The sequence below is a fragment of the Oxyura jamaicensis genome, chromosome 2 (genome assembly GCF_011077185.1).
Source record: "Oxyura jamaicensis isolate SHBP4307 breed ruddy duck chromosome 2, BPBGC_Ojam_1.0, whole genome shotgun sequence".
NCBI classification, from domain to species: Eukaryota; Metazoa; Chordata; class Aves; order Anseriformes; family Anatidae; genus Oxyura; species Oxyura jamaicensis.
The window spans coordinates 78,739,587-78,811,675 of record NC_048894.1 but is presented as its reverse complement, the minus strand read 5'-3'; the positions used below and the strand labels follow the sequence as shown (position 1 = coordinate 78,811,675).

At 40.0% G+C, this 72,089-nt stretch overlaps 1 long non-coding RNA gene across 1 annotated transcript; it reads right to left on the bottom strand.

The window, feature by feature from the left end:
* Nucleotides 1-35,901: 35,901 nt before the first annotated feature.
* LOC118161091 lies at nt 35,902-37,934 on the bottom strand. The gene is made up of 2 exons (XR_004747846.1): nt 37,800-37,934; nt 35,902-37,163 (listed from the first exon to the last, which is right to left on the bottom strand). It is a non-coding gene; the product is annotated as an uncharacterized LOC118161091 (long non-coding RNA).
* Between the last annotated feature and the right edge of the window lie 34,155 nt (nt 37,935-72,089).

Sequence of the window (72,089 nt, the reverse complement as noted above, 5' to 3'; positions counted from 1 at the left end):
CACTTTGTTCAAGGAAAGGGTAATTAACGTTTAAGCCTGACCCTTTTACTTCAGTGTCCTTTTTATTCTAGCTGCAGGTTGGCTCTTGAGCAAAGGCAGCCAAGCAAAACCAGTTCTGTCACACAACATGGCCGCTGTGAATGCTCGTTGGACACGCAGCACTCGAGACCAAACAGCCCAGAAGGGGACAGATTTGCAGCACCAGTGTTAAACTGGCAAGCACATTTGCTATTCTGCCTGAAGGCACGAGTTCGATTATAGATGTCCGAAGATAACATCAATGATGCAGATGCTTGCTGTAGTCACTTTGGCAGGCTTGCCACAGCCTGACCAAGGGGAGAAAGTTTTTCTACAGCTGAAGCTGAAGAAACACACCTTCCTTGTAGATACTGCAAAGAACTTAGCTGTCCTGGAGCTCCCGCACTGACAGATCTGATGTACTCACAAATGCATTGCACAGTCAAGAAATCACCTAGCTTTCCCCAACCTTATTACTTTGTATTAAATCAGTTGTTTACAGTTATCATAAATAAGGGAACCTGTTAGTGCAGCATGTGCAATGCTGCCTGTAAGTGCAACCCTGTTATTTGTAACATTTGTATTTCTGGTACTTATTAATAAAACGCAGGTGAAACTGTTATCTCAACCAGGGTATGTGCATTGGACGCACAGGTTGTTTTCTTAAATCATTAACTTTGACTAATATAAAGGAGATTCCCCAGGGTTTAAAGAAGGGGACCGAGAACATGGACTCCCAATTTACATCTAATGATGATTAACATATCTGGATTGATTGCAGCTCTATTGATTTCTGCTAGTGGACTTTCTAAACCACAGAATGTAATCCTCCTGCTTGTCAGGACTCATGCTGGCTGTGTCCCGAGCAGCAGTTAGACAAAATTGGGTGCATCTGTTCTTTATTAAAAGAAACAATCTGCTTACGAAAACATTTGTGTATCTATGAAAAATAAGCTTTGGTTTCCAGTTGCGAAAACAGGGCAATGCTTTACAGAAAAGCTTTCCTGGAAAAATAAAAGTGGTATGTACTGTAAATTAAAAAAAAATAGTGGTAGAAGCACATTTCACTTTTCTGCAAGTGATGCATGTGTATGCATTTCCCATCAAGGGCTTTCAGTCATAAAGCTAAAAATACAGGCAGAGAGAGACAGGAGAGAACAGATGAGATTAAAAACTAAACCAAAACACACTATAAGATGTGATTAGAAGAACAAAGCAGGGTTGACAAGGTTTATTAACTATCAGCCTTCCTGCAACAATGCTTCAGCCCCAAAGGCTTTTGGCAGAATTTCTTATAAAAAGGTGGGGGAAGGGGTCTAATTTTTAGAAATTGCCAACATGCTCAACTTCAACGGGAGCTGCAGGTGCTTGGAAAATGAACTCCATGGTCTAGTAGATTCCAGTTGCCTCTGTTCCTGTCTGCAGGTCATGCTGTAAAGATACAGCATTCATGCATAGAAGTATAACACCGAGAGGAATTGACAGGGGAGCACAAAAGCTGTTGGGTCCAAACAGGTTTCTGTAAGGCTCTAGATTATCAACTATTCACAGTGAAAAGTGAAAGGAAAGAGGAAATCTTATCTCCAGGATTTGGCACCAGTCAATAGAAAATCTTAAATTGGAATACAAAGCCCCAACAGTGAATAAATTGTTAGAAGCCTTATTATGTGTATCCATTCTGGGTGGGCTTTTCACACAGATCCAAAGCAACCCATTTCTTCCAGTATGTTCTTCTATAATGCACTGTATTGGACCTAAACCCTGCAAGAAAACAAGGGGGATCTCAAATCCATTTGCTTCAAAATCTGTGGGAGGATTTACTGAATCAGTTTTTCCACCATCGTGTTTGCACAGTGGCCAAACATTGACCCTATCCATTTGGGACTGGCACTTGGTATAAAAAACATAGACCACAGCAGAAAGAAATTAAAAACCGTCTATCCCAGAATAAAATACAACAGAGCCTAAGAAATGCAAAAAGGCCTGATGTTACTTTTGGTTTTGGGAGAGGAGTGTTTAGCCCTTACCCCTCCTGGCTGTGTGTGTTTTGGGTGGAGCAGAACCAGCTAGTAAAAAAAAAAAAAAAAAAAGTAAAAAAAAAAAAAGCATTATTTTTCAATTTCTGAAAAATGTTATTGATTTTTTAAATGTTGAGAGGGGTGACTTTTCAGATCCAATGTAGAACTTCTTGCCAATGAAGGATGCAATCTTCTTGTTTCTTCAAAAAACAGTAACTCTGTGGCTAATAAATACACACAGGAGCTAGAACAAATCATTGCTTTCTGGTTCAGGCCGGAGGTTTGATCTGAAGTCACTGAGCTCCAAGATGAATGCCCAAGTCATTCGGTTATGATGCTCTAGCCCTCTGTTCCAGGTGAGTGCATCTCAACTTATCATGTTTGAGCGACGCCATTTTCTACCACACAGAAGCTTAACATCCTGGCTTTCCCCACCACATGTGCACAGCATAAGCAGGGGGCTGAGAAGCCAGTTTTTGCTTCACTGAGCTTCGCAGTAATACAAAACGAAGGAGCCTTGACAGTGACAAGCAAGAACTCTTCACTGCTCAGCAGTCAATAGCTTGATTGCTCTCAGCATCAATGAGTGATGGATCACCTAAGAAAGAGTACCTTTTTCTTCTCCCACCTGAGAAATAATAATAGTAGAACTTCTTTTCCTGGTATTGAGAGTATTAGTATAAGTGCAGTCAAGTTGGGAGGGTGCTTAGGAAGGTGGATAACCACACGTGATTAAAATGATTTTCCAAGCAGCACTATTACCAAGATGCAGCTATTAAGCATTGTGCTGGCCAAGACCTAGCCAAAAATCCATGGCTGCAGCTGCATTATGCATAAACAATAACTTGCTGATCAATTAGCAGAGAATAAAGCAAGAGAATCATTGCTGTAATCAAGCTCCAAGGTCACAGAACATGAAACCTAATCTTTAAATTATCCTTTTTTTGAAGACCATATTCTACCAAAGCTTCTAAATGATAGAAAGACACCTTGTGGGCATTCATCAAGGAGTGTAAAGCAAACCAGTGGCTGGTTTAACAGTGCCACCTTTATGCCTGATTTACCCTGGCACAAAGATAATCGGGGCTCTGAAAGAGGAGATTGTCACATTATCATAGTTATCAAAAAGAAAATGGGAAAGCAGTTGGGAATTTTCCAATGAGACAAGCTTGCGTCAGAAGTTGTCAATTCTTTGATACAGAAATATCTCTCAGAAATATCATTTAATGAGCTGCCAATGAGCCACAAAAAGGATTTCTGTCACAAATCTGTCTGACTTTTTGCCAGCTCATCTAAATAGTTGCTGGGAGGCCTGGGTTTCCTGGGCATACAAATGCAGGAAGGCCCCTCTGTGGAGCATCACAAATGTATGGCCGTTGGGCTTTCTGCACAGAGCTTGAAAGTCCTGAGAAGACCACCTCTAGGTCTTCTTGAAGCTCAGATCCTCTGTTGAAGGTTTGTTGCTGCACATTTTTTTTCTGTAAATGAGGGGAAACTGGAACCCTGGAGTACCTTGTTACCATGGCAAAAGAAAAGATCCAGACTGTCAAATTTGGACATTTGCTGAAGTCAGAGTACTTGCCCCTCTCCCCAACAACAATTAAAAACAACAACAAAAAAAATGTGCTTCTTGCTCTGTAAAGAAAACCATTTGTCCCCTCTTTGTTCACTTATGAGAACTCCTGGCTGCAATTGTTGCTGGATGAACCAGGCAGTGCTGCAGCACAGGAGTTAATTTCATCATTTGTAGCTGTAGTCCATCATGCAGGGATTTAAATATGTGTTGTTCAATAGCTATGATGTGCTATTTAATTTCTGAAGTAGGTGCATATCAGTGTTAGGTAAATTGATCCTTTTATCACCTAATTTGCAGTACCTCAGTGAGATATTTTGAGACTTAATTGATAAATGCTTGAAAATACACTCACATCCTTTGGTAAGAATAGAGTGGGTGATATATGATCAGGATGAGTATTTACTGGGGATCAGAGTGAGAGCTGGGGTTTTGTTGATGTTCAGCTGTAATTCACATGTGACCTCTGCAAGGTCTCTGCCTAGACAGAGCCCAGGCCACAGTCTGTCATGGAGGTTGTACTGTCAGTAAGAGGCAGAATAACTGAGCTGCAGCTACACAGCACTGACACGAGAAAGTGCAGTGATTGAGAACCGTTCCCCCAGAGCAGCATATTTAAAGCTTTTAAACAGCATGGGGGCCAAGAATAATGCTCCCCCCAAAGAGTTTAAGTCCTGCGACAACGTTTCCCAAAGTGCAAGCACTTTTGTACAGAAGCATGACTGAGAAGGCTGACATTCACAACCTGTCAAGAACAGCAGCACCAGATCTGCGTGAGTCACTGAACGATCAGAGAGGATTTGCCCAGCCCCTGTGTCAAGAGCAGCAGAGGACTCCAACAGAATTAGAGGGGAGAAATGATCATGGCTTTCCAGCATGGAGGAAACAGCTGGCAGAGCAGTTTTGGGGCTGGGAAAGGGTTCCAAAGCCCTCTTTGAAATGGACTGAAACTGGCATTCCCATAGAGGTGTGACTGAAGCTGAAGTACAATTTTCCAGGATCTTGGACAGCAACAGCAAATTAGACTTTAGTCTACATTTTAACGGCTTTTTAGAGGGTGGGGGGGGTGGGGGGTTGACGTTCCTCAAACCTGGAGTGACAGTGCTGTGTAAGAAGAGGTGGCGAATCACTCTTAACATGCAAGAGCATTACGCTAAAATGTTGTGAAGTGGAAAAGTGAAACACTGAAAACAGTTTTAGTATGCCAGAAATAAGACCACCAGCTGCTGGCCCGGGGGGGATCTTCTTTGTCTGATTTGGATGAGCAGGGTTCTGCAGGAAAAACAGCATGTGATCCTGCGATGAAAGATCATCTCAAAGTCCCCCCACACAGCTGAGCTGAAATAAGGGTGTGCGTACAAACTTTTACTTTGTTGTGGAACTTCCTGACTTGTATGTATGACCCAGCAACCTCAGTTTGGATGGTGGATGCTGGCTTTTTAACACACCAGCTTTCTTCGTGTGTACTTCATTATATGAAGATGAAAAGAGAGTAACACAAAAAGGTTCTGATACCTGAAAACCTGTCTAAGCATACTGGTTAGAATAATAAAAAGGTCTCTTTTCTTTCCACAGCCTTAGTTACGAAAGCCCCAGGATATAGACTAGAAAAAAAAAGTAGCACAGATATTAATACTCTGATATTCATAAGACAGCATAAGTTGCTGATACCTACAATACCACACAGATTCATAAGACTGCTCCTTGTCTTCACTGTAAATAACTACCAAGGACTGTATCAGATGCTCTGCTAATGTGCAGCATTGTTCTTTGTCCCAAAACCAAGCAAAAAGTCTTCCTCTGTTCACCAGGCCGTATTTTCCTCTCATCACATCACCTTTACACAGATGCAGGACTTTGCACCTTGTAGACCAAGCAACTTACTACTGTGGTTCAGGACTTTGAGAAAAGTTCAGGCTGGCCTTGGCAAAGACAAAGGTATTCCCTTACGTTTCTTCTTCACTAACATAAGGAACTCTGGGGGGGGGGGGGTAAAAATTTTATTTCTCCAGGACAAAAGGGATAATTTTCATGAAAAATCGTGTTCGTTTATATATACAGAGAGAGTAAAATACTAACGGAGACCTACCAGTTGTGATTTGAGCCCGTGCCACTTGGCTGACAGCAGCATGCAGTCACAGTGGGATACTGCTGAGCAGTCTCTTGATAATACAGATGGAGAAGTTTATTTTGTAGTTCAAGCCTGAGAGAGCAGCACCTTGCATTTCCTCCAGTCTGGAGATGATTAACTTCATCTGTGAGACAGTATTGTGTGCCAGGGAAAAGTCTGGCAAGTCCAGTTACCTGACAGGACAGCAGCTGGCTGCAGCTGGAGAAGGCCTTCCCCAGTGGCACCCTTCCCTAGAGATCTCCCTGCTGCTGTGTGGCCTCATACAGATGGGCCAGCCTTTTACAGTGTGCACCCCAGGGTGCCCAGCCAGAAGCAGGCTCTAATGCTGCACTGCAGGACTTGAGGTACCAACCCAACTAGAGAAGTGGGCACAAAATGTGTGAGTTTCAGGCAACTCTGTGACATTTACATGTTTTTGGTCAGAATGGTAGGATAAACTCTAATTTCAAGTAACATATATTATTAAAAAAAAAAAAAGTGTTTAGAAACAGTAATTTAAAAGTTAAGGAACCTATTAATACAGGGGGGAATATGTGTCCTTTTCCGAACTATTTTGGTGAAGGTTCCTAATTCTGTACATGCACATGCTATGTCTCCTATAGAAGAGGTAAGAGTGAAAACAACACATGAATGCCTCCTGCACATGCCTCTGTACCCACCATCTGCAACTTAGCTGGGGAGGGAAAGCAAAAGAAAGAGGGAGAGAACATCATGGTTTATAACACTTGCAAACTTCCAGGTCTGGGCTGTAGAGCATGCAGTAAACAAAGCCTGAGTCATATCTGATTATATATTTGGTTTCTGTCCAGAGCATCTAAAAGCTCAGGACAGAAAAGGGCATGTAGCAGTTGCCTCACTCAGTAAGTCCCATCTGTCATTTGCACTGGCTGAGGTAACAGGATGAGGGAAGAGTCCACTGTTGCCCATTGGGTGAAGAACAACTTCTCTCCCTTGACATGTTTCATCATGGCAGATGCTCCTACAGTGTTTTAATAGCAGCTGCTCATGCCCAGTTACATCACATTTCTATTATGCTATCAGAGAGCAGAAAGGGCAGGTGAGCTTGATGAGAGCTTGCACAAGCTTGTTCCAAAGTGGCATCAGAATCTGCAGGGAAATATCTGCAGAGAAATATGAACTTGGTGGCAAAGAAGGAGGCCACAGGAAACTACAGATGTAATGAGCCCTCTGAAGGGTCAGTGTGGAGGAGGGCAGGAGGAAGGATGACAACCAAGAATAGCCACCAGCAAGGAAAGCACCTGAGGAGTGGGTGATGGCTGTGAAAAAATTCTGCCCAAGTAAATGGAGGGAAGGCAATCTTGAGGGGATGTTACTGCCCACTGGGAGCAATACTGAGGGAGCAGAGAAGGAAAGAGGACACAATGGACTCCAACAACAGAAATTAACTCAAAAGGTTCCTTCAAGGGGAGGTTCCTTTATGGAGGGCAAATTAACAAAAAACATGAGGTCTCGAGAGAGAAGATAAGGTAGAGATGAGAATGATTCATCCCTCATCAAGGGATGGGCTTAATGGGGTGAAGATGTGAAGATGAAAGCTTATTCCACATATTCCTTGTGATGGATGTCACAGCTGAAGGGAGTAATGACCATTTCTTTGCGAAGGAGCCAGGGATGCCTACCTGTGCTTTTCCCTTGCTAGCCTGAGGCATTATTTTGAACTAGTGGGTAGGCTCTTCTCTGCTGTTTTGCTCCTAAAAGAAATGGCATTGAACACTTTCTTTATTATTATTATTATTATTATTATTTTATTTTATTTTATTTTATTTTATTTTATTTTTATTTCAGTGGTGGTTTCACAGGCAACTCTCTTGTGAGGTTTTATAAAACCAGATTTTTTCCTCATGTGGTAAAACTTTTTTTACAGATTTCACTTCATTAATTCAGGGGCTGCTTGCAGAAGAACATCTCCATGGCCTTGAACATCACTACCCTCTGCTGCATGCAGAAAGGTGGTTGCACATCCCTTAGGTGCTGTAAAGAAAGGTCTACCTTGCAACTCTAACAGAAAACAGAAGTAGGGTGGGAAGCCTTTATGGAGTCCAAATTGCACTGGATATAGCCTTCTTCATGCTCTTGTGCAAAAGATTGATCTTTACAGGAGAATAATTGCAAAGAGGAAATGCTGATATTTCAAAAATGTCTTCCATCCTACGTCATAATTAAATGCTTAAACATCATAATTCTTTGTAGGTCATAATTTTCAAATATTTTCAGCTGATGAATCATTTGTGTTTTTGCAGTGAAATGTCAGTGTGTGACTTGCTTTCATATACTTGTCTTGCTTGCTTTTTCCTCAACCCTTAGATAAAAATCACATATATTAAACTGTATTACCCTGCAGTGGTTTGCTATGTCATAAGAGTCATATTCATCATATTCAAGTTCCACATCCCCTGAATAAGCAGTATTTTCCATGATATACTCCATGTAGCTGTATTCTATTGGATCTCATAATGCAAAATAATTTCTGAGACAGTCAAATGCAGAGTGGCATACAGCCATCGTGCTAAACTCTTTTGTCCTTCAAAACAGGATAGCCTAAGTTAGTAGGCACTAATTGCCTACTAGGGATGGTCCCTGGTCCATGCAACTGTTCAGAAAAAGTGCTAATCGGATCAGGACAAACTTGTGTCAAGAAATATTTTTACAATTTTATGATACAGACAACAGCATTTTTCAGTCTGAGAATATTCCCAGGCACTGCTAATTTATTAGCATAGGACCATATACAGCCCCAAATTACAATTCCTTTAAGACAGGATTCCACACTATGCTGTTTAAAGCTGAAGAGATATATTGTTTATGTTTTCCCTGAGAAACAATTGAAAAATGTTGAAGTAATGCATATTTTCTCACAGAGAACATTGATTCTGCAGATGTTGCACTTTTGGTTTTAAAATCATGAATGAGCAACTCCTACTTAGCATGAGACCCAAATTTTAATTGAACAATGAATTCTTTAGGCCCTTTTCTTTGTCAGCTTTACTACATTTTTTTTTCTAGACTTTTTTTTTTTTTTTAATGTTTCAGAAATACTCATTGTCAACACTTCTGTGAGCACACAGTAGTATTTTGTAAGTGGGAAAATGAAGTTCAAAAAGATCAAAGAAAGAAGCATGCCAGTGTTGTGCAGGCTAACTCCTATTTAGATAGATAGCAGCTATAAATGATTATCTCTTCTACTGATAAGATTTCAGGACCAAAATTTAAAACAACAAAAAAATGAGAAACATATCAACTGAGACAAATAACTCTGGTGACTTGCCAAATGACATGCTGGGACTCCAGGCAGAAGTACAACTGCATTCAAATCTCTAGGTGCCCTTCAGCTTCCTTAATCACAAGACAATCTCCTTCCTTTACTCCCTAATTTCATACAGCTCATACATCTGATTTTCCACAACAAACCTTCAAGGACTCTAAGAGAAAAGAGACAATTCCACTGTGCAGCTCCAGCTGACTTCCAGGACATGCTGCAGCCTATACACAAGTGAAGCAGTAGTGCTGTTGAAACTCTATTTGGTGATAAATCTGTGAAAGAATATCACTACATATAACAGTTAATTTGCAAGGCTAATTAAAGTCGAGAGGATTGTAATTTTTGGTACCTCCTCAATCCTCAGTGCATGATTTTGCAGTAATAACATTTATTTAACATAACTTTATGTCTGGAAAATGTTTTGTATTGGGGTGTGTCTATGTAAGAACATTTGGCATAGCAGTTCTGATTACTTCTTTAAAAAGAAAAGTGAGTACTTGTGAATAAACTTCAGGGTCAAGGGTTTTAAACAGAGTAAAGTATATAAAATATAAATACAGAAGACTAAAGTAAGGTAAGGGAAACCAAGTTAGCAAGATGAGACATTGTCTGAAAGCAAAGAGCAGCAGACGTAGCTAATAATTCAAAGGTTACTCAAGCAGGGATAAACGACCCTAGTTTAGCAGATAGTGTGTGAGTATAAGTGCATACTACTTGAGGGAAAGTGGCAGAGAAGAAATGTTTCATAGGAATGTTTTGTGTTCACCTTGAAAGAAACCAGCTCCATTTGGTGTTCTGCTTCCTGGAAGACATCCACTGTGGTGAAAGCTCTGCCACTACAGAAGTCTCTTCTTACCTGCTTCATGTTTCCCAGGGGAGAGCAGAGAGAGACTAGGGAAAGGAGAGATCTCTGTGACCATCAGGGCACTCTCATGGGTTTTCTTGACTGCTGGTAGCGGGTGCGGAGCAAGTGGAGAACAGAGTCAAGAGGCAGAGCACTGGGATGGTGTGACCACCATGGCCAGGGACTACCAACTTCACATGGGCAAGAGTAACTACTGAGGGCTAATTTTTGTTCAGCAGACCCCCGTCTTTGCTGAGTCTGGCACATTGCAGATTAAGAGACTGGGTTACTGTTCATACGAATTTGGCTTCCACTGGCATAAATATCAACTATAAAATTCATGAAGTTGTTCTACTAAAACTCCTTCCCCATTAAATATAGCATGACAAGCTTTTTTGAACATATTTGGTGACTAACATATGCAGCTTAAATACTGTTCAACTCTCTTTGGCCTCCTGTACTTGCAGTAGTGCAGTTCATTAAAATGTAGTTTATTTGTCATAGTAGAGGACAGAATGAAGAGGCAGGACTGATTAATTGTTATAGGGACCTTTTTAAACTTCCAATACTTCAGCCAAGTCTTCCACCCCCTTTTCCTTCTCTGACTAAATGATCTGAGGCTATTTCTCACCATGTGCAAATCCCACCATCTCTCTGGAGACAACTCATGGAAAGCACAACAACCTCACTTTTGTGCTAATCCAACCCTTTTCCCAGAAGGGCTGAACATCTTTTTGGCAGATCAGCACTAGTTATTGTGCAATTTTGCATTATGTTGTCCTGTCCCTCTCCTTTGCCTTTTGGCAGGTTGTCAGATATCATTAAGATGATCTTAGTGATATAGCATTGTACATTTAGTTTTGCTTTTTCTTTCCTAAAGAATAAAGACACAGGAGGATATAAGTTGCGGATGGAAAGGGCTGAAGAGCATTAGCCTTCTCCATTCAGTGAAATGATATTTCATGTGTGTACCTGTGATGTACAAACATGCATCTAAATATGTGCCAACACTAAGGTGTAAGGAGCTGGGGAATCCTTAAGGTGCCTTCTGATCCTCCAGAATTTTCAGCTGTTTGGGCCAGAAAAGACCCAAGAAATATGTTAGGAAGCTAGCGAGTTCACATTTCCAAGCAAGTTGATCCATTTTCTGTGGGACTCCTTTTACAGCAAGGCAACATTTCTTCTGTAGGGCCTACCTTCTTCAGAAACAGAAACTGATGTAACATCCCGTAGTGTTAAGCATGTAGTCTGAGAGGTCAGTCAAGATGTCTAGGAAAGCTTCAAGCAAGAGCTATAACTAGTGTAATTAATTGCAAATGTATTTCCAATTTACTGAAATCATGTTGCTTTAATTTAAATAATTTTCTTTAGCATGTGATTGGGAATTTTACAATTTAACTTCATTTTTTGGGGGAAATAGAGAAGCTCAAAAATATTCAGATGAAATGAAAGATTTCATTCTGGTACAATAAATTCCTTCACTCCTTTATATTATACCATTAAAACCACACTTGTTTCTAGTGGAACTGAAGGAGATCTTGCAAAAAAACAAAAAAAAAACAACAAAAAAACAAAAACAAAAACAAAAAACTTTTTAAATATGAAACTATTTATTTAGAAAATGTCAGAACAAAGCATTCTTTCATTTTCTGTCATCCTTTAAGTATTCTTCACCCCACTGAACAGTTAAAAAAATAGACTCAGGTTCATGAAAGGTTTTAGCATCATAAAATCTGCATTGTTGTGCCCTCAAAGTCTTTAATATGAGCATATTTGCAAAAGCCTTCCTCTTACTAGATAGGACTGCATTCCAAGACTCACACCCATTTCCTCTGCAGAGGGGCTCAGATTGTGCAAACTTTTTTTTTTTTTTTTTTTTTTTTTTTCCGCTATTCATTTAGATACATATTTACAAGCTTCTTGCTTGTTCCTGAATTTCACCATCCACATTACACTACAAAACCTTTATAATAGACTCAGTTCAAGGAGCTATACTCATCACCTCACATACAGCACAACATCATTGGTTCTTCATCTGCCTTCACGTTTATTGGCAAATGAAGTGACCTTTGCAATTAAATCATGACATTACAAAATACTGTTGTCAGAGGGGATCTCTGCCCCACCACTGTGCTCCCATGAAGGTCACAGGCTCTGTTGTGTGGGCAGCTTCAAACATGACCTGAATACAGTCAAAGGACATTCCTTTCTACTGTGTAAAAAGCCTCGATCATATTCCCAAACCATGCTATAACCTTGAATAAAGAGGCTTTAGCATGGTCGAAGACAGAATTTAGGTCTCTTCTATGCTGCAGAAATGGAGTCATGCTTTAATTGTATTGCAGGGATAAAGATATTGTAATTGGGTCCCCTGGAATATATTTTTCTTTAGATATAGCTAAACAGAAGGCCTTAAATCTCTCAAGGACATAAGATGTCATTCTATCTTTTTTCAGTACTCGTATGAGACTAAAGGATTGTGAAAAATGAAGTGGGAAGGACAAGAAAGACTTCAACAGATGTATGTTGATTTATACAAGTTGAAAATTTGACCCTTCAAGAGATGGCAAGGTCATTTATTCCAACCAAACATAAAACCATGATTTTCGGTAAAGTCACTTTTCCTTAAGCTATAAGATATATGTTTATCTTTCAACTTCAGAAAACTACAGAAACAAACATATTTACTTAAGTATATATTTACAAGACCAAATACTTTAACTTAGACTATATTGTAGCTCTGTGAGTTCACAGTACAGAGGATTCGTCATCTTTATACTCTGAGGAATCTGTTTTAATATTATTTTTTTTCAGTTTTCTATAGTGGCTCCAGATGGTCTTCCACCTTACACTTTTGCTCATTAGCATAATGGAATCTGTCCTATTTGACAATTTTTCCCGATCTTCCTGTACCTCATTATGAAGTCCACCAACAATGTATCCCTCTCTATCATATCCACAACCTTAAGAATCTAATCCAGCTGAGAAACAGACTCAATCAATATTCTTTTATACAAAATATACTGGAATAAAAATTAAAGGACTGTCCATATGTCTACTTCAAAAATTTTCACTCTTTCATGAGAATATTTTTAACGCTGCTTTAGTCAAAAGAAAAAAAAAAAAAACAAAAAAAAAACAGGAGCTATAAATAGAGTTATGCTTCTGGCTAATTATGGGATTCATCTCACCTAACCTTAGCCATCTAGAAACTAGACATTTAGCTTAACCTAGGTATCAAGACTGCTGTTATTGCCAAAAATCAGATACAGGCACTTTGTGGAAGTTCATCTCACTAAGTGAGACACTTATCTTAAGGTGGGAAAAACGTCTTTTGGAGATGCCTTTCTCTTTGAAGCAACTATAGAAGGAACTTGGATAACTGGCTTATACCAGGTACCTTTTTAAAGACATCTCACCTGCCTCTGAGTCTGTAACTGGGCACTTATTCTGAAGCTAATTTTTCTCAAGCATATCACTATTAAAAGCTGAGCCCTAAACAGGAACAACAGCCTTCTAACAGAAGCCAGAGCCTTGATGCTATTTGTTTTATATCAGGAATAGTACTTCTACCAAGCTAAAAATAGGAATGAATTTCCCCATCTCTTTCTCTCTGTCAGTACAGCAACAACCAAAAAGACAGGTCAGTAAAACAAACACCTAGGGCTTGAAGAAACAAGAGATAGGATTTTCAAGAGACAATGTTTTTAAAGAGTCTCTTTTCTGCTCATAAATGCATCAAATCCTTCACTTTCTTTAAGATGTTGTTAAATCTGATTCTCTGCATTATTTGCTACAAGTGCAGTGGACTGCCCTTTCTACCTCTTCTCCATTTCACCTCTGATTATTATTTTGATGCTGTAGACAACTCACAGCTCTGTAAATACCAGGGATCCTGAGGTGCCTTTTTGCTTCTTCCTACAGGTGGTAAAATGCCTGGTGACTGTTTGTGTTCAGCCTCAGGACGCATCCCTCAGAACTGAGGGATGCACAGTCTCCAGTTTGCCTAGAGTATAAACATGAAATAAAACATACTGGAGCTTATACTGTCAAATAAAACAAATAGGGTCATAACCATCTCTACTGCACACTTACACAGCAGGACCAAACAAAGACTTTAAATAGGAAAGGTATGATGGGGACAAATCATGCTGGCAGTCACATGTATGCTACTGCCTGCTTTTGCATTAAAAGAGACATGTTATTGTGTGACTTTTCTTTCCTCTCCTCAAACTCTAACCAGCTGAGCTCTCAGGTGCTTGGCAGAAGTTTCCTATCCACCCTCTAAACTACAAAGTTGTCACATACATTTCCTCAGAACATCATAGGGAGATTTCTGGCAAGCAATCTGAAGATTCCTGTGCATTCCAACAATCCAGATACCAGCAGCACTACACCTCAAGTGCCAGAGAGAATCCATTCATCCAGCAGTGACTGTATCTGTTTGCAAATTAATTTCCTTGAATATATTCCCATTACCCAAAGAAAACAAATTCACGGAGAAATGTGTGCCCTGTAGATAATCCAAACAAAGCATGCTTTACAGATGGGAGATTAGCTAACAAAATCTGAGATAATGCTGTCTCAGCTCAGTGCTAGATTACTTGTGTGCATCCCTTTCTTACAAATTAACACAGGAAACAATTACAAGATTTAAAAGTATGCCTCCTTTTTCTACACTGTCCTTGACAGATTGTGTAAATTGGCTCTTGGTATAAATCTGTGTATTTCCACTGAAGACATTTATGCTGCTTAGAGTCTCTGAGGAGCTGAGTATAAGATTTTTAGTCAAGTCTTTATTGTAGAGCTACTTAGAGAATTGTAAAGCTCTTCACAAGGAGCTACCTGATCTAGCCATCAAAACACTAAGTTGACTGTCAGGAGGACTGGTCTCCATCCCAGCACAAACTTGGATGCATCACTTGATCTTCTTGTGCCTCTATTTCTTTCCTGAGAACCAAAACTGATTACTCATTTCATAGATTTTTAAAGGCAAAAAACCATGACAGAAACTAAACTATCTCCTGCTATCACACAAGGAAATCTGCATTAGAAAAGCTGCGTCAAATATCTAACTTCCAGTTGAGTGGCAAATAATCTTTTTCAAAGATATCCAGTCTTTATTTAAAAATCTAATTAATAGAGGATCAAATGCATTAATAGGTTAGTGATATCTTTGTTTAGTTATCCCTCTTAAAAAACGTATACCTCTTTTTTGGTCCGAATTTTATATTTTATATTTTATATCAGATTCCTATCATCAGACCTCATAATGTCCTTGGAAATAAGTTTCTGCTCTTTATTCTATCATGCAAGCATGTAAATAAGCATGAATAAACACTTTTTTTTTTTTTAACAAGCAAACAGGTTAAGTGTTTTAGAGTATGTCTGGAGAGGAAAATTCAATTGCATGTTTGCCTACATGCCATCTGCTTTACCTAATGAAAAGAAGGATATGATATCTTTGACTCAGTGTCTTCACAATAAGGCTACCAGAACATATGCAGTAAACACAACAGGCGGCATCCATCCCCACAGATGAAATCCTAGCCTCCTAAAGTCAAGTTGACTTTCTGATCTAAATTGTTCTTTATGTCTTTTTAATATATATATATTATATTATACATATATATTTATTTATTTATATATATATTATATATATATATATTCTGAGAAACAGCATTTTTTCAACATACTTCCAATGTATTTCCAGGAAAAAAAAAAAAAAAAAAAAAAAGTCAAATTTAGTCAACTTAAGTCAATCATCCAGGTCTTATTGGAGTTACGAAGTACTGCTAGAGGCTGGCTCAGCCCTGCCTGGGGTTGGTATTTAAAATGGATTGGATTTCTTTCTCTCTCCTTTGACTGTCAAGAACAGCCATACTACATCAGACCAATGCTCCACCCAGCCCACTGTATTTGCCACAGTGTCCAAAACCAAGTAAGTGCTCTGAGGGACTTAAATATGCTGCTCTCTGAAATACCATCTCAGCCTCCAACAACTTGCAACTACAGATCTCCTCAGAAAAAGTTAGTCTTATACATATGTAACATTTCTCCTTTAAATTTATCCTATTCTTGAACCCATGCAGACTTTGAGCTAGGATGACGACTGCTGTGACAAAGAATGAGACACCTAACCTCGCATGCTGAGATCTACCTTCCTGTGTTTGTTTTGAAAGAGCCACATGGTATTTTCATTTGATGCCCCCTAGATCATGTGTTGGATGCAATGAGTAATCAGTCACACATACTCACCCAATCTGCTATTTTTATAGGCATTTACCCTCACATCAATCAGTTGTCTTAGACTGAACCAACTGTCCTATTTTCCAGGCTGAAGAATGCTAAGTTACTAAGTAGTTCCCTGTGAGGAAGCCACTCCATGCTTTTCATCACAGAGGAAACCTCAGTTATTTGTTGTCTAAATTTTAGATGGCAAAGGTCAGGAGAGTTGAATACCACTGTATATGTTCAGAGTTTCCAAGCCACATGAGTACCTCATTACATTCGAGTGGGAGAGTTTCTGAACAAAAACTTTTGAGCTCTAAATAGAAGAGGTACATGCAAAGAGACTACATGAAGCTTAGTTCATCAGGAAAGTTTTAAGATATACAACAGCAAGTGCTTTGGGAACAGATACAGGAACTGATTCTACCCTTATTCGTGCCAGTGTGCAAGTGTTTTTCCCCTAAGATGTCAGCAGTGGTGCAGTGTCGTAAAAGATGGAAGAATCAGGCTCATAAAGTTTATATTTTATGACCTTGCAAGAACATGCAGACTTAAGTTCCAATGACATAAACGTTTCTACCAAGCATGCTTTGAAATGTGTTCAACCTCCCTAACTGCTTCTCTCCGGCAGACAGCGCTGCATGATGCACACCTACAAAGTGTCATCAGCCAAGCCATTGCTTCTCCCTCTGGTGAAGATCTAAGCACCAGGTGCCAAATGAGGATCCAGAAATTATTTTATTTATATGCAAACACCATGTCCCAGATAGAAAGGAGACAGTAATTTGTGTTTTCTTGATTTTCTTCTGAAACTAATGGAAGGAAAGAATCAAAGATAATTATTCAGAGTAGTTATTTTAAAAGATTTTTTTTGCATTGCTACAGCAATGGCATATGAACAAAATCAGGCAAAAGGCTTAGCAAAAGAGAAAAACTGGGCTTATTCTATGGAAAAGTCAGAAAGTTATTAAATATACTGGCATTGTATAAAGACATTGATCATTGCTCAATGTGCCAGATGATTTAATACATTCCCCTGGCTTCCAGCCACCACTGTCTTATCTGGAGATGACTAAATGAAAGAGTTGCAAGCACTCAAAGGAAGAGCTCAAGGTGGTAGAAATGTTTTGGCATATCACCTTCCCAAATGAAACAGCTATAGACATGGCCAAAGACACAGCTACATCAGATCCACCAGACTGAGTCAGCTTGCTCCTGAAAAGTAGGTCTGATCACTCCTGCTTTAACTACATGCTCTGGAAGTGAACAAGCATATGCAGTCATATTAATATTCATCCCTTTCTGAAGTCCTCACTCACTCTATCAGCAGCCAAAAAAGCACCAAAAGCTATTGCCTGAGTGCAGAATTTCCATCTGCTACTATTTTCTACCTGTTTTCTTCCACATTAATCAAATCTTAGCATTGACAGAGTGACAACAGGTATAAAGGATGACAAGGTCTTTGAGGAGGAAAACATCTACTGCACAATGTGCTACACAAGCATTTTTTGGTAGACAGACTTGTCCATCCATCCGTCTGTCCTTCCTTCTTTCCTTTCTTTCTTTGAAAAGGATGTACACTATTTGATTACTGTAATCTAGTAAATGTGTGTCTTGGCCATGTTAAAGGATACAATTAATGTCTTTCTTTTCTTTTCTGTTCAATGGCCTAAAGCACACAGCTGCAGCAATATTTACTGAAGCTCAGGGGATAAATCACACTGAAATTTTACCCAAGTGAATTCTGTTGTCAGGTACAATAGGTAAATAAACATTTCAGTTCAATAGCTTGCTGTATTAGTGCTGTATCAAATGGCACAAGATTTGTATTCTTGAGAGAACTTGAGGATAGTAAGTGATTGAAAATTTATTAACAATTGTTTCCATTTTTTTCCAATAAAATACATGAGGGAAAAACTACCAAAGCTGGCAATTTTTAGTGAAACACATATTTTTAATTAAAATAAATAAATAAATAAATAACATCTTTCATTTCCCTAGATGGTTTGGAAATAATTCATTGAGTGTTTTCCCCTTCTAAATTCTTCAAATAAAATATCACTCTAGATGTTTTTCACTGATTTTATTTTACTTTTTAATAAATCAATGCTAGTCTTTAGATCTTTTTCATTGATTTTAATTTACTTTTTAATAAATTAATGCTAGTCTTTGTAGTCTCCATACTGTTGAATCCCAAGCAAGCCAATGCTTATGGAAATCACATATGTAAAAATTCATTGGTTCAGATGGAAGGTTTGGTATTTTCCACGGAAAAATATCCTCCAATTGCTGATTTATTTTCATGCCAAGTACATGATCTTCCAATATAATCCTCTGATTAGGCCACATAAAATGGCCTTTAGTTTCAACTGCTTGTTGTCTCCTTGCCCTACTAACAGTATTAGGTTTGTAGAGAAACAGGCCTCAAGCTAATATAAATCAGTAAATTACATTTCAAGCCATTGTCCTTTATCGTTCCATACTGGGCATACGCATCAAGGGCAACTCAGAAGGCTGGTTAATTGCCTTAGGAATTGCAAGATCAAAGTCAGGCTCAGAGAACCCAGTGTTGCAGGGAGAAGGAAATCTGCAACCCCCCCCCCCCCCTCCTTTTTAAAAGCGTTGACTTCTGAGATTTCTCTTATGATCCTCCTTCAATTTACTGTTGCTGGTGCACCATTACTGTTACTAGAGAGATGAAATTCTAACATCACCCAGGGGTCTTATCCCAGTGCCATGTACATTATTATGTGCAGGGCCAGCAAGTGGAGACTTAAAAATGCCAAGAACTTGCTTAAATTAGACACTCAGAAAATCATAGAAAAATGGAGGTTGGAAGGGACATCAGGAACTCTCCACCCCTATCCTCTGCTCAAAGCAGGATTAACTTTAAAATTATACCAGGTTCCCTGTGGCCCATGCTAACTGAGTTATAAATATCTCCAAGGACGGAGATGCCGTGATGTCTCTGAATGTTTTATCTAATGCTTGACCAGCTTCAGCAGGACGTTTTCCCCCTTATATCCAGTTGGAGTTTCCTTTGCTGTAGCTTGTTAACATTGCTCCTTGTCCTTTTGCACTGTACCTCTGAGGGAAGTATAGCTCAGTCTTCTCTACGAGCTCTCGCAGGACCCCCTTTGTGCACAGCTGCTGCTCCATAACTAGTCTGTACCCAGTCTGTACTGCTGGGGATCATCCTGCCCCTAGTGAGGCACTATTTTTGGGGGGTTGTTGAACACCATGACATAGCACAATGGGGAGTGAAGCTTCTCATGACTCCTCTGGCAAATATCTTGCATCTACTGCCAAAACCCAGAACAAGGCCATCTCTACCTGTCACTGTCAAAGTCAGCCTACACATACAGAGAATAATGTTGTTAATATTCATTAAGAGCACATCTTCCACACACAAGCAAACTTGATATATATTCAGTGTCTTGGAAGTTCAAATAAGCAAATCAAAAGCTCAGCCTGTTCTGTACCCATGAAAAAAGGTGTTAACTAAAGCTTTAATATTTTTCTTGTCAGCAGCAACAAACTGCATAAATCCAGTTAATGAACTCATCAGGTTTATCCCTGACATTAATAGGAAGTGAAAATTACCTCTAGACCTATCAGCGTTTACAATAGAGCACTATGAATCTTAAGTATTGTTAATGATCATTTCTTTACGCAGAAGAGCAGTTGTAAGCATCAGCTTTATAACTGGCACCACACAACAGCCGAGTCTCACAGACGAGTCAGCATCAATAAGCAAACATCATTCTACAGAGCAGGTGGTGGGAACCTCTCCACGCTGCCTGAGACCAAACCGTCTTCTGCATGAATATTAGCATTATTGATATTCACAACCATATTGCATAGGCCATTCAGCTACCTCAGGGCTTGGGCAAGATTCCCAGGGTCAACACAGCATTGGTACAAGAAGACAATGCAAAAATATGGTAGTAAAGTGCAATAACACCTCAGGTATAGGGCAGGGTGGAAATGTGCAGTGCTGCAAAGGAAATTGTAGTGGAGCACTCAGACTGTAAAATCTTTGGCAAACCAACTGTTTCAAGGAAGTTGCAAGGTGAAAAAGAAGTTTTCTACAGAGTCATTGCAGCATCGAGTGCCTTTTGGGTAATCCCATTTCTTTTTCTTGAATGAGCAATACAAAGCAAAGCAATAACACATTCACAGATACATTTAAGACAGATCAGTTATGCATCCTGGCACTAGTTATCCTCTCTCTAACTGCACCAAGATAGTATCACTGCTCTGTTTGCAGAAATCACTTCTTGCCCTTAATGTACAACTGACAACTATTCTGTAGAGCCTCTATGAATAAAAATGTGCTCTTGGACACGTCTTTTTTTAAGAGATGGAAGCAAGATTTGGAAATGAAGAATTGCAGTTATTCCTTCTCATCAGGTTTTTGACATCATAATCATAACCAACATCATTTAAGGTATATTTTGTGGGAAGCAGAACAATGGTCACCCCATAATGATTCATACATGCAAATCAACATGGTGAGATCTGAGTAAATAAAGGCTAAATGCCCACAGCTGTCAGAGCACACTGGTAACAAGAAGCAGTCTTCAGGAGAATAAAAGCATGAGATATTCAAGCAATTGCACTGCAGTACAGAACACAGGTCTTGTGTATTAAGCTCAGCATGATGAACCTTCTCAGGCTGCTGAACTCCATGCTGAGCAGTGAGCCCTTAGGCCTTATTAGGCCTTTCTATATTGTACATTCTTCTTGTACAGGTTATGAGCCTTTCTCATAACCTTTGAGTCATGGCAAACAGGTAAGATACCTCAGCTCTTGGGAGCTCACAGAGGAGGTAACCAAGGCAGTGAATTTCAGTTTTCATGCATTTGCATGACTAAAGTTTCCGTACAATCATGGGCACCTGAACAGTAAATGTATGGTTACCAACAGCCTCTTTACAAGAAGAGCAGAGGTGGAAAACTGAGGAGGTAGGTCAAACCTCTCCTAAGGCAGGTAATCCACTAAAACACCTTGCCAGCTGAAACATACTTAGAAAAATTGACAGACATCAGACATTTCCATGGCAATGTGAAATTTTCAACAAAGCTATAACTGAGGTTAGGCACCCAGAAGTATCCTTGTGGTACTCTAGTTAGCTGGCTATCACAAAGCCGAATGGGCACATGGAACAGAAAGACAGTGCCATGCGTTCAAGAGCTCTCTGAGCATCATTTCCAGGAGCAGCAGCCCTGGCAGCAAGCTGTTCACAGAGCACTGCTTCAGCAGTTTGCCTACAGTGTTTATATTTGCAAATTCCTGGTTGCAAGCAGCAGGCTTCTTTTGTGATTAAGAAGGTAAGCATTAGGACAAGTGGCACATTACTTCCATGCTTCCAAGAAAAGGGATTTTCTATTAAAAAAACAATTTCTTGTATAAATCTCCCTTTCCTCTCCTCCCCTCCAACCTCCCTCTCACCATCATGGGATTCCCAAGATATGCAACCCAACAGGCCTCAGAAAGGGTTGTTTTAATGCTTGATGGATGTTGTGAGTTTTGGCACTGTGGGAACCACTTTCCTCTCCCTGTGGATAATCTCCTGAGAAAACCTGGTGTGAAGAATGTTTCTCATAGCGGCAGGAGCATGGCAAATGGGGCCAATCTGAGAGATAAATGACTCTTTTGTTTTGCTTTCCTGAAATCATGTTTTAACTTAGAGTTCTCTCCTTGTGTAGTCTAGGCTCAGCTTTGACATCTTAAATGTGAGCATCTGTAGGGGAAGCAATGAGATCCTCAGATGCTCTATTTAGTTATACTGTGGTTAGAGAGATCAGTTGCTTGAGCTTTCTCAAGGCTCTCATTCAACTGGGATTCTCCCAGAAGAACAGAAAACAATTAAAAGACATTTGCAACCTTAAACAGTTTTTCTTAGATCCTCAGAGGCATTTAATTGGACTTATGCTGCTCTCTATAAGAGGTTATGTCAGACCTCCATTTCAAAAATTATTTTTCAGCTTCATACACTTGAGACAAAATTTCCCAGTCAAAAAGGACTTAAGGGATAAAGGATTTAGCTTATAAATCATGGCTGCCTATAAATCAAGAGTGTAGCTCAACTAGAAACAGAGGACTTTATGACAGTTTCCACTTCTTTATTATCCAGTCCAAAGAAAGTCACAAGCACGCGAAGTCCTTCCTTGGTCCCGAGGAGAACAATCGCTCTGGAAACACCAGAAAAGAACATGAGTGGAGTAGCAGCAGCAAGATTTCCCCTTTCCAGCAGGGTGGGCTTGCTCTGAGTTAAATGTATGTAATCCATTGATAGCAGGATGGGGATTAATAGTTTAATCAAGGACAGAATTGGCCTACTTGCTCACAACAGCATTTAGAATTCAAGGCCTTCACTTGTAGCAAGCAGCCAGGATAACTTTGGAGGATTTTAATATCATGTTGAGAATAAACTATGCTGGAGTATATATTAGCCATATTTGCTAATGCAAGTTTGGATTTGGGACACATCACTGAAACCTACAGCATGACTGTCTCCAGGGTTTTGGCCCTCCCAGACCTACCTCTCACTGTGCCAGTTACTCCACAAAGGCAGAGCTTCTGCTTTTAAAATCATCTACCAGCAATTAGAAGACAAAATTTGAAAACTGGGTACAATTTAAGCTACCTGAAGTCCTACAACGAGCTCATAGCTTCTTAACATCTAAGTTTCCAAGACAGCAATAACAGGAAACAAAAGGAAATGGTGTGATGGCAAAAGGACAGGAATTAATAGCACTGAGACGCAGTCATAAAGTCTATATTTGATTAGGAGAATGAGCAGGATTCATTAAAATGGGAGTTATTTCCCAGAGGAAATTGTGAAAATCTCATGGCTTGATAAAGTCACGATTTATAATAGGTGAAGTTTTAGAAAAGGCCCTGTGGAGACCTTCCATTACACTGAGGAGAGCTGAAGAACACACCTATGATTTTAAAGTCTTTCCTGCCTACAGATATAATGTTTGGGCATGAATGTTTGTTTTACCACTAGAATAGGCAACACTACATCCCATGTGTTATTCCTTCAAAAGAAGAAAGGTGCTTCTTAATGGACATGTTCACTATTCACTGCCTTTTTTTTTTTATTATTATTTTTCTTAGGGGGTGGTTGCTGGTGGGAGGGGTGGGGAACTGAAAAATGAGCCAGCAGGGAATAATGAAGAGATTTTTATTGCTAGTTCAGCTGAAAGAAATTCAGGAAGATTTTGCTAGGTGCTATAGATAGGAAAAGTGGTTGAAAGTAACAGAACAGAAAACAGTATAGTAAGGCAGGAGGCTAAAGGTGCCCACTTAATTGATCTTATTATTATAGAGGCAGGCAAAAAGAGATGGAAACTGTCTGTAGCACTTCTTTAGGGGGTAGTGAGACTGTGTCCTTCCTAAGAGGAAAAAGAAAGAAAAAAACAATTACAAAAACCCCCCCCCCCGGGGGGGGGGGTTGTTTTTTTTAACAGCAATACAGCTGATGTATATTAGCCGTATATTTCAGTAAAAGTCCCAGTCAAGATAACATACTGGCAATTTTTTCAGTGACATAATCCAAGCAAGATGAACCTAGAAGGGAAGTGTATATAATTTTGTATTGAACTTGTGGTAGAAACTATAGGTGTCTTGTTTGTGCAGGATTTTACAGCCAGATAGTTAATACAAACTTGTTATCTTGGGAAAAGTACACCCTATTTTTTCCCCTCCTTTTCTGGCACTGAAGACAAAGCCTCTGTCTGACTCTGCCCTCAGCTCCAGCAGCACTTGTAAACCTAAAATTCAAGCCCCTGGCTCTGTTCCACTTTGCTACCTTGCAGCTGCTCCTCAAACCCCCTGCTCAATGCTCTTCCTCCAACTTTGTGTGCTGGGTTGGGAGCATGGTGTTCAGCAGCCTCACAAGCTCCTGTCCTCCACATGCATGCCAAGACTGTCCCACTGCTATTTCCCAGCCCTCTGCTCTGTGCCCTGCACAGGGAGAAATATGGATAATCCTATAGTTAACAGGGTCAGTGGGAGGACTCACTGATGGAAGATAATGGCTGGCACAATGAAATACCATCTGTATTTCTAAAACAATAGCCCAAGAGGGCTAGAGAGGACGCTACTCTTGGTCGTTCGGGATTATTGTGCAGTGATAGGGGGAAAAACATATGTAAAGTGAGAACTAATTCTTCAATTAAATTTCATTATTAGAGTACAAAGCCTAACTAATTATTCATGCAGATATGGAGTCATATACAGTAGATTTCACTGAATGTAAAGGAATTGTATGTGGATCATGCCCTACTTCCACTTCAAGTTGAAAACCATATTTGAGCAACATGATCACAGACTAACTCCAGATTATTACCAAGAATTATTTTCTGATTTCCCTGCTTTGTGAGCAGAAATGAGGCATTTTAAAATAACATGTAGATGTCATATGCTAATAGAGAGCTCCCATATTATAAAAATACATTCATAACAAAACTGCAATGTAAACATGTTTGTGGATCCAACATTTAGTTATTGTACCTCTGCTGACTTATTAAGCCTCCTGTACTTACAACTAGCAATTTGGGGTGGGTTGCATACTTTCTTAAGAAGTGGGTATTACAAGAACTGTTTGCAAATACTTCATTAACAAATGGAAAAAAAATCCTCCAGTCTTTACATTCTTTCCATAGAGATGCAATCTGGAAAACAAAACGATTCAGAAAAGAAAGAATATCTATCTTCTGTTAGTAGACAGTGGGGGATGTGGCATCATTCAAAACAAAAAGGAGTGGCCTGAATGTTCAAATTTCCTGTTTCAAATTTTCCTGAACTTGGTGTAATATAAACTGCTGAAAATCCAGTTACTTTCTTCCTTCCCTTCTGGAAAAAAACAAAAAAAAAAACAAAAAAAAACTATATTGAAATGCTATTATGCAAGTCACCTCAGTTAGGCATTACTGTGAGAAGAATAAAGAATTCTCTTAAGTTTTTTGATCGATAGAAATGACTGTGTATTTCCAAAGAAAACTTGGTATTAAAACCAAGCAGTAATAAGAGAATTTTAAAAAGGGTGATTATCCCCATCAGGAAATGCCTTTTTTTTTTTTTTTTTAATAATAAAGCATATCCACATGTACCTCTTTTTTTTGTTTGTTTGTTTTTTCGAAACGTATTTTCAACACAATTTTAATCAAGCTGTAATAAACATCTTGCATAATACATCCAGAACACAGCGTTTTGCAGTAATGTCATCCATTCAAGCTCTCTCCCTAGGAAGATGAGCAGGTAATTCAAATACTCTTGCCATTTATGCAGTTCCCACTCTTTCTGCATTTATGGCAGTAAGAATCATAGCTTCCTGGACCAAACCTTTAAGGGAACTTGCTCTCCAGACCACAGGTGTCCCAGCAAAACCTCATACTAATTTGAACCAACGTTAGACCAATCCATGCTGAGCAGCTAGCTCTATTTACAACCTGTGCCAGAAACAGATTCACAATATATAATCTCTGCACCACACTTGTAAAGCTCTTCTCCCTTCTCTGACCATGACAATAAACTTTATTTTTGACCAACAACAGAAGTATCACCGGGCTTTTTTTTTCCCAGTTCGGAGTGGCTTCAGGAAAGGTATGAGTAGAAGAAAAATGAATGCTACATTTTCCCTGCTGGCACCATGCAGATTGCTTCAGCTTGCTTATGTATTTTAGAGTTTACTCAAAGGACAGAAATATATGTCATTTCAAAATATCAATTCAATAATATGAGAAAAAGTCTCATGCAAAATATTTCTATGGCACAGGGCTAAGGACAATTACCCACCTTCCTGGCAAAAATCTCCTGTTTCCTTTTCCAGGTACATCGTAAACGTGCTTCCTTGGCACATGAAGTTCTCCCGTCCACCATAATTAAACAAAGCAAACCCTGGGGTTCTGCTGCCACTTTTTCCTCCTCCTCTGTTTGAGCCAGCTGTCAAAAGGCCCATATGCTCGCTGCTCTATGGAAGATACAGCACTTCCCTAGCAGCATGCAGACCAGCAATTGGCTGGAGCCACAGGCAGCTGTGTTGATGGCTTGTGTCCAGTCAGTCCAAAGTGGTCAACTTGTTCTCTGGGAAGTCATTTCCTTTGGATCCATTTTTAATTTTAGGGAACTGGCACATAAGCCTTCTATTTGAAAGTTGAACTCCAAGAAGAGTCAGTTGTCACACTGTTGCAAGCCCTCTTTGCCACAAGTTTAATTTCTTAATTCTCCACCTTCTCCCACTGATGTCACTTTTTTTTTTTTTTTTTTTTTTGAGGGTTATTGGAAAATGCTGTCTACACGGTAGTCTCCAGGTGTTCAGAATGCAATTCCTACTCAAAAAAAGTACTGCACGTTATTGTCAAGGTACGCTGTAAAATTGATTCACCATGTTATTAGAAACTGCTGCTGGGAATAAAAAAGTCCTCAGGCTTCCTTCCTCTTCAGTTAGCTCAGTCTTTAGGCAATTCCTCAATCTTCCTTAAGCTTCCATCTTCACTTCCAAAACAGACTGACACTCATTCTTAACTGACCTGCAGAGATGCTCAGTCTTCCACTACCGCATCTTCCTTCTGAAACCTTATCACTTTCTGAAGATTTCACAAGAAACAGCAGTGTATATAGAGCTTCCTTTATGCAAACTTGAAAATGAGAGCTAACCCCATGCACAACTGCTAATTTACACACAAAACCTAGTGAGAAACAGGGGAGAAAAATCAAATCAATGGGAAGTGGGTGCATGCTTATGGGTGCCTGTGCAAGAGATGGGGTGGTGTGGGCAGGAAGGATGCTGAGAGGTTTTTGCTATATTCCTTGTGACCATTTTCCATGCAGGCTGTTTTTTTACCTGTTCATTCCAGTATAAGAAAAAGAATCAGGGACTCTTCCACCCAGCCAATTCACTGAGCTACGGAGGAAAATAATTTGGACTGAATTTTTCTATTGACTTTGTAAGAACTGTGGCTGTGCCAAGGGCAATGTACTGTATGTGAGTTTATAGGCACAGTGGATGGTTTCTTTATATTCATGCACTTTTCCCTATTCACACCAATGTCGTTCAAATAAATAGGGCAAAACTTTCCCAATAATGAAAGAGAGAGAGGAAAAGTTATGCCATTATTCTTACTGCAACAGCTTGGAAATTGACTTTATTATACATGCTCATTGGGTGATATTTGTGACTATGGACGACTAGAATGCCTGATAAAAATCTTGTCAACATTGAAATGTTTGATTTATATGACTCTTCCCATAACAATTATATGATTTTTAAATTAAACCACATTTCCCAACCAAGTAGACTGCAATCTTTTTTAGTCTCCTTCTATATCATTTTTCTCTAAAGTGTCTGCCTTTGTAATGTGTCCATCATTAGAATAATGCATATTTGATGAAAACTTGCAATAAATAATATCTTGGACACAGTTTCCAGTCGTTGATTGATGTGCATATTATTTTGTCTACAGTATTTAACTGACGTGTCTCAATTTTTCCAATATCCAAGGGGCACACAGAGTATAGTAATGGAGAATTCAGATGACCTATTTTCAGTTTCTCTTGCAGAAATAAAAGATTCACTAAGTTGTAATTCTGTACAAGGAAAAGCAGCATAATTCACCCGCAAATCCAAGCGCACCAATTTTCAGAAATGCTTAAAGACCAGCACACACAGTATATCAAACAAGAATCTGACCGTTTTTCATATTTTTAAAAACACTTCAATTTACGGGTGCACATAAGAGAAAGTGAGAACAGCATCACTTCATTTGCAGTGGTCGAAGCATGATTGCACATGGTGACTTTGAGATTTATTGTGCACCAAGAGGTTTGTCCCCATCCTAGTGATGTCAGATGGCTCACCAGCAGAACAATCTTTGTTTCTCTGTAAGAAGTGGCAGACAAAAATTAAATATACAGAGTGCCGGATATTTTAGCTTTTACTGTACGACTGAGATGAGTCTAACCATGTTTCTTCCTAGGTTAGTGTGGATATGGGTCTTTACCTGTAGCTGGTGAATCAGACGCCCTCAGGTAGCATCCTGTGTAAGCTCCAAGTTGCAAGCTCTGTAGTCAATGAGGAGGAAAGCACCTTTTTCCCATATTCCTGTAAAAGTCACCTATGGCCATTTCATTCTCCAAAGTTATGCTGATAAAATGATTTATTTTGAAAAGTGACCAGTACCTGAGTGAAATGGCTCCTCCCTTAAGGGCACAGAACAAATATGGGTGCAGCTTTTTTACTTGTGTTTAGCAGAAGAAAGTTGTAAAGATAAGGAAAAGATGAACAGTGGGGAAATGTATATACTTTATACAGATATACCTGGTTTTGTGTATGACAGGACTTCTACAACTCTGCCTACTTTTGACCTGTTGTCAAGAACTGCCTAAAGCACATGACCACTTGCAGCCTCTTCCCAATCCAGTTCATTTGAAAATGGTGACTATTTTTTGAAACACAGAAGCTTGCATAATTCTGGCTGTTCTGCATGCAGCAAAAAGGGATTTATACCAAACTGCCTGGTTTATCCTTTTAGCTACTATCTAGAGCAGCTATTGTACCTGAGTCCTACACCAGATTTTTCCCAGACAACTCATGTAGCAAAACATAAAGTGCAAGCTGCATATTGCCTACATATATATTTGCAAGCAGTCTAATATTCTGAACCCAATTGTTTTTGTATGGGACTTTTGGTGCAAGTAAATCAATACTAACAAACTTTTAAGAACATGCACTCAATGACTCAGATGAGCACTAAACATATCAACCCTTTTTCTACTAAAGCCTCTCTCGCTCAATGTGATGGAGAGTGCCTGGATTAAAAGCATGACTAAGTTACATTTATTGTTATACCCAGAACTCGCTTTGTAGCACAAACATCAAAGGCTTAATGGACATGCTCCAATTTATTTATTTTTTGAGCTTGTATATTAAAAATCTAATGCTTCTGGATATTACATTATCTTTGCAACTTGAAAATGAACGGTAGTATACCCTTTAAAAAAATTTGCACCCCTAAAAAGCTCCATTTAGCCAGGCACTGTGCAAGTATGAATTGGAGCTCTTCAGTAATAGAACACAGAAAAGCAGGGGCACAAGAATGCTTTTCTTGAAAATGAAAAAGTGGTGTGTTTTTTCTCATTTGAAGGAAGTAAAATTGTTTATTTTGGAGATAAAACAAAACAAATTATAGCATCTGACCTTCATGCTTACAAATGCTCAGGCAAATCTCCATCTTGGTCCTACAGCTGAAGAACTATAGAAGAAGCAGGTAGCCCCTGCACAGTTGAGGAAGGCTCTAAGGCTAAGGAGGCTTATTAAGTGATCTTGCCAGAAAGGTGATTTCAGTTTTTTTTCAAATGAATGTGAAGTGTAGGGGACTGGAATAAAAGTTAATGCCCACCATGAGAGTGGAGCTAGGGATCAATATATTGGCAGGATCCCACAGAGCTACTCAATGCAGAATAAAACAGGTAATTTGTCCAGGACTCCCCTGGAGGGGAAAAAATAAATAAAATAATACTAATTACAAAAATAAAAATAAAAGAGCACCTTAAGAAGTCAGGTGTCCAAGTGGGAGATCTTCACATCATTATAACACGGTGTGGTAATAACACACTCCTAGCCTTTCTGCCCCTAAATCAATTTTACTAGGTTATTGATTGATGACTGTCAGGAAAGCTTCCAATTTCTTGCCTACTTTGACCAATGCACTGTCAAAAAAAATAAATCTTTTTTATTATTATTTTAGTCAATTAAATTTCAGTGCACACACATGCAGAGTAAGTCTCTAAAACAGGGCCACAGAAATTGAGTCTTTGATGTTCCTTTACAGAATATTTTGCAAAGGTGATTGTAATCGTTATATCTTCAATTAATATAACAGACCAAACTCCTAAATAGTTTGGGGGAAATACTTCAAGAAAAGATTGATTTGGAACAAATTCATCCCCTCCCCCCAGTAACAAAGGTCTTAAAGTAAACCGTAAGCTGCATGTTTGGCCATAATGAAACGTCACACCTCAGGCCATTATGAGCCACAAAACCTCAGCAGAGGTTATGGTACTCTAGGGTGTACCTACAGAGCACAGATTTGTTAACTCATGTTATGATAACCATTACTTGAGAGAACTTTATTTCCAGTGGTAAGAGACTTTTACAGATGGTAAAAGGATAAGGTTGCATATACTTCTGTGAAGAAAAATCAAGTTACCCAAGACTTATTGACTAATGAACATTCTAAAGGAACAGACTAATATCCTCTGTGTAAGTACTATGCAGATAGGAAGAGCTTAAAGTTTTGCTTATCGGTCACCACACTTTACTCTCTACATTACCTAACTAAAAACACAAACAACAACAACAAGAAAAAAAAAAAAAAAAAAAAAAAACACGAAAGAAATGAGAGACTATTGTCTCTCATATTGTTTTTGCTAATTCCTTAGTGAAGTGTTGAGCACTCATGCCAGATGTTAGCTACTTGTACCCATCAGAAAACCATGAATAAATATTTCTTCTAAGCCATCCATCAAGTGCCTAATCATCCAAACAGGGAGGAAAAAAAAAAAAATAGAACCTATTCCATGAATCACTTCATTCTCTTTATAGCAGCAAAAGTTCTTCTCTTTTAATTTGTTTTGTTGTTGTTTGTTTTCTAACCTGAATAAAAGAGCTAGCCAGGGGAAACAGATGACAAAAGGAAGGCATGTGGGAGACTGGAAAAAGAAGTCTTGATTTCCCACCAAAATCCAGATGGCTTGCTTGATTTAGATAGCCTGTGGTTTCCCGCGCTCCAAGTAGGTGCTTTGATTACCCTGCTCTTGGTGTAGCTGGGGGCAAGGGTACGGAGGAGAAGATGCAAGGAGCACTTCTCTCTCTGTGAGGAACTTAAGGAAACATTTTGAAAATCCTGAAAGAATTTCTCAGGATAGAGATATTGCTTCCAGCACTAGTCTACAGCTCAGTTCTCCACTTGTTTTATCTCATTGCCACCAAGGTTCAAGGAAATAAAGCAGACATTTTACTTCTCAGCCAAGAGAAATTAGAATTAAGTGGGCTATTGAAATTGCCATTTGTTAGGATTCTTTTCTTTTGGAAAAGTTTGAGTTTGTGTGTACATCTTCATTTTGTGTAATACATTCAAGAGCTATGTGAAAAATAATGACTTGTTCAGGGTAAAAATATTTTCCTCTGGGAAATTTAGCAGACCTGGTATTTGGCTTTCTGTTAGAAGTTTTACATTAGAAACAGAGTAGTGGATGTCTCTGATTTTGTAAAAAAAAAAAAAAAAAAAAGACAAAGGAGTAGATTAAGTGCAACTGTCAGAAGCATAGTAAAAACACCTGCCATACAGAAATGTTTAAGCATATATGAAGGGGGTCTTTCATTGCATTTAACACAAGACTTTTGGAAAGCATATCAGCCATGGAGCTATTCCAAGCATTAAGTAATGAACAAAGTGAAGGCATAATTTCAAAGCATTTTTGAGGATATGCACCTCAGTACAGATGATGCATCAAAATATCTTCTGGCCTAGACTTTCACCAGTTCTCTTACTTTAGTCTTTAAGGATCAGCTAAGATATTAGTAGACATGACTTCTGCAGGATAAGCATTGCATATGCACCTGCCAGAGCACCGAAGACTGTCAAAAAGAGGTTTAAGACAAATTTATTTGCCTTGTCCAATAACATAATATCTTCTTCAGCAGAGAATGCCAGACCCATTTCTGAGAAGTACTTGAGACATCATACATTTATCATAGTGCTTCTGTTTTCTTTCTAATGAATCACTCTCAGCCTCCCCTTCTTCCTCCCCTCCTCCTTGTCAATGGAAACAAGCAACAAAACCCTCACATACCTTTGTAGGCTGAGGCTTTCAATTCATGGGTTGTGTATAGCTTTATACTTTCAACTTCCCCCTGCAGAACAATGAACCATAAAACAAAGTAATACCTTTCCTTCTCCCTCAAGGTACTTCCTATCGTGTTGTTCCAACTAGAAGTGGAATAAAATATTTAAACAAGCAAACGAACACAAAAGAAGGAAACAATGCAAGGCTAAACAGAGGAGCCCTTCTTACAGCAATTTCACCATTATCAAACAGTCCAAGCTTCCCCTGTGCATCAGTTCTCCATCACATATCCACATGTGGTATGTGGTAATCAAAAGAAACCAGAAGGCATTGCCTTTTTTTTGGAATGAAAACTGGTCTTACCTCATGAGACAGAGGCATACAGCAATGCAGGTACTCAGCAGAAAAATACCTGGAAGCAGACAAAGGGTACTTTACAGTCACATGTCAAAACTCCCTTAGAGGAGTGCAAAAAGCACTCGATAAATAATATTGCAATAGTATTATATTTTTCATTTTAGAATGTGGGGAAAAAAATGTTGGTGTAAGTGTACACCTATGTATAAAGCATCAGCAGTGAAGGGCTCTGAAGAGAGGTTTTCACCTTTTTTGTATGATTTCTCTGTGTCTGATAGCAAATACAAGCATTGCCCATCAGGGCTGATTTCCGTCATCCTAAGCCTCTGTTGTTCAGAGAGAAAACAGGCAGCTTCCTACAGCCCCTCTAAGTCTAGTGGGCTGAATTGGGAGGTAGAAAAAAAAAAATAGCACAAAGCATCAGACCTTAGCACCCTTCAGTGTAATAAACATTTAAATAGAGGGAAGAGGCAGAATGAAAGAACGATGTGCCCATGGCTGACTTCTGTATTTCCCAGTGATCAGAAATCTTCATGATAAAACACCATTTCTTTTAGTATTTTCAGTTTCACGCTGAATACTTCAACGCCTAGACTTAGTGAAGCCTGCATCATGCATCTCTTTTCTGAGAAACACAGACCTCAAACTAGAGATCCCAATTAACCCATGCTCCTCCTGAACATTTCTGCCATGTTGGCAGTATCCAAACCAGAAATACCTGAAAAGGAGAACTAATGCTCCACCTGTCAAGAATTCAAGCTGATGTGGCATCTGTAGATGGATCTTGGTTTCTCCGCCGAAACCAGCGCATTAAGTACATTCCAGGAACTCCTGGGTCAAATAATTTCAGTGCATCTGTACGCTGGGAACAGTACTCAAAACCATTCAACCCTGCTTAGGTTCCCCCGCTGCTGGTCTGGAAAATGCTTGTAGTTGTTTTGACTTCACGCAGAACGTAAGTTTTGACTGAACTTGCAGCTGGAAGTGCTGCCCAGCTGATATTTGCCTCTTGCACACTCCGCATATGGTACATTTGCACATTCTTACTGTACCTTTGCTATCTCCAGCCTTTGCTGAAGTCTCCTGGAAAGATTAATGGGGCTCCATTCTTCAGCACTGTCATTTCAGCACCTTTTATAAAGGTCATTTGCACTTAAAAATGAGGCAGTTAGAAAACAGTTAAGCATCCCTGGCAGAATGACTTTTAGGTCACAGGATGCATAAGGCCTCGGCTCAGGCATGCGTCACTCCCATAAAAACCTAGTAATTTACTGATAACTAAAATTGGTATAAAAATTCATGCATGCAAATGAAATAGAAAACAGAAGTATTTTAGGAGGATAACATCCCTTATTACAACCCTGTATATGCCTGGGACAAAGCTGACAAGTTTCATGGTGAAAATATTACATTTTATGGTTAGTCACAGATTAATGAGAAAACACTTTTAAGTGTGGTTTTAATATTGAGAAATTAGCAGAGATTTAACGGTCCTTATTTAGTGGAGTTAAGCAAAAGAAGAAAGCCCTTGAACAACTACAAACATCAGTTTGTGATCTGTGCCTCATTAATTCCTTTCACACAGCTAGAAAGAGGGTGAAGCACAGACAGCATCCAGCAACAAGTGCCTTTGTATGAAGATTGATTTTTTTGTTTGGCTTTTAATGCAGAATGTGAAGAGAATCCGTGGAACCAGAATCCCAATAAACTGAATTGACCTAGCCTAAATTTTATTCTGGAAAACCACAAAGCCAGCCACCCAAAGCAAAACACGGATCTGATGCAATGTGCACAGAAGGCAGACAAACACCAATTCATTGCAGTAACTGTTAACACTTTTTCCCATCTTTGGAAGATCATGTCGGTGTCATTCACTAGGAAACAGTTGAAAATTGTTGAGGTGAAATATAAATGTTGCCTCTCTCAACACTGAAGTGTCATTTACAACTATAAACTTGACAGTGCCGCATTCCTATCTGTCACCTCAAAGAGTTATGCCAAGTTGCAGCTTCTAGGTTTAGCTTCACCCCCTAACAATGCAATGAAAAAGTACATGGTTCCCTTCCAGAAGGGGTAGCAAAAAAGCCTCTACGGAGTGAAGCATGGAGGTTTCCATCTCCAAGACCACAGGATTTCAGGAAGTAGCAACTTCACCCTTACTGCATGGACCAGCCATAAAACTGGTGACTGGCTGCATAGCTACTGCACCTAGGATTTCCAGAGATTTGGCAGCCAATTTTTGGAGATATGGGAATGTACCTTGTACTATATGGCCTTGTACCATATCCTTTCAACCCCCCCTACATCTGTGAGGATCACACAGAATGCGTGTTTGCAAGCCCTATATCTGCATAGGAGAACCCTTGTGCCTTCCTCTTCCTTTGAAAGACTGATGCCCCCCAAATAAGATATTAACTTAGATCTTTCAACAGCTGTATGTGTTAACACCATCTCTATGGTTCTGGATAAATGAAGGCAGGAAGAAATTCACATTGTTCAAATCTGTGTCCTGCCTAGATCAGTTAGGACACACCATGTTGCAATTTAAGTGCCTATTTAAATGCCACTGCTTTTGATTTATAATCAAAGAAGTGCTTTATGGCACCAAAATTGATTTGTCATTAGAAAATTTTGATTTGCTGGGTAGGGGGAGAAGAAATTTTCTTTAGATCAGGCTTCCAACAACGAGAAACCTACCAGAGAAGTGATCACTGGGGACTCTAAGAATCTTTTTGGTTCCTCTGGTTCCTTCCAGGTGGATTTTTATAGCAAAGTCACAGAGACAAAGCAACCAGCTTGATGTGCTTGTCTGACTCCAAGCAGGGGGGATGAACCTGAGCCTCCCACAAACTTGCTGCCTGCTTTAGCAGCAGGAACTTAGTTGTTTATCTAGGAATTTATAGAGAGACAAGAATAGCAGTCAAGCAGTTCAACATCCATCTGAATTGCAGGACAATGACTACTTATATTCTATTATTACATCCCAAATGATTAACACTACCCATACGCTAACAGCTATTCCAGCATATGTGCTTCTCTGTCACCATATTATCCCCATTTTACAAGCTTTACGATATTAGTAATTCTGCTCACAAGAGCTAGTTTTACTGTACAATTTAAAATTCCAACGACATATTTGCATGTATGTGTTACCACTGCATTACGCAAGTGATTAATAGGAAGACTTACACACTTGGATATGGTGGTATGCACCCTTCATAAGGTGCTTTCCTCTTGCCTAAGTGCTCTGGATAAGATGGAGTCCAACAGAACACATTATAATTAAACAAATCTATCATTTTTTGCAGTTATACTTATGTTCTTAAGTTAGATTAAAACACGGCTCAACAGATTCTTATCATTGACATCACTGGTTCAAAAGTATAGCCAGGTCAGTCCCTTGCTGCTCTACTTTTCCCCATCACTGATTTCTTTCTTTTTTTTTTTTTTTTTTCTTTTTTTCCCCCAGAGAAGAAATACTAAAATATGGTACTTGAACAGAGCTCTTAGGCTCTTAGTCTGAATGAGCACAGGGAGGCACTCGAAGGAGAGAAGGCTAGGATGAAAATAAGGACAAGGGACATGTAATGATCACCAGGCAAGGGCACTACTTATTTTGTTATACAGTGATTTAAGGCACCCTAAACAAGCCCTTCCAGTTTTCAAATCCACTTCTTATATATAGCACTACTAGCAAATCAAATCATTCAAATGTTTGCACAAAAGGGATGTGCAAAAGGTTTGAAGACATTAGCAGTCATAAATCCAGATACTATAATGCACAGACAAAGAATATTTCTCACCCTGCACACAGTGTTTGCTCACTCCAGATAGGAACTCAATACCTGCTATGAGAAAGCTTCAAATCAGCCCCTGTATTTCAAGGCAAATGCTGTGGGTCAGACAGTGAGCAGTTAAAGTGCTGTAAATCCTCAAATGAGTCCACAATAATTTATCTCCTCTCTTCACACAGAAGATGGTTCAGGAGTTACTAAGATTAAAGGTTAAGGTTTCAAAGGCTTCCCTTTAAAGGAAAAAGCCACAGAACAAAACCCAACACTTCCCACTCAAATTGAGATACTAAAAATTGAATCCCAGTTTTCAGGGTCTGGATGCTCAGGAGTTTTGGAAGATTCAACCCAGTCATGAGACTCAAGTTGGGTGTTTTGAAGCAGCTGAAGTCAGTAGTTATTTCAGATTTTTTTCTGCTGAGAGGCTGTAATCAGAAAGGTTATTCCACAGACACCTGAGTCCAGTCAGGTCCGAACATCAAACAAAATCACAGCTGACTCTTGAACTGTCTTTTACAGTTTGTCCTCAGCTCCCCCCTCTCCAAGCGACTACTTCCAAAGCTACTACAAGTTACTACACTCTGCTACCCAAATGCTCTCTGCCTGCTACCCCGGCTCCCTCCTCAGGCCTGCACTGACCATGTCCATCCTTGCAGAAAGTTATTCCCTCCCCAGGTCATTCAGCGTCAGATGCAGCAGTCTGCCCCGAGACTCCCCACCAGCTTTTTTTCCTGCTTACTGCTAAACCAGAGGGTTTGGAAAGTATTACATAGCCCTAGGTGCCAGTCTCACTCTCATCAGAAAGGGCAGATCCTACTAACAAGGTCTTCAAGATGATCTATGAGTGCCTTTATGAAAACAGCATTCAGAGGTAGAAATGAATGCCCTGGTAATCTAAAGACAGGTAATATCTCCACTGCATAAATATTAGAGCACCAGATTATGTAGGTTATATCAATCAGTTTGATGGAATAAAATAGGTTATATCCAGAGTCATTTTAAAAAAAAGTTTCCACATGTCATTTAACAGACAACTTCCTTCTTCTCCTGTTCATACTCCTGAAAGACCAAGCAGAACAGATTATCAGTTTCAATTTGAGCTAGCCCTGCCAGGCTGTAGTAGCTCAGTGAATCTCTTCTACATTCATCACTTTTCTGGAAACTGCAGGGGATTTTATGTGGAGTACTCTTAACGTAGCCATGTGCTGCGGGTAACAAATATGCCTTGACCCATCTCTCATCCACATGGGAACCCCAGCAGGTTTGGGAGATGAACCTCTAGCATGAAGAGCATCACAGGCTTTTCTCAGGTACATGCTAAGATCTCAGTCAAACAACAATATTAGGGGGTCTTTCATCAAACATCCAGAGCAGCCATTAAAACGTGATATCCCTCCATGCAACAGATGCAGAGTTAGTGTTGCATACATCCAATGCCGAGAAAAACCTCCTTTCTGCCATCTCAGTCTCTTCTTCAACAGAGGAAGACTTCAATCCTTTTAGTTGTCTTTACCCACTCTTTTGCACCTATAAAAGGTCTTTCACATGTACTTATAGTTAAAAGACAGGACACGCTGCTCATTAAAAAAAAAAAACCCTCCAGCCTGCCATCATATTGAACAGAAAACATCCAGGGAAGAATAAAACAATCAGCTATGGGGTAAAAAATAAATAAAAATAAAATATTCCACTTACCACAGACATGAAGAACTCCAGACTGATGGGCTTTGTTGCTTTCCTTAAATATACTGCTACTCCTTGACACTCACAACAGTTCACAGTACATCCACAGTGCTTCCCAGTCAGTCTGGCTTAGTGCCTGCTGCATCAGGAATAATAAAGCATAGAAGCAGGTGAATAGTCTGACTGAGATTGTAAACAGCTGCCTTTAGCAGAAAAGAGCTGCTGAACTGTAAAGAGGTGTGGTGAAGTAGCAGCTTTCTGGAATTAATGGAGTGACCGTAACACTTCAGCAGATGGTTTGTATTGATAAAAACAATCTTATCTTTTGGGGGTAAGGAGGAGATGAATATGGTGTCCACTTCATGTGCAGAATAAAAGGCTTCACTGAAACACAGTACAAATATCCTCTTTTGTAGTGTCAAGAGACAAGACATGAAAGTTGTGTTGTTTTTTTCAGGAGTCATGTGGTGAACAGGAAGGACAACAAGTGTGACAACAGGGTCAAACAATACCAGTATTGAAATTAGAACTGAAAACAGATCTGAAAGCAGATCCAAAATTAGGTGTTAGAGCTACTTGGGTAATACATTCTGCTTTAGATCTTGTAAATACTTATGTAGGTACTTAGCTTTAAACACACACAAAGTGTCCTGGCTTTCAATAGAGCTATTCATGTGTTTAAAGGCCTGGAGCTTTAGAGTACTTACTCCTTGGGTCTGGGATTAGCTAAAATTTATAGCACCAGTAATTCTCAAGAAAGGAACAATCACTTGTCTGGTCCTATTTATACCAGCATTTCCTCCAGGTGGAGGGAATTCCTTTAGAACAGAAATTAGTTATACTAAAAAGCCAAATGATCTCTGTAATACTGCTGTGGCCTGCAACCAAAATAAACTGGAAAAAGATCAAGACCACAGACATAAAACTGGACTAAAATGAAAGAATATTGGTTTGGTTTCATTTCCCCATTTCTTCCCACAATAGCCCATTATAGCTCATCATTTAGAAGGATGGATAGCACTCCAAAATGCTAACAGAAACAACATGCTACCGATAAAAAAACAGAAGCATTTATTTCCAACACTGTAGGAAGGACTTCAGTGGCAATTTCACTTCAAGGATTTTGTCCTTTATTGTGCTATCTACATCTGTATTGATACTTGTTGCTGGGAATATGGGATGTAAAAAGATACAAATCAATCTATGTTTATTTATTTATTTATTTATTTTACTTCACTTAATGAGTTCAAAACTCACTGGACATTCTTCCACCTAGGAGGACTTTTTTTTTTTTTTTTTTTTTTTTTAATGAACAAGAGTTTTTTTGATGCAGACTTTTCTAATTTGGGGGGAACATTTGGGAGGCAGCTCCCACTAACCAGGTTTGCTGTCATTCCCCTTCTACTGTAAGAGACCCTTAATTTGGGGGTGGACAACAAGGGGCTCATCATACAACTGTGTGTACTGATACCCCATCCCCCAGGGCTAAAACTGATGCTTTATTTCAGCCATCTCCAGGCTGAAACAGGTAACCCCATATCCAACAATGGTTACCTACTTAAACTTCGTAGCGTAACCCAGACTGGGAAGCATGGATGTTGTTGGGTATCATGGCATACTTTACTTCTTCAGGACTGACTGCAAGAATTGCTGAATCAATATTTTTTTTGCCTGTGTAAGATTTCCTGTATTTCTGTCTTTCAGAACAGTATGCATCAATTCACGTGGTGATATGAAAAAATGCAGCAGTTAGCATTTTAACCCATCCACAGAACGAAAAAAAAAATACATAAACAATTTATATGGATACTTTATTTTTCATCTGGTGTTCTAGGATAAATATATTGGATAACTGGGCTGAGAAGATTGTCTTCTGCCCATTGTATTTTCCAGTATCTTTGTAATCTGTATTAAAAATAAACCTGAGGTAAGAATCACTTTATAAGCAAATGCCAAGTCACACAAAATGGTAGTGAACAATTTGTGCCGATAAGGTCTGGCGGGAGTTTATTGACTCCAGAAGGCTTCATCACAAAAATTAATATTTAATCCTCTAAGGACAAAATATTTCCCATTTCTAAAAATATCTCCTTTTACACTTTAAGTTGAAGAAAACAATCCCCAAACTCTGTTCTCAGCAACTTTTGTGTCAGAGACAGAGTGAAAGCCATTGAAAGCTTCACTCTCCCTCTAACAAGGTTAATCACTTTAACAACTTCCATGACATTTACCAGTTCTAGTACCTTCCCACTTGAAGCTTTTCGGTGCCTCATTCATTGAAAAGGTAGGAAGTTCACTCCATATTTCTTTTTAAGTAAACCAATAAAGCTGTTGACTCCCCCCCACACAGCTGGAGAGCCGTCAGTCACCACAGCTGTTATTTTGTCAAAGCCACCAAAGCAATTCACAGTGCCCTTCACAGGATTAAAAATAAAATCCTTTTTTATAGTGCCGTGCAGGGATAAGAGCCTCAGTCATTCCTCATGAACCTTAAAATCCTTGTTAATCATATAAAAAATATCAACAGTTGATTTAAAGTACAGCAGTTACTTCTGCACTTTTCACCAAGTGCCAAAGAATAAACAACTCCATTATCCATTTCCAGTTTCAGATTTTCAGCCAAAATCACACATATAGCTAACTCAGGTGGCATTTGTCACGAGAGGGACACGGATTCAATTTCTGTTGTTGTTACTAGTGCTTTCTCATCTTCAGGCACTGTGACAGATGCTACGGCATTGCTATATGACAAATTCTGCATCAGCTAAATCTATCCTTTGGCTGCACGACTGATACATTTTACAATGTTAGATGCAGTAGTTTTCTGGCATGAAATCCTGGCTTCCTTGAAGTAAAAGGCAAAAATCCCATATCCTTCAAATCTTGAACACAGCCAGGCTTTCACCTCTGGCTTATGCCATCCCCATATTGTTGAAGCTCTCACTCTGAAGCGCGAGCATCTCTGTCACTGACAAGCAAGCTCCGCTTCCTCTATGTTCATTAGATTTCTCCAGTCTTAATGAAAATAACCTGTCACAGCCGGCTGCGGACCTTCTGCCCATGAATAACAGGCCCAGTAGGTCTGTGCTACAGAAGCTCAAGATGTATGTTTTTTTCCTCTCCTGATACTACATCTGTCTAAAAGCTCTTTTTTTTTTTTTTTTTTTTTTTTTTTTTTTTTTTTTGACTCACTCCACCTCCTGTCTGTTATAACTTTGCTCACTCGTAAAGCAATGATGGCCATTCGGCTGTTAAATGACCTTGCCCACAGCTAGTCTCTATTGGCTTATTAGAAACCAACCTTAGGAGCAAACCCACATTTCCCTCAGATTTGACTGGGAGAATGATGGCTGAATTATCAAACTGTCTAAAACCTTACTGTGACCTGGAAAGTGCCTATATACCCTTCTTAGCTTATATCTTAACAGTAGATGTCTCAGTGAGTGAGGAACTGAGCTCTAGAGTAAACACTCTTGCTGGAGTTTGCCCACCCCTGTCAACATTTGTTTAAAAATATGTCGACATTTTGGACAAGGTTACAAAGATTTCCCTTTTGAGCAGAAAAAAAATGTGCTGGATGAATCTGTGAGTGCCAATTCTGTTTCCATTTGCATCCTTTGCCATTTTTTTGGCCTGTGGCTCACTTCTGAGAAGGCTGGAGAAAAGAAGGAAAGGTCACCAGAATGGCAGTAGGTTACAAAAAGATGGAACTAGCATGATGCACTGCACGCCAGCAGCCAGAAAAGGATGCAGAAGGGAGTGTGGACCTGTACTGTGAATCCTTGAACCTTGGCTGAGGAACACCCAGTCAGGACAGTTTAAAGATTTAAAGTGGGGACAAAGATCTCCTCTTCCCCATTCTGAGTATGTGTTGTTGTTGTTGTTTTAAACACAATACTTGATAAAATATAAATGTCTCCATGCAGTCTTTTTATTATTATTATTTCAGTGGTGATTAAAATTAATTAAAAAAATACGTTGTATTATTATAAGTGCCTATAGCACTTATAATTCAAATGCTGCCAGTACATGAAAACCCAGACTTAGAAATGATAGAGAATAATACACAGTAAATTTATCAACTCTTACTGGCTGGCATAAAGCAAAGAAAAACAACTAAAACAGAAGAAGTATAAATGAAATTAAATTGATTTTTATAATTATTTAAACAATCCAAGGTTTTCAAGGTAATAAGTAAGAGTATCTTGCTTTTAACGATAGGATTTTTTAAGACCCAAGACTAACTCTTTTTCCTCAGAACTGTACTTTGAAATATCAAAAGATGAGAGGGACACCTTTCAGCATTAATAAACTGTGAGATATTTATGAGAATTAGCCTGGCATCTTCTTTGAAGCACAAGACCCCTGAGATGAATATGATAGGTACAACGCATACCTATTGTCAGCATGAGAGATGTTTCAGAATTTGTGATGTGGCGTAATTCCAAGGGCACGTTGGCACACAGCAATGAACGAACTCACTGCAGTTCAAGACACGCCTGACATTAATCCTCACAGCAAGACTAGCCCAAATGAGGATGCTGAAGTCAGGGCAGGCTTCTGGGGAGGGCAGTTGTGTCTATGCAGGCACATTAGCACATACTGTTATTTGATGGCACCGTAAAGTGCTCCAGCAAAGGAAGCAGAATGAAACAGAAACTCACCTTTCTAGCAAGTGTGAGAGATGAAGAATGAGAATAAAGTATATAATTATACCTGATTAAAAATGATTACATTTCCATTGCATTATCCATGATAATAGAAAACAGAAAATAGAGGAAGCGCTCTGAATACCACCTATGATTAAAAAAAAATAATGGACTGTCCTTGTCTGACTTCCACTTAATATGAAAGATGAGCTGTTTGGCTTGTAGTATATTGGGCTCTTTTTCTGCACCACACCATGGAGTGCTGAGAACACCAAGAAGAAATCTAAATAACCTGCTCATAAGAAAAAGGAAAAAAAAATGCTGATGACCTTTCAGTATTTGTTGGGAATGAACTGTAAGCAGCAGTTTGAAGATGAAAAGTAATTGGCATTGAGCCTTCTTAATTATTTTTCCAGTTTCAGGCCTTTAATATAGTTCTGACTCTTGCTGACACATCTAAATGAGGTTTACAGAACCTAGAGTGTGAATTCTGTCCTCATTAATGGAGAGAGATGACAGCGCGAAGGCTGCAGGTATTTTTCTCTTCTTTCACCCAGTTTAAATCACCATCCACCCATGATTTAGACTTCATGTGTGTGGGTGGGCCACTGAAATGGAAATCCTTTAAAGCAGCTCCAGGCAAACGTAAAACTGGCAGAAAGACGGCAGGCAAGATGACCCCTTTGAAACATTTTGAGTAACTAATACGTAAAAAGCTGTGACCTCAGTGTCCATCAGAGCATGGTAAAATAAACAACACCAGAGGGAACAAATGATGTGGTTTCCAGGGAAAAAATAAATAAACAAAGCAGAAATCACAAAAACAGGCCAGTCCTCTGAGCAGAGTGTTTACAGATCAGCACTGTCTTTGTGTGGATCAGGAAAAAATATCCTGGCTAAAAAAAAAAAAAAAAAAGAAACAAAAAACAGCTGTTGGAAATCAGACTGGATGATTTGGGGCAGGAATCATAATGACAAACAGGGAACCAGTGGAAGGACACATGCATCTAACTATTACATAAAGATGCTGGAGATCATAATCACCTTCCACATTTCTCAGGTGGCAATGGAGTCCTTAGAGTGCCCAGCTGGCCTCCAAAGATGCTCCTGTTGCTTGGAAAGGAGATACCTTCCTCTCCTGAAGCCTATCGACTCTGGAAGGTATTCATACTTCATCAGCATGGGAGCAGCCATGCCTCTGCTTGGATGCCAGCCTGACAGCCATGTGACCTTCCTGCCCAGAAGTACCTTTCTGAGGAATTTCCCCTCACACAGCTCATGAAGAGAATTAACCTCAACTGGGTAACTAAATTACCTCCATTATGTGAGCTGGATGCCTAAAACTAGACTATGCAAGTACTCGCCTCTCTCTGTCCTTCGTGTAAGTAGCTATAGGTGCTACGGTAGAATGTACCAGCCTGCCCAAGTTATCACCAGTTTATTTAGGCTGTTTACCAGTGGCAGTGGACCAAGGGCAGCAGAGTCTCGAGTGCTGGCTATATTGCACAACAGCAAAAACCCTGTTGTGTGCTCCAGTGGCCAACTTGAGACAGTGTTCAGTTGCCTTGGTTTCACCTTACTGGTGCTGGAGCCAGCTGAACACTGCCTTGTTCAGCTGTGCTGAAGTATGAGAACCTCCTGCCTTTGATTACCTTGTGGCTGGGACATCATTGCCTTTCACAGGTACCATGGCCCAGTGATGGGCAGTGGGCAGAGCTGAGCTCACTCAGAAGCAGCAAACAACCTGCTAGTGCTGGCCATTGTGGAGGAGAGCAGAATGGGGCCATCCGCAGTGGCAACAGGAACAAGCAGGACAGCTTGGTGTAGCAGGAGCGTGAGAACAACTTTTGGGTGTTTTCCAACATTTCCTACTTTTTTTTTTTTTTTTTTTTTTCCAAAACTTCTTTCAACCTTTCTAACCCTTTCTGAGGAAGCAACAGATGAAATTTTGCTGCTGTTTGCTCACCAAGGAGCTCAGGGCAAACCATACTCTTCTGCAATGGAGTGAGCTGCTTTGGTCAGGGAAGGCTGGAAGAAAGCTGCACTTGGACAAGCAGGTAGGTGTCTCACAGCAAATTCAAATAGGGCTAGGGTGTGATAGGGCTACAGAAGTCAAAACTTAATGCTGAAATACAATTTATCATCTATCCAAATACTTGAACAACATACAAGAAGTGCTCAGGAAATAGTAATACATTACAATCACAACCTTCAGTAAGACACTAACAGATGAAATGCTAGAAGAAAGAAAAAAGTTGGAAGATTTAGAAAAGAAAAAAAATAGTTTAGTATCACCTGCCTTTCTGATGCATAACATAGGTTTGAATACCTTTCAATTTTTGTTTCTATCCTATTTGTTTAAAGTATGTGTGTGGGGGAGAAGTACTCAAGAGTAAGACATGCGGCAGGCAGCCTTCAAGACTTTCATGTATTTTGAATAAATGCTGGTCTGGAAGATGCTAGAAAAACCTAATAAGAGATTGCATGATCAACTGAGCTCCTTCATAGCACTTTTGACAAAATGTGGTGTATGTACCAGAAGGAAATAATGTTGAATATCCTCTGCTTGGTTGAATGCTCCAGTATATTCTCATTCACAGAAAATGACTGGGAACAACTGGCATCTCACTACATCTTGCCAAAAGCCCAAAGGGAGCTTCTGTAATGAAATCTCTGCCTTTAGCTTTCCTCCGTATTGAAATGTCAGTGCTGAAAGTGCTACTGTGAGCAGCACATGTAGAAATAGCATCAGCCGAGATGATGGGAGGCATTATTTGGAAGGAGATTATGTCATATGAAAAAATAAAACTAAACAGATAGCCAGCTTGCTGATGCCTGTGCTCTGAAACACAAAACCTGTCATTGCCCAAATCTGTTTGGGCAGAATCAAGAAAATTCTGCCTCTGAGCCAAAGCAGCTCTGTAGAGTGAGCGGGTGCAATGGAGGTTCTTTCTTTCATTCCCCTCCTTCATGTGCGGAAAATTAAAGAGGAGAGAAAGAAAAGAATAATAGAGGATAAATAATATCTTTTTTCTGCTTGTTGGCTTTGCTTGTTTGGCTCTCACAATATGACCCATAGCTGTGAGAGGCAAAGCTGACCATGCAGTTAAATGCCAGAAGCTGGCTTGTTGTGATGTGGTTTTGGGTCCTTGCTGCTCCCAGGAAGGGTGGAATACAGGCAAGACAGTGTGAATGCTGCACACGGTGTCCTTAAAGGTTCAGTGGCTGAGAGGCAGTCCTCAAAACAGGAGATGCTAAAGGACCTGTGAAGAGCATGCTTTTCAGGTGACCCACTGAAAAAACAAGGATAGGAGCTGTGACAGCCCAGTAGGGGATAGGGCTCAGGAAACAGTGAATACTCTTCTCCTACTTCACTCAAAATGGTAAAAATTTATTCTGAAAACTGAGTCTAGTTGGTCAAGGTTTAATTTGTTTTCCTTCCTTGTACAATTTTTTAGACGTTATTCCCATAAGAATAGAACTAACTTAACTAGATTGTTTTGGTATACATTGGTGTCATCCCTGGAAGGAAAAAATCTCATTTTGTGGCAAAGACCATACATTTATTTTTCTTGTATTTAATATCTACTGTGGTGCTACATCTTAAAAAGCATGCTGCTAAACTGTGCTGCCTGTAAAACAGGCATCAGGAGTTATGTGCACAGTGTGAAATATCCCACAATTTAATTTGCATTTGCACCATTACTGAGACAGTTGTGCAATTATGTGCTGCATTACAATTTTATCTGCAGCCTGGAGATAAGAGGTATGGTGTTTCAGAAAAACCTACAGAGCAACCACAGTCTTTAAAACTGAGTGGCCACTGGAGGCCCTTGACTTCAGAGCTTTGAAAGCATCCTGTTCAAGAGAAGGCAGGGAAAAGAGGCAAAAAGAAAGATGAGCTCAGCACCTTGTGAAAACGAGCCCTTCTAACTTACCTCAAGCTGGACATCCTGAAGTAACAGGCACTTCTGAGAGTTTGTGTCCATGGAAAAATACAGACCTCAGTCTGACTGTAGACCTTGCAATGATACTTGAACATGCACAGTGTGTGCCCACACGGTGGTCAGAGCTGACCAAAAAGTAGACAGAGACCCACCTCCAGCCCTGTCCAGCTCTCTGGGAAGGCAGGGGGCATGGAGGTTGCCGTCCTCCTTAGGCTGCCATCCTGGACTTCAGTAGGTGACACAGAGGAAAGAAGAGGATCTAGCATTGTATTCTCTTGCACCCCTTGCAAACCAAGCCACAAAGTGTCCCTTAATTTGAAGTCACTTTTTTCTTATGATTTCCTATTTTCCCTCAGTTTTACACAATAATGATGATGATTTTCTAATATTAAAGAGACAGTATCATTTATCCTGTGAGGGGAAAGGAAAGGTTTAAGTCCAGCAGAAGGGACATTTAATAACTCTCATGACTTGGACAGCCTCTTCTATTATGGCATGATTTTGCTTGAACTGTGGGGCCAGAGTGCAGCAAAAAGATGTCTGCTACTTGACAGACAAACGGCTGGCATAAAAAACATCCGGTGTGATGTGCACGATCACTTCTTCTAAGGGCAGTGTGGGCTCTTCCTCTCTGACTCAGTTTTATCTCTGAAGGTGAATGCCTACTCACCTGCAATATATTCTGCCTGCAAATTGGCGTGTGCCATTGTAATGGTTCTCATTTTATCTTTTTCTATTAAGCCTGAGGAAAGAAGTTATGAGGAAGAGAGACATTTTTGTTTTCTCTTCAGAATCCCCTATATAAGCAAGAGTTATCAAAGGGCACTGTTTATCATTTGATTTGGAAGTAATTTGCCTTTCAACATTCCCTGCGTATGTCAAGAGGAATAGAGGCTTGCAGGAAAAGGAGATTAAATATCCCCTTATTGTTATTTATTGATTTTGTACAGCTCAGCATAGAAGCTTCATATAACAAAGCCAGCAGCTTAAGAAAGATGACCAAGCCACTTAGACACACAACTGCTGAAACAGAAAAACTCACAAGGCATCACAAGGTGATTGCGAGAGGAACACTTTTCTGCATGCACAAACACCCTTGTGCAGATGCATGCGCTTCTGTGTAAGGGGTGATGAAGCCGTGTGAAGCTGAAACCACCCCTGTGATGTGACAAGCAGCTAGGCAGTTTTGCCTAGTCCTCAGCAGCGGCAGAACTCATGGATACCCATCCTCAAGACATGTCCTCCCAGGATCTGGATGGTCACAAGCAGTATTTCTCCCTTGGCTGGTAGGCAGGTGCCCCTGAGCTGTGCCAGCACCAGGCACCTCGCCGCACCGTGCGGAGTGGTGAGCTGCCTCTCTCTGCTCAAACTATGCATGTCTGCATGAGCTACACCTGAGGGAACTGTTTCACTCTTTCACATTGAAATCAGAACCTGGCATAAAATCACTACTGAGCAAACAAGAATCAAACCAAAGGGAGTTCTGTCCAGCAGTGCACTGCTTTGCAGGTGATACTCTTCAATACTGCCTACCTACCCACACATCAAAACACATTTACAATGGTTGCATTGGTTGCAAATATCTTTTCCTTGTGAACTATTTTAAACACAGAATGAAATTAGTCTGAAATCTGTAGAGGTTTTAGTTTAGTTTTAGTAGCTGGATAAAGGTACATTGAAAGAGTTAAAACAACAACAGAACATAAACCAAAACACCCCTATGCCAAGAGCAGGAAAGTGGCAATGGTACAATCTTGCTATTTTATTTGACAATAATATGGTTCCCTCATCAAGACAAACTACTCAGCCTTCAGCCTTGTAGTTTATCTGCTCAGGAACTGGATTACTGCCTCATAAAGCAGTGCAATGGTGCAATTATCACTTCAGTATTAGGTAGGTACTGCATGGTGCTCACATTCTGTGTTAGGTGGGACATTTTATGGTACCATAAAGCTGATGTGGCTTCAAGAATTTGATACAGTGTTAAATTAATGAATCACACCATGGGACACATCTTTAACAAAAAGGAATAGCTCTTTTTTCTTCCAACAGGCACTGGAGGCATGTGAAGTTGTATGCAAGAGGTATGGACATCATAATGGACATGAAATGAGGAGGTGCAAGTGTCAGCAATTGCTGTATGTACAGCATGATGCTGAGATAGAGGCATGTGTTTGAGACTTGACTAATGTGCATTTCTACTGAACTCTACATCTCAAAGCATTTTCCCTGGAAATACGGTATTTTTGCCACTGTGTTTCCCCTATGCCTTCATTTGGGAATGACCAGGTGCTAACTGTTGTGAAGCACCATGTGGGAGCCTTTGGATGAGGAATGTACCAGCTGCTTTCATCAGGTGCTCCTGGGCAGTAGGAGAAGATCTGTGAGGACAGCAAGGCAGTGCTCCCACACCCTGAGATGCAGTTGAGTTGGGAACAAACACCAGCGTGTTCTTTTTTTGATGCTAGGGAGCATTGCAAAGGAGAAAATGGAGTTGTACTCATTGGGGAAAAAAAAAAAAAAAAAAAAAAAAAAAAAAAAAAAAAAAAAAGTATAATTCCTTGCAGACTGGGTGGATGCAGAGGGATGAGGATGTGCAGAGAAGAATGTCACACTGTGCAACGTTTAATAGACTGGAAGTGATGGTGATGGAGACCTTTTCTGTGTGGGGGTTGGCTAGCTGCTGCAGTGGAAAGAACACCAGTGCTGCAGATGGAAATGTTTCTGGGTTGACATGTAACAACATCACATGCCAAAGGGAGAGGTAAAATACATTCAGAGCAGGTACATGGAAAACAGATTGAGGTAAGCTATAATCCTCCCTACTACTTTTCATTTTGTTGCCAAGGATATTGGCTGCCTTGATGGACATAGTGAGAGTGATTATTTGGGGTTTTCCTTCACATTTTCCTCCCCCACAGTCTTGAGATGTTCTGGAAGCAAATATTCTTTTTTTGTTTGTTTGTTTCTTTTTAAAATGAGTTCTCAAGTGAAAATATTGTCATAATCATTTAAAAAAATTACTGAAGAATTATCTTTTAATCTCACACCACCTTAATGGGCATTGAAACAACATTTACCAGAACTAGATATTTGTTTCAGGGTAAATAGAGAACAGAATCAAATAGACTGGAAATCGTTTTAAGAGTTTTGCTGATTAAAAAAAAAAAAAAAAAAAGAGAGAAAGTGATCAAAAACACCCTCAAGATTTTTAGGTGAACATAAAAGGGTCGATTTTTAATAGCCTCAAGTGAGAAAATTCAATATTCTTTGTTTCCAATAAGTTTTATTTTCTATTTTAATAAATAAGAATAACTCAGAGAGTAGGACTGTGGGTGTTTCAGATGAACAAGTAACTAAACTGCCGTTGAGACCTGGCCTTCACAACCATAGTTTAAAGTGAAAGCTTGTCAACTTCATATGCTCCCTTAACTTGGGACTTGTTCAAACACTCCCTACCTCTTAACTAGAATATGCATGAAGATTTTAATGGCATTTATTGATCCCGAATACATTACACCCAGAGATGCCAGCATTCATAACGAATGTAACAAGATGCTGTAAATACGCAACATACCAGTGTATCAGGCAGGGCTGGCTCAAAGTCTCTCAGTAACGCAACACATGCCAGTAGGCTGAGGAGCAGATGCGATGGGGCTGCAGATGGGCTTCTCCGGCCAAAATGGAGGGAGAGATGAGGGCAAAGGGTTGTGTGGGGGCTGTGGAGGAAGGGCCAGGTACCCGATCAGCGGGACCTGTCAGGTTGTCCTGGGAGGGTCCCTCCCATCCTGTCCCACACCTGCTTGTATACCTGTGTGGCCCCGCTGCTGCTGGAACCCAGCACCACTGGACAGGGGCAGAGGTGGAACCACCCAACGCTGAGCCTGGGACTGGCCTTCGCGTGAAGCACGGAGACATCACACATAGCACTTCCAGCGCTGGATGGACTGGAATAGTATTCTGAAAGACACAACAGTCCTATATGTCATCGGAGGACAGACAAACTACAGCTCTGCGATTTTCTTTCCAGTTTTCTTTTGGAGGACACAAGCAAGTGATCTCTCAAGCTGTCCTAATACCCTATTACCCACAAGCTGAAACACACTCAGCCATTAGACAGACCTCCCATTAGTTTAAACACCACATAAGCCTCTCATCCTTCCGTAGTTCTTATGTACAAATCCTCTGAGAGGAAACATGCTGCTCGGGCATTTTAAAATACTGCAGTGAACTTGACCCCATGATCTGATTGGTGTGATTCCCACCACCTGCAAGTGCTCGCAGGACTCAGACCTAAGTTTTAAACAGCCTAAAACACGTTCTAAATTCAAACAATGAAGGGCAACCATGTACTGCATTCGGCTGTAAGCTTCCCCTTGCATGTGGGTTTCTGCTCGCAGACAGCGATGAAGCCTTGCAGAGCAAGAGGGACCCACTACATGGTAGAAATGACTGCCCTCCACACTGGCCATGGAGAAGCAGGATCGTTCCCTGATTGACTTTGTATTTCCAGGAGCAGTTACTCCAGAAATTACTCCATGGTTAGCTCTTTTAAAGTCAGTTTAAAAACTAGTGTCCCTTTCTGCTTCTATCATTTTCAAGAAATGGGCTTTCTTAATTATATTAAATTAGGTTTCAACTTTGCAATTACCTCCTTCACTAATTAGTAGCTGGAAATATGAGGTTCTTAAGGTCAATTTTCCTAATTTTTCCACTTCTTGCCCACCTTCCTTTCTCATTCTTACTAACCCCACACCATGTTTCTGGGAATCACTACCTGTGATTGCTTTTGCTTTTTCTGCCTCGGATAGCAACAGCACCAGAAAGCCCTATCACAAATTTAAAAACAATCTTTTGAGATGAGCTAAATCTGGTAAATGCTGAATAAGCACAAGTAGAGAAGCCTTTATTTTTGCTGCTATGTAGGTTTGATTGTTATTACAACTGATTAAAAGAAACATACACATCTTGGAGCTGAAAATGACCCTTTTGATCTCTTCCCCTGGGCATGAATCTTCACATGCTTTCCTTCTCAGCCTCTTTGTCTTTGCTGCCAAACCAACAATTGAGAAAGAAGTACTAACATAGCTCACCTCACTCCTCTGCTCTGACCTCTGGGTAGATACTGTCCACACATGCAAATTAGGAACAGGACATTAATCAGTTGAAGGGATTGAGCTTTTCTCTTTGCAGTAAAATCAACTCTTAAACACTAGAGGTAAGTCTGATGAGCACAGTAATCTCATGTAGCTTTTCATTTATTTCAGGTTAATTCCTAATACTGTCCATGAGAAAACACTGCTTCAAATTGAAGGAGAATCCATTCAGAGATTCTCTTGTTCTCTTGATCAGAACAGAGCTACGAAAAAATTACTAGCTCTGCTGTGCAGTAGTTATCAAGTAGTTATATAGTTATCAAGTTATCAAGTAGTTATATAGTTATCAAGTAGTTATATAGCCAAAGAAAAGAAAGTTTGGGGTAAGAAATAGACCTTTTAATATTCGCACTCACTCAGTTCTATGCCAAATACTATAAACACAGAACATGCTATAAAAACTGACAAGACAGATGGGATTTATTTACCCTAAAACAGAAAAAAAAAAAAAAACAAAAAAAAAAAAACCATAAAGTGAGAGTGTTAAGCAAGGCACTTAAAAGTAGTGGGTCAGATTCACCAGTTGTTTTTTTTTTTTTTTTTTTTTTTGGTTGTTTTGTGGTTTTCCAAAATAGCAAAGCAGCCGGACACTTAGTTGAAACCCCTGACATAAGTCGAGTTTTACTTTCTTCTACCCAGTCATAATAATTTTGTGTGGACTGATGTCAAATGCTAGCATTAGAAATTCTGTTCCCAACCTCTACGTTGTACTTCTGCCTCTTTTACAAATTTTCAAGTGCAGCCTTGTTACAACCTGGCTGTACCTCCAGCTACCATCAGCAAATCCAGCTCTAATTCACACAAGCTCACTTAATGGCTAGTAAAGTCTTGACCTAAATGTAAAACCTTCAGTGGCAGAAACACACTTTCATTTGTAAAGTGCCAAGCACAGCACAGATAATGGAAATGAAACTCCTAATCCCATCATACGTGCTAGAGACGAACCAGACCTGAACGACACCTCCCACATACAGTCTGCACAAGACCCTGCCGCCATCATTCGAGAAGCTGCATATAATGCTCTTCCCTTTTTACTCCTCTAATTGAAACCCCTACAGCCTCTAGTCTCTTGAGCAAGGAGATTTCAAATAATCTATATTTTATATCATATGATATGATATGCTACCAACAGAAAGGAAGTTGTGAAAGATTGCTTTGCAAGAGCTTTTAGCTGGCTCCGTCTCTCCTCTCATATTGATGTGATTTATTTACACAACATATAATAAATCATGCAGCAACCGGTAGGTTTTTAATGAATAGAACAGACTTAGAGTTCACACTTCCAGTATGAATTGTATGTTTTCTGCTTACTTTCAGATACATCTCTACATAGATAATTCAGTTTGTAATCCCACAAATGTTGTTATCAAGGCATTCTAATTGAGGTTATGAGAGCCTGTTTCCAACCTGTTCAGAGCAGTCAATCTGCCTTAACATATTTTTTGTTTGGAAACAGACATTGCTTTTAAGCAACAGGCAAATTCTCCTTCAAGAGATGCCATTCTTTTCATTGCCTGCTTTGTGTAGAAGCATGCTCTGCTTGGGCTCCAGGAAATATGACAGACAAAAGGGAAGGAGATAATTATACGTATACTTCCTAGTAAATTAAATCAACCCAAAGCAAAGCAAACAAGTGGGGCTGGTTTCCAATATGCAAAGAAAACTACTATCATATTCATATTTTTAAGAACATCAATAAAAACGTCTTCAAAGATATCATACTCTATTTGATCTAGACTCCAAGCTTGAAAAACAGAATCATTATATAATGCTGCTTTATTATTGAAGTGTGTGCACCACAATGAGATATCATATGCTGAATTAAACAGCACAACTCACTTGTTAACTTAATTAGGGACATAAATGCAAAGGCTTAAAGAAATGGATAGTAAAGAAGTGAGTAAGAAGGAAAAGGCTAACCTTTATGTTTTCTTACAGAAACTTTCACGGGCAGGATAGTCCCCTGCACTTAACAACAGCCCTGTGCTGCTCACCTGCATCTCCTGCAAGTGGTATTCCACGAATCCAGTGAGTAAGGGACATCTCCATCTGGATACGATTATCATGGCTCAGCCCCTTTTCTCCATCAACTGCACAAAATGAAAATGATTTAATTAGCATATTCCTATGAATTAACGCCATTTATCAGAAAAGGCCTAAGTGATCATCAGACTGCTTGAGAGCTAACTGAATGCAGAATACTTGAGTACAAGCTCAACGTGAACTCAGTTCAGTGTGAAAGTTTGGTGTGCAGTGCCACAGTCTTTTCCCCCTGGGCAAGGACGTGCAGAAAACTCAGAAGGTGCAGGAGCACTGTACCACACCATGCTGGAGAAGGGGATCCTTCAGCCAGGGTGGACCTCAAGAGCCTGATGTTCGACTTACAGCCAAAATCGTGCTTCTTGTGTTGCAATGACCAGGTATCATCTGGACACATCATGGGGGCACCCAGAAAACTGCCCAGAGGAAGCAGGTCGCCTGCATAGCCTTGTCCCCATCTGGCTTTTCAGCTTTTTTAGCTGGAAGGCGTGCGTGACTAAGATGGCACAAGAGCTGGACCCATGGGATGCGGCACTGAACCATCCTGGCCAAATCTTTTCATGCAGGTAGGGCAGGGGCTATCGTCCTCCATATCCCCTGTCCTCTCTCTTTAACCCTGCACTCACTGTGTGATGGGAATCTATGAAAGCAGACCTTACAGGGGCAGCAACAGCACAGTGCTGTTTTGATTCCTCACAGAGTACTACTGGGCTGTAGGCTGAATATATCTAGGTACACACAGTGCACTAAGGAAGGGCTTTTGAAGGGGGGAAGAATGGTACCTAAAGATGGAGAAAAATAGGCTGGTTCTATCTGTGTGCTTGTCCGAGTTTGTCTCTGAGTGGCTGGTGTTAGCCTAAGGAACTGCATGTCTGTAGCAAAAATGCAAAGGCCAGCACTCTCTCTTTAGCTTCCTCACCGCCTCCTGCTGCCCAGTGCAGAAGCCATTAATGAGGACCCCAGGAACTGGATGATAACCTTCATCCTGCCTGATGGAAATGGGAACTGGCAAACCAGAATCTGCAGACGCCACAGCATGGCAGTGCTTCCCTTCACCCTCATTTACTGAAACACAAGGACACACAGTGTTTGTTCATTTGTAATCCATGTGCACGATCTGAGACATATTCTGGACAGAGGCAGGTGTAAAGACACGTTTTGGCAGGAGAGATTTCTGGTCATGTTTCCCCTAATGGAAAAGTGAGAGATGTGTAGCCAGAAACATGGTAATATTCTTGCTTCTCTGCTACCCACAGGCAATCTGGAAATCAGGGTTTCCTGGCTGTTCCAGGTTAACAGAGATGCTTAAAATGTTAATGACTCTCCATGTGATTAAATAAGTATGGACTCCTACATTTACTGCACTGGATCAATAGCAAAGTTCATTGGAAAGAATTGGTTTACTTAAAACTTCTGAACAGCACAACTGTACGCACAGTGGCAGACAGCTTTGGTGCATCTAGCTTGGTTTCCTACCCTACAGTCCTCCTGCCAGAAGAAAAAAAAACTGACTGCTACACCCCATGGCAGCCCATCTTTGTATTCACAGGAAGAAAAGCTCAACTTATACTCCCATCTTCTAACATGCTGCGGGTAGACCCTGGGTGGTATAGTTGCAGCCCCCAGGGCTGATAGAAAAAGTTCCCTTAAGCTGACTACACAAAACAGCCAGATGCTCATACACTTTATTGTCTCGCTGTTTGTCTGCAGCAGACTGTTTCCTCAAAGCATTGTGTTGCACTGCCAGAAAAAACATAGTTTGAGTTCTCAAATTTGAGTATTGCAAGAGTCTGGAGGAAGCGAGTGAGTCACTTTTTTTCCATTACTTTTTAAGGGTTCTTTTATGCAAATCTTTTCCCTTCCTCTAACCTTTGAAATAGCATCGCTGGTGGAAAGCAAGGAATACTAAAGTTTTTTTCCACCAAACTGGAAACAGAGCCTTTAGGTATGAAGGTTGTGAAGGCAGAAGGACTATTAAGCAATGAGGAGACTGACTTTTTCCTCTGTTTCCTAGGACAAAGTTTACCTAGAAAAGGCTATTCAGTCACTAATGTAAAAGTGTGCTCCTTGTTTAACAATTAGGCATAACACAGGCTGAAAATTAGGTGGCTGAAACTGCTCAGAGAAAAGGTGTTCCCTGTAATTTATCTGTGTTAATCATGTCCCTTTATCTAGTCTTTGGCATTTACTTTAAACACAAACTGCAGGAATACAAAGCATCATTGTACTGAGCTACTTAAAGCAATTAATGACATTAAATGTGGAAATACGGGTATTTCTTCCAATCTGTTGGAATTTATCTCAATCTCTGTCCACCAAAAGGATTTTTAAAACTGAAAAACACCTTTAGACACAAAGAAATGTTCGTAAACACAATAAACTGAGGTAATTATATCCTGTAGTCAGCTAAATTCAAAGTGATTCACACATGATAGTCACTTGAACCTCTCTCTGCATTTGCTCTGAATGACACATTTCTGACTTGAAATCATTTTTGTTGCAAGCTGTTACGAAACCATTTACTCTAAATGATGGTAGCACTTAGGAGGGTGGCTGAGAGTGAGTTTCTACTGCAAATACTGGTCTCGTTAAGCAAAATCATTTTTTTGTGGGTGTGTATGTGACAGGGCTTTTTTTGTGCTTGTTTTGTTTGTTTCTGTATCTAGAGGAAGAATCGTTCAGCATAGGTAACATTGTAGAAAGACTGCAGTTCGCCTAGAAGGTCAGTGACATGTCATTATTTGACCTCAAATCTAGTATCTCTGAAAATGCATTCTCTTCTAAACCTCCCACCACCAAACAGCAGCAATGCATGATTTGACAGACACCCACATGGCCAGCAAAACACCCTGAACCACTACAGCATCTCTGGGACATGCTTCACACCCACCTGAATCTCTTGCATATGCGTCCTAGGACTCCACTGAGCCAGTGCTCAGCTGTCCTGACCCTGTTGCAGCAGCACTCTGCACGGGGGCACTGGGAGCGTGCATGCTCTGCCTGACTGCAAGTGCTTGCCTGAGCCAGTCTCAGAGCTTCACACCAGATGAGCGACGGATGATGCTGAGGAGCCTTACAACACCTGAGGCTTGTCCTTGGACCAAAGTCAAAACCAGAATCCTTTCTCAAATTCTTTGTGTATCCAGAGCAGGAGGGATGTGCAGAAGGATTTTAGTAAAGAAATACTTCATTTATTCTCATTATGGCTTCCTTTTTTTTTTTTTTTTTTTTTTTTTTTCCCCTAAAATATTTAGAGAAGAAAATGGGTAAAAAGAATATTCATCAGCCATCAGTATCAGTAATTCTACAAAAGCATTAATGCTTGTCTACAGCACTGAAGTAGGACTGGCTTGCCCTACAGTACGCTAGTTTATCAGATGATACGCAAATGGTATTTCCTTTTGTTGCTAAATTCGACAATAAAAGGCAGCCAATGCTTGGGATGAAGCACAATGTGGCACCAAAAATTTGTTGTGACTCTCTCTCTCCTCCTTCAAGAGTGTGATGTTTCTGGCATATTTAAAGTTGGCGTTGGGCTTATCTTTGAAGATTGAAAGAGTATACATTTTCATAAGAAATGAGCTATGTTGCTGTTACAGCAAGAATTGTATGTGCATTAGCATTATATGTGTGTAAAAGGTATCTGTATGAACAAATAAAAGATAAAACAAACTCTCTATGTAAAACATTTCTTCTCCTTCCCCACAACTTGTTGTCATTATATTGAGTATGGTAATTAACAAATGAGGGGCAAAGGAGATAAAAGGTGGAGTTTGACAGAAATTTAACCAGAACTTCAAGGCACCATTTTCTTCTAAACCTGACACCAGCCACTGAGGGTGGATGACTAGCTCTGCTCATCTGCAATTGATGACCACCCTCTGCTCTCTGCTTTTCAAAGTAATGGTGAGCAGCTCTGCCAGCTGAGCACAGCAAGGGGGTAAGAATGCTCCTTACAGCCTTTTCTTTGCTCCTGAGAAATAACACTAATACTCTGCATAAGCCCTCTCTTGCCTGTAAGTTCCCCATTTAGCAGGGGGGCTCCCGCAGGGTCTGCAAACATGAGAGATGCCAGCCCAAGGAAGATCAGCCAAAACCAGACACCAGTTCTAGGGAGAATATTTTAAAAGAAGATCCATGCATTATTTGATAGTATCAAAACATATTTAACACTGATTTGTAAGTTTATGTGTGAAAATCACAACACAAACATTTTATCTTGCATCTACCATGACTACCGCCTGTGCCTCTTCTGAAATGTTACGAGTCCTTGGGCCATGATGGCAATTAAACAATGAAATCATAATTATAAACTCACTTCAGCTAGGACTTATGTTCTCTTCAGGTTAGGTGTTGGGTGTTTATTATGATGTTAAAAGAGTGCTATGAAGACGGTGGCAGGTCTGGAAGGGAAGATGTGTGAGGAGGAGCTGAGGTCCCTTGGTTTGTTCAGCCCCGAGCAGAGCAGGCTGAGGGGAGGCCTCATGGAGGCCAGCAGCTCCCTCACGAGGGGAGCGGAGGGGCAGGCGCTGAGCTCTGCTCTCTGGGGACAGCAATCGTGGATTTACTATTTTTTTTTCAAGAAGGGACTGGTAACTGCTTCTCCCTTACAGACACAACAGCTAGTAGAATCCACTGTTTCTTTCATCTTTAAAGCAGTACTAATATGGGGAATGTGAGGTGATACACACGCTCCTCCCTCCCACAGATTCTAACTCATCCTTAACATTAAGGATTCAAGCTGTCCCACTAAAGTCAATGCTATTTTTTGTATGCTTAGAAGTAGAGCAAGTCCTCTGATTCAAATTAAGGTGATCTGGTTTAATATCAGGATACTTCACTGTTGAGCTTGGCTGGATTCTAACGCTGCTCCACATGCATATTCATAATTCTTTGCTTTTAGATCTTGCACAATCTATCTCCTCAACACAAAAATACAATGAGACTGTCCTAAACCATGCCCACTATTGATTGCTGGCTTTCTTAAAAACAACACCAACAACAAAAGCACCTCTATTTGAGCAAAGATTGCAAAGGAATTTGACAGAGTTGCACATGGATAGATGGTTACATTGCCTGTCCTTCTCTTCTGGGCTACCTCTGTAAAGGTGCTGGCCTTTACATAGTTCAGCCCAGAATCAGGCAGTGCCTCCACTGTAACGTGGCAGGCAGCTGCAGAAAGGAGACAACCAGGGCTGCAATCCCACACTGAGCTTCAACTTGCTTGGCCTAAGGAGGGAGTGTAGTTTCTAGCTCGGGAGAAGAACTCTTGCTTCTGCAAAGCTCATTGCAAAATGAGGGCACCAGAGAACACAAAATAGCTGCCTTTGCAAGTTAGTACTGCGTTACTGGTGATGGAATCCTATGGGCTTTGTCTCAAAAATTCATCAGTTCGCAGCAAAGGAAAAAACTATGCCACAAGGTGTAAGTATTCCCCATTGTACAGACTGAGCACTTCAGAGTTACCTGTGCTGGACTCTGCCAGACTCCAAGTCTCTTCTGGGAGGTGATTCAGACTTTCCTTCCTTCTCCTGTAAAGCCTGGCCTCAGCACAGGCTGAACTGCCAGAAGGGAAAGTTTGTCCCCTCAACCCTCCAAGAGGTAGGCTAGAACTTGGCTACCAGAGCACAGGCAGCACTAAAACTCATATGCCCAGAAGGAAAACAGTAGTCCAAAGGATTTCATCATGTTTTTCAGATAAAAACATTAAGTAAGTAATCCATCTAAGGACAGAATGTTTTTAGAATCTATTAGGAGGATGATAAAAGCTCCAAAAGCAATCTCATCTTTCAGGTGCTTGCTGGAACGATACCATAGGCAATCAAAGGTTTTGTGTCTGATGTGGGACTTGTATGGTTACTTTTTTTACCTTGACTCAACACCAAGACTTTCTTATACTCCCTCCCCTACAAAAAGCACTGCTTTTAGCTATTCTTAGACGTATGTTTATCTCCTCTTCCATGGCTATTCAGATTTTAGGCCAATAAAGGATTTTTAAGAACACCATCAAAATGCATAAAAATGGCACTAAAGTATTCCTCCCTACTTAAACTGTCCCAGTCTGCAGGCTCCAAAAATACCACATATTTTTGGCTGTCGTTATCTTTGCCTTGCAAGCACATGGCTGACAGCTTTTTCAGAGCTCTTAGATTAATAACAGCCACCCAAACCACAGAAGTCAGAAGGGTGTTTCTCAGTGGAACAGTGTCACTTACTTAACTAGTTAATGTTTAGAGAGCCTTTTGATATCCACAGATGAAAGGCACTGTATCAGTGCAAGACATTATTGTCATTACCTGCAGATGGTAAGAAATTCTCCCACAGCTACGGTGCATACATCACTAAAATCTTAAGGCTGGCAGACTTCCTGTAACTTCATAAAAAGAGCTGTGATGGCCTTCTACTTAGTCCATGTCTGTAAAGTGAAGGTTTTAAAGGGCTTGAATCTTGAAAAAATCATATAAGCAGCAGTTTCTCATAGAAGACCCAAAGAAATACACATAATCTATCTTGCTTTGTAAACTGCATTAGTGTCAGACTTTCAACTAGTGGTTTCAATACTTCTGTTGTACTAAGGAAGAAGCCATATTCTGGAGCTGAACCTTAACTGGAAACAGATTTCCACTGCACCTTAAAGTACATGATATAGTCAGGGCTATCTTGTTTGCATAGCCCTTGATACAAGGAGAAAGGAGAGAACACCATCTCTGGATAAGTAAGTTTTGTAGTATAGGGATGCCAGACGTGATAATGAAGAAACAGTGCTCAAGTTTTAAATGAGTTCCACTTGCATCTCTTATGGATATGGAGTCAGCCAAATGGCAAAGAGCAATCCTGTCCAAATGTTAATGTGAACTGCTGAATAGACACAGTGGGCCAATAGTCACGGAGCTCTAAATGCCCTTTATATATGTGTGTGTGTATATATATATTCTTTTTAAGCATATGGCACAGGTGTGATTTAATTCTACCGCAGAAAAAGTCAAAAGGTAATGCCTTCTATGGGTATGGAAAGGTATTATTTTGGTTTCTCAAGCCATTTGGATGTGCATGTTTTTAAAGATCAGCCCTATGTAGAAACCGATCAGACTGATCTGGCCTGGAGAGCCATGATGGCAGTGTGAGAGGCAGCTTGGTCTAGTAGACTGAAAGGCAATAATTCCTGAGGTCTAATTCTGGCTGACACAGAGTCACTACGTGGCCTTGGGCAAGCTCCTTAAAAAGACATGTCGGGTCAACTTAGGCCTGAAATTAAAGTTTCACAAATATACGGATTTGCAAATACTTACATCAGTAGAAATGAATGTCACCTTCTTTATTTTTAGTTCCATTGGGTGAAGGAAGGAAAGCAGTATTTCCAGTTATGTCTTGGAGATCTTGTTTTCTGCAGTTTGTAGCTCCTGTGCTCTGCTAGAGACAGAGCGTGAAAGCAAAACTGGTCAAAAATTGCTTCAGCAAGAAGCAAAATCCTCTGGCTACAAGACAGCACAGCCTTGATCCAGAGAGCTCCTGAGCAGTGTGGTGCTTGTAAGTGTTAAAAACTCACTGCCATTCAAGGAACACTAAGTACTAATTAACTATATGCTAAGTAATAACTGCAGTTCAAGGCTCCAGGCTCTGCCCTCTGGAGAGTGCTTTCCATCACCCTTGCCAGCTTGAATTAGAAGTATACTTTAAGGCCTGTGCAACTACCCATGCTCCTCAATCCAAGGGCAGGCACAGGCACTGTTTTAGAGCTGATAGAAGTGTGTAAGATGAGTTATGCCCCGTGTGATTCTAACTTATTAATATTTATCAAGGCACTACAGCTTTCTATGATTCCGTTTTCCTGCAAACTGCTTCATCATAATGACCACTACTGTTAGACCAGCCAGCAATGAATTATGAATAGCCCTTATTTAGAGACACGCTAGATCTGTGAGACATCTCTATTTGTGTGGTGATATTACTGCGATGCTACTGCACTCCCTTGAGTGATGAGACTGCCTGAGATAACACTGCTTTGTTTTTGCTGGCTTTTGGGATGCTCTGGAGGGAAGCCTTCCACCCTCACTGGCAAGGGCAGCTTCGTGTTACTGTTTTGTGCAACTCTGTGCTGCTCATGGGCTTCCTAGAGGGACCATGGAATTTAGGGGAAGGATTTGCCTTGGGAAGGAGGCCAAACCTACTGCCCTGCAGGAGTCAGGAACAGCTGCAGGTGGCCTCATATCTATAGCTTATATGACAAGAGAAAATTAGCTGCCATACAGGGAGGCACTGAAGGATTGAATACCTCTCTGTGTCTTACAGGTACAGTGGGAAACACAAAATCAGAACGAAAGTCTGCCACTGGATAGAAACTGGCTGTGAGGCAGAAATTAAAAGGAAGGAATGATGGTCAAATTAAGTGTGTCAAAAGTTGTCTGTAGCTGCCTCAAAGTCCCACAGTGAGGTAGGTTTGTTCAGATGAACCATGGAGAGATCCATGAGAGTTGCAAGGTGCCTGCAGATGCCACAAAGTTATACAGGATAATTAAGACTAGAGAGACTATGGTACTCCAGTGGGATCCAATGAAGCTGGGTGAACAGAGAACACAACAACACATAAAATGCAAGGTAACACAAATTGCAACAGAGAATTTGACCTACTTGTGCACGCTGTTCTTCTAAATTATTTCTGGTGGTTCTAGAAGATGATCCAGACAACAACAACCACCCCGGGGCCCCCCCCCCCCCAAAAAAAAAAAAAAGACAATAAAAAGAAAACCCACTGCTCAGTGTACAGTGGTGACCCACTATGCCAAGCAAATTATTGAGAAAAGGTACATGAGAAGTGGGGACATGGGTAACAGACACAAAAAGACTTGTAGGAGAAGAGTGAAGATGGCACATTTAGGAAGAACACGGGTAACAGTAAAATGTAATGACTAATGGCTTATAGAAAATAAACCAGGTAAACCTTTTCTTAGACAAAAGAACAAGAGAATGAAACTGAAAACAATACAAGAAATTAATCTCTTAGGTGGTGAATTTTGTGTTGCAAGAAATATTCGAAGCAAAGAATTTATTGGATTATTTTTTTTTTTACCTGCACATTATTCTGCGGATAATGACATCCTTTTGCAATAGCATCTCTGATGAGGAGATACAAGAATATATCCCACTGTCAACCTAACCACTAAAATGTCAAATGTTAGGAGAGAATTTCCTGATTGTCCTAAATTGTCCAAAACTTTGTTTCTTGCCTGTCCCCTTAGAACATAAGCTGGTGGCCACTTTCTTGTTTTCTGGACAATGAGAATTGCTGTATTGGGTTGGAGCATATCTTGCTGGTTCACTGCCTGAGAGTTGTTATTAAAAAAGCAAGCAGAACCAGATTGAAATGTAGAACTTTAAAGCCACTTAAATACCCTATAGGCATCTCTATTTAGACAATTATCATCTCCATGAAGAGCTGTTGTTGTTGTTGTTAAATATCAATGGATTTGATATCAATGCATTTCTCCAGAGAAAGAGACAGAAATGACATTATGAGACATACTTTTTAAAATGAAATGGGAGGGATAGGGGACAGGTGTTCTGCACATCAAAAAAAAACATTTGAAGAGTGTTGCTCTAGGCATAGTTTCATCTATCTGACTCAGCATAAATGCCCAAATATGAAGGAGAAACGAACCAGAAGAATCAGCTCTGTGCTGCCTGGGGTCTGCTCACAGGGCTGTAAGTATTAGCTTGCCTCTTTTTTTTTTTTTTTTTTTTTTTTAATTAATGCTTTTACCTTCTACATTACACCGGAGACTATGACTGAACTTTATTTCTCAACAGCAGCCTATGGCAATTGACAAAGTCCTCTGGGAAAACAGTCTAACAGTCTGCCCAGAAGTGCTGACCAGAAACCAGGAGAAAAATGGATGGAGAAGAAAAGATTCTACATAAGAGAAAAATTTTTATTGCAGTCTATTCCTTTAATTTAGCCCTTTCTCCTGACTGTGTACAGCCCACAGGAAGATGGTGTGATATGTATGAGTTGACCTGCCATTCATATATTGCCTGACAGATGCTTGGTGAGGACATGTTTCATCCAGGCAGTTGTTTATGAGCAACTGTACTTGAATGAGGTTCATTCCTGAGGTGTCTCAGTCAGTCATTAAAACCATGTGGTGGCATTTTTGCTCCTTGACTGGCTCACCTATAAAACTGAGAAAAGACAGGCTCCTGGAAAGTCAATAGACAACCGTAAAACAGTACCGAGTCTTTCATTCTCTTAAGAAGAAAGGGGCTAAGAACAACAAAAATAAATAAATAAAAAAGACACACCAGAAAAAGAAAAAACAAAGACCAGGCACAGTTTTTTTGAAATCTTGTCTTGCTCCCTTATGTAAGAGGATCACACCCAACTGGAGTTCTGCCATATGGCATTAAGTGCCTCTCCAGGACTTACATGCTTTTGGGATGGTGCCTACTCACTGTTCCTACACACACTGATGGGTGATGGCAATTTCTTTCATGTTTTTGACATCTAAAGTATTCATGCATATTGGAGGGTATGTCCAGCGAGAACATCACAGGGAGTCACACACAAGTGCTGTCTGTGCTCCACACTGGCAGAGCATGAGTCAGTGCCCGTCTGGAAGCTATTTAACCTAAGGTCAGAGTGGATGCAACCAACAAGTGCCTGCACTGAACCACAGAGATGTATCCTGACAGATAACATAAAGGGAACTGTTCACAGCTCTAACCTATTGTTTGGGCAAAATCAGCCAGACACCCTTGTGTCTGAAATGGCCTGAAACAACATTCAAAAGAAGAAAGAGAAGTGGAGGACTGCTGACAAGTCCTTTACTTTTCCCAGGCAAGATCAGCTCATAGTTAGGATCATTCTGTGTTATATTCCTTTCTCTTCCTGTTCTTAGTCATGGTGATGGAAGGGGGTGGGAATGCAAATGTCTTTGCAGAAGTCTTCCTGATCTCCGATTGCTCTGAACTGTTACTTTAGAAATCCTTCATCATGCAAGAGAAGAAAAATAGTATCTCTTGTTCATGATGAATATCTAGTTTTCTGTCTTGTACTTCTCAGAAAGTAGTAGACAAAGAAGATGTTTCAGTGAAGAGCTGTCCCTCAAGTCCTAGCTAGGAGCTCACTTTCTCTTAACTTTTCTTTTAAACAAGCTCAGAACACAGCTTTAAACACAAACAGGAGATACTTATCTTGCTGAATTCACACACTTGCACAATGCAAAAACAGGTTATTGGTGATTATTAAAGATCACAGAGACCATTACTTACACTTTGCCACCAGAATCCCAAAAAGGGATGTCTTTCACATATGCTGTTCTCCCCACCATGAGGCAGGTTAAATCTGCACTGGTATCTCCAGCACAAAGTAGCTCAAGACATCCACTATTTGTTTTTGTGTTTGAAGTATAACTTAGGACTGCAAAGCTCACCCAGTTTTAAAGTCAAGCCCAAATATGTGCTACTTTGAGTTGTGTATTCTGTTTTAGAAGGATTGCTTTGGTATCCATGGAACTTTTGAAGCAATAATGAAGTAAAATTTCACACAAAAATATCAAACTAATCTAATTCTGAATTAGATATAAATGTGAGAGATTTCCACATCTGTTATCTCTACCACCCATCTTCATAGCTTCAAAGCTAGTAATATCTGAAGAGACAGAGAGAAATTAAATTTTGGTTAGTATAACCTGTGCTCTTAGGAAGATTAAACTTGTTTACTAAACATTGTGTTCAAGTTCAGATTCCAGTTTTCTTATAGGATATTATTTACTTAATATTTTATATCTGATATATTTATAAATATAAAATCATATATGTGATTCACAGCATGATGCTCATTCTTCCCTGTCCTTCTCCCTCCCCACTCCAGCAAACACAGATGAACCATATGGCTTGCAGTCTGAATTTCAGTTCTGGGTGTTCAGGTATTAGGTAATGGCATTGACCCCATCCTTACTTTCTACAGCAGTATCTACAGTTTGCACCCTCTGGCCATTTCAGCTTCACAATCCTTTTCTTCCTCTCCTTTCTACCCCCTCCTGACAGTGGTACATCTGTGTGTATGGGAAGAATGTTAGCTGAGACCTTAGAGTGAAACCTAAGAATTGCGTTGAAATAGGGGTACTGTAATTTCGCCAAACAAAGCAGCTAGAACTGCAGCAAAAACTGTGCCTGAGCCTGATTTTGTTAGAACCAAAGACAAGGTTCTTATAGGAGGAGGAGGACAAAGAAAAGGTCCACCAAAACTCACCAAAAAATAAAAATAAAAAAATCACAGATTAAAATATTTTGGCTTTTATGAGTTGATTTACATATGCGCATTAAAACTGGACTAGCATCACTTTGAAAATTGTAATTTTTACCTAGGACTTCAGCATTTAAGTTTGTGAAATCTATTACACCTGGACCTAGCTAAAAGACATTGACATGTCTTGAGGGAACAAGAACCAAGGTAATGAACTGAGCTGTTGAGTGAGCATCTACATTTTGCGCACAGGATTGTGAATTTTGCCCTCAGGTATTCTCTCAATGAATCAATGTTACATGTTAACTGTAGCCCTCTGAACACATCCACATTCCTTTGGTTGAAAATTGTTAATTTCATATTACCTATTTATGGAGTTTTTTTTAATTTCCAGGAGTTTTATGGTTGTACATTCCCCTCTGTCACAGAAAATATCTCAGTAAAACCACTAAGAGCTGTAAGTGACTTTCAGCTATTTTTCCCTTCCATAAGTAACAGCATGGTTCTTTTTATTTTTCAGATAAACTTAATGGATGTAGTTTTTCCACTGCCACTTTTATAAACAGTTTGGTTTAGGGAATGCTAAAGAATACTTGTAAAATATAATTTAGGGGAAAAAAGTATAATTTTTATACAATATAGTGTTCATTTCTGTGGAATGACAGACATGGTGCTTAAGGAGATGTTGCTTTTCTGTCAAAAATTAAGCATTTGGTTATTCTGTACACTTATTCACTCACTTGGTGGTAATTGTTACTTAAGTATCTCCTGTCCAATCTCTGTATACAGAGCTTGGGAGCTTGCTTGAGAGTCAGCAGAGATGTCTAGTATCACTTGCTGAGAAATAATAGTAGCTCTTGGTTCACTCCTCTGCCAGGGCAACCTAAATATTATATTGATGTGTTTTTTATATATAAATAACCAGCCTTCTTCCCCTTGGTCCCTTGGTTATATTTTCCCAACTGAATCATTCTGTCAGTTTTGTTTTATGTCTTGTTCATTTAGCTTTACAATCACTTGTGTACTTGTATCCACCTCTATTAAAAGATATTTTATAAACACATATAATTACTAGTAGGGGAGTCATAAATGTCCATTGGGCTTTTATAAATTATCTATGAAGTTACACCTGCCAAAGTCTGTCTTACACACAAGAAAGCGTCCATCCACTGTAAATAAAGAGGTGTTTTACTGCCCTTATTGTTGATTAAACCACTAGTAGCTAGGCTGGAAGGAATATTTATGAAAAAGCTGTTGTTTAAAAAGAAAACATAGTTGCATCTCTGATATACTGCACTTGTTCCACAGTACCCAGGTAAATCCTCAGACAACCACATCAAACACTGAAGAGAAAGAGAAATGGGGATTATAAGAGCATGTAGGGTAGAGTGGGAAGGAAGGTTAGGTTGGCTGTGTTATCAGGGAAAAAAAAGAGCAAACAGTGGAGAGCATGAGGAGCAAAGTATAGCTAGATCACCCAAACATATGTTTGTTTGCATGGCTGCTGAGATACAGCTTGTTTTCTTTTGCTTTTAATAGCTAATTCACAAGGTAACCACATAAAAAACTGGAATTTCTTCTGAGGTATAATCTCCTTTTACTGAGAAGACAAATCAAGCCTCTGAGTATTTAATCATTTAACAACAAAACATCATGATTTCCATGGGATGTTTTGAGGATAGTACAACATTTTGGTCATTTGAAATCAGATCAAGTTGCATCTTAGTTTACAAGCTGTCAGTCCAGATCCATATTCTTTTTTTAATAACAATAAAAAACATGTTCAGTTCGTCTGGATTTTACTTTTTATTTTTGTTGTGTCATAAAGACTCAATTTGGACTAGGTTTTGGATGTTTTCTCTCCCCGTAAGCGCTTCTACAAAAAAAATGGTTTAGATTTAACAACAACAACACGTTAATATATGCAGTTTGCCTGCTGTCCATACAACAGCTTTAATGCATAACTGCAGAGGTTCTCTAAGATACAAACTTAAAAATCAGAAACTATATGGCACCCAAGATCCTCATCTTGTTTAAATTAGCATCCAAAGAGTATGCTGATTCATACAAATTCAGGTTTTTCACTCTCCTATTCTGCATGTTAGGCTCAGAAAGAATATTTTGAAATAAAATATCTTAAATTCCTTTGCTCTGTCATTTACTTGCTAGCCACTTAAGTATTGATCAATTGCACAGAGAAATAGACTGAGAAGTGGGAGCGATCTGTAATATATGAAAATATTGGAACAGAAAAGTAGATCCCATAAAATTTTAATGATCTCCAATACTGGAGAGTATCACATCTCACTCTTGGTACCTAACAATTTTGCTAATACAGGGCACCAAGGGGAGGGACAGAGGAAGCATACTATTTGGTGGCATGGAGAGAGTGAAAGTAATAGCAGAAAAGAAAAATCTCCTAACAAAGGGAATTTTCATCAAGGTTAGCTTTGCTGGAAGAGAGTTGTAGAAACAGCAAATGTGGAACCTTGGTACAGAGCTTACAGCTTTAGGAAGCAGAATATTCTAAACAAAAGTAAAAGCAGAGGTTATGTATTTTTATTTTTTTTTTTCCTAGGGAACTCCTCTGTGCTCAGAGCAAACCAACTGGGAAACGGGATTTCACTGTAAACAGCTGTTCTCAGTGTCTGTGTTTAAGTCATTCTCCTGTTAGGACTAAAATACATCATATGCCAGCTGCAAAAATCAACTGGTTTTACAATGTACTTCAGCATATCTGAAAAATGGAAACAAGTACTGCAAAATACATGCTTTAATGTCCCTTGTAGCAAACCAAATATCAGAGGACACATATTAGAGAATGATAGTAAGAGCACAGGATCCTGCAGTGAAAACCGTTATTAGGGAAGCAAAAAAGAGTTTTATGGCTAAGCAGCAGTCGTTTCTCAGTAATAGGAAGGACTACCTTTGTCTCCAAAACATCTAGTCCCAGATAGAGTTAAGTGAGAATGAGAAAAAAAAAAATCAACAGTACCATCACTCCTCCATCTATCCCTATCATTTATACTCACTAAAAGGAAGTTTGTAGAAAGTTATAATGCTCATTAGAAAATACGCCTCTCAAACATCTACAAATTCTAGCCCCAGGTATGCACAAACATGCTGAATGCATAGTTGTCTGTTTTAACGCTGTAGAAGATCAAATTTTCTAGGAAAAAGAAAACAACTTTAGCAGCAGGTGGCTGAAGCATAGCCTTCAGAAAGCTGTTAAGAACCATTTCTGTCTGGGAAATAAAACATGGTTGCAAGCTATGTTATTTGCACTTATCGATTCAGTGAAAGAAGTTACCTTATGTTTAATTCAAATCGCAGTTCTGGGTTGGACAGGCTTAGAACAATTGAGTTTTATAAATCCATTTGTTTAAGTGACTCTCATGTTGGTTGTTCACACCATCCCCTATGCTCGTTTTTAGATTAGCTCTCCTCTTACTGATGGAGGCAAGGACTGAAACAGATGTGAGATCTGGGGGAAGGAGAAAGGTACTGGCATCCATTGGTAAGGACCAAATATGATGGCAGCATGTAGAGCTATGGATCAGCGGCAGATCAGGTAAACAGCATCTCCAAAGGCTTGAGAAGCAGTAGCATCCTTCTTGGCCACCCAGCTTAATCAATGAGCTCAATGCAGGCTGTAATACAAGTCAATAAATATATATTTTTTACTCACTGGTAAAACATTAAAAAACAAACAAAAAACCTAAATTACATTCTTAAGGTTCTTTCTCCCTATTTTCTTTTTTTTTAAGGAGAATCACCACAAGTGATAGACCGTCAAAAGAAGATACATCCCTCAGACATCCTTTTACAGTTTGGTGAGCCCGTTTGTTAGGTGATCAGCTTTCTGTTACCTGAGTGGTCATGTTTTTGCCAGTTACTGACATCTGTCAAACGTGGGCACTGATGATCGAAAAGGTCATTCTGAGAAAGCCGAACCATTAATTTGCTAAACTGTTTGGGTCAAGAGCCCTTGGAAACAAGGGTCCTGCTTTGTCATTAGTGGAAAAATGCAATTCCACATCAAGGTTTCAGATGTATTTCTGTTCCAAGAAATAAATACTTTGGAAATAAAACAAAACCACACAATGTACCCACTATATATATTTGCATTTGAATATAAATGCAAAAACCCATCCAGAGGTTCTTGCAGAAATTTGCATCAACACATAATGTTATTCCCAAATACCCTTCCTCTGCTAAAACCAGCTGGATCCCTTCCAGCTTACCCCAAGACTTTGTACAGAGTGGGAAATGTATGGTTCTAGTCATGTTTCAGTTCATTTTATATTTTCTCACTTTTCCTTCCTCACATTATTTAACGGAGGAAAGAAGCAAGATGGGTTACAAACAGGCATGACCTTGCCCTTCACCAGCTCCTAGGGAGCACACAAACACGGTGCTGGACAGAGGAACTCTGCTCTGCCCTCAGACAGGGCAGCAGGCGCTCTTCTTTTTGCTATCAACACAAAAACTAATGACAAACTTCCAGCTCCTTCATTTTCTGGTATCTCCCTCAGCAACATTTTAGGGAAGTAAGTGACTAACAGCGTACCTTCATGACAACGTCAGTTAAAATAAACAGCGTGCTATCACTTGATGTTTTGCCAGCCTCCCTTGGGAATGCAATGCTGGAGGTTACATAGCAAAAGGCAGGCTCAGCAGTTCACACAAAGGCACAAAACACTTCAAAACCAAACCCAGAACAGTGTTCCAGGGTTTTAATGCTGACAGAAGAATATGGAGTCAAAGGCTGGAGACTGCGATGAAACCCATGATGAGATTTCACTCGACAAAAAAAAAATATTTGAGAAATTGCACTAGATAACACCAATGGGGTGGCTATGTAGCAACAACAAACTATGGTGAGCACTTCTGCTAAGACTTTCACCCTCCAAACAAGGTGGGACTGAAACAACAGTGCAAATAAACACCACACATTTAAACTCTAAGGGGGAAGCTTCCGCCACATGGACATACATTACCTTTGTCTCCAAAACATCTAGTCCCAGCTAAAGATGAGTGAGGATGAGCAAAACTGTGCACACGTGCATGCAAGGCAGCTTAAAAGCAGGCCCCCTCTCCCAGCCTTTGCCCTGCTGCCTTCTGGAGTAGGCCTGGCCCAGGTTGGCGACAGCTCGTGCTGGGCTCTCAATGTTAACAAGCAATTTTGTTAAGCAGCAGCCTCAATCTCAGCAGCAGGGTTAGTATTTAGTCCTCCCTGCAAATGCTGTAGGACCTTTAATATCCTCCAGGGAAGGTGACGTTGCTATCAGCTATGCAATTCTCTCCACGCGTGGCATTTCTAGCCATGGATCACTGCAGTGCAGAGCCCACTGTGGTGGGAGATCTCAGAACAGAGCAGAGATGTAGGCAGGACCCTGGAGACACTGGGATAAAGCATCAAAGTCTTGTGGCATCTTTTACAGAGAGCAGGTCACGCTAGCACCACAAAGCAATGACAAAGGTTGTACGCATCACTGCCATAAACATGCCAAACCACACTGTCACTGATACAATTCTGGGCAAGGAGGAGGAGCGTTTGGGGCTGCAAGCTCCTCTGGCTCTTTTAAGGCCTCTTGTAGCCCCCTGGACAACCATGAAGACTCTGAGGTCTCAAAAGACACCATGAGGCTCAAAGCATGCTCCACTGTGGACCCTGCATGCTGTGCTCAGCTCCCACACCTGAAAGCTCTGTGGTCTACAACAAACAGCCAAGGTTTTCTGGGACAGGCAATGCAATACTTGAGGCCTGGTCTGTCAATCATCAAATCAAGCCATAAGAACTTGGAACCAGGCACAGAAGCTCACCTAAAGCCTGACCCCTGAAAACTCCATAAAAATAATTATTTTGGAGATAGTCCACTGATAAAAAGCAATCGGGCATATGATCAATTCTAAATTATGAAGTGGGTAATAGTAACAGCGCTTTAATTAGGGCTTTTTCACTCCTCATGTAGCTATTCTGTATAAAGTACATTTTCTTCGTGATTAGCCATGACCTTTTAAGAGGTATGCTACCCAGATGATTCATACCTCTTAGTACACTTGCAAAGGTAGAGCTTTTGTGCCTTTTATGCTGGCAAACAGACAAAATCAAACACCGTGGAGAGAAGTGCTAAGGCTATATGGATACAATTTTCAATAGTGATTTTTGGATGTCACTGATGAAGCTTTGTCAAGAGTCACTTAGCTCAATTTTGAAAAAGCTATTTAAGCATTGTTTATCCAAATATATTTTAAGTCTGATTTTC